At 48.7% G+C, this 60948-nt stretch overlaps 1 protein-coding gene and 1 long non-coding RNA gene across 2 annotated transcripts; both read left to right on the top strand.

The window, feature by feature from the left end:
- Positions 1-1892: 1892 nt before the first annotated feature.
- Positions 1893-7497, top strand: LOC144148260 (uncharacterized). The gene is made up of 3 exons (XR_013318004.1): positions 1893-2018; positions 4815-4984; positions 7486-7497. It is a non-coding gene; the product is annotated as an uncharacterized LOC144148260 (long non-coding RNA).
- Positions 7498-7997: 500 nt separating this feature from the next.
- Positions 7998-32495, top strand: LOC144148259 (sodium-dependent proline transporter-like). The gene is made up of 5 exons (XM_077679821.1): positions 7998-8185; positions 19132-19261; positions 21931-22065; positions 22909-23012; positions 32197-32495. The coding sequence occupies exons 1-5, from the start codon at positions 7998-8000 to the stop codon at positions 32363-32365; spliced, it is 726 nt and encodes a 241-aa protein (XP_077535947.1). The 3' UTR covers positions 32366-32495.
- The last annotated feature ends 28453 nt before the right edge of the window (positions 32496-60948 follow it).

The following is a 60948-nucleotide window of genomic DNA, read 5'->3' as shown; positions in this document are numbered from 1 at the left end:
ATGCGATTTAGTAATAATTCCATGAAGAAGTTTCAAATGTTAGCAAATGCGCGATTGACGAGCACTCTGCGTTTAATCTGATCACCTTATCCTGATCATTACAGATTCCGAGAGCGCGTGTACTTCTCGTACTAGTGTTACCTTATGACAACACATAATGTTTCATTGTTCCCACAAGAGGATTCTGAATATTTCATCTATTCAGGACGTCTGATGCGAAATTAGTTCGCAATGTGTGCAAGAAACTTGGGAATCAGTGTACGCTGGGCATATTGAAGCTCCCAATTCATTAGCTTTGAGTGTGGGGGCGTAACGGGCTGCAACTCGCGTCGTAACAGAGTTCTATCACATCCGCACATGTCAGGGAGTGTGGTACAGCGAGGATGAAGAGACAATATTAGGTTAGGACGTATAGGTTTAAGACACCTCGGGTTCAACGCCAAATAAACGTCAGCCTCAGTAAGTATAAGGTGAATTAACTTAGTATTTTCGACACTCATGAGTTTTGGAGGCGCGGTAGGTCATGATTTTGTTTTTCTTTCTTCGTGTGTTTCTTTTTTTTCGCGTATTGACTAGAGTGGAATGAAATAACCCACTGCATAGCTGCTTTGCTTGTTAATATTTTTCCTCGCCTTTTATCTTTTTGCACATCCGGCTGCGACCTTATAATGGTCTGCAGTAATAAATAAATAAATAAATAAATAAATAAATAAATAAATAAATAAATAAATAAATAAATAAATAAATAAATAAATAAATAAATAAATAAATAAATAAATAAGAAATAAATAAATAAATAAATAAATAAATAAATGATGTAAGTACGTCTGGTGTCTTTTACTGAGCACTCCACCTCCAGGAGATTCCACTCAACTACTGCAACTCCTTTTCCACAACCCACAAATTACCGCTCTCGTTCCTATTTTGCTAAACGTTTACGTGCCTGGACAACGGCAACGGTTATCTCCGTATTGAACTGAATGGCCACGTGCTGAAGTAGCGAATTGGCGAAGAAGACAATTTAAAACGCTGCGGGTGATACATGCTGGCAGGCTTACCGCAACTGTTACTGCACATACGTCACGGCGTCCTGCATTACAAGAACCATCGGGATCAACCAATGGCAGATTACAGAGTTATCGGCCAGTCTCCGGGAACCGTACAACGCTTCTATGTGGCAATAAGTTGTGCACTAATTGTTTTGGCCACAGGCTTTATCATGCGCTTCCGGTAAGGCTAGACTGATTAAACTATTTAAAAACTTCGCAGAAAAGGAATGAAACAGCCCATATACATGGAATTCTAGCAATAGGGAGTTCACCGGAGTACGATGCACCCAGGCGCAACTAAAGCGGATATTATTTCCTAAAACAACGGCGCGAAAGTTTTTATACCACTACGAATTTTTGGCACCGATTTGGCATTTCTAACCTCCATAGAGTGTGAAATCAGGTGCCGTGTGTTTTCCGTATACTCCGTAGACAAGGATTTCATAAGGACAATGATTTGACATTGTTGAGAGTCTATAGAGAACAAAGTAGTGTTATTTTGTTAAAGTTAGGCGCTACGTTATTGTGATGTGTTTTTCAAATATTCCCCTCATTTTATGGCGGCTCTATGACAGGCTAGGCATGGACTACGTATTCCCATAACTGCGTAATACGGAACGTTTCAGGAGGGACCTTTTCATTTAGCAGTGAAATAACACCAGTTGCAGTTTGGTAAAGCAGTTTGCCCTTTGTGTCATTACTACTACTACCTCCTAACGCTGTATTCGCGCGCTCGGGGGTCCATTTTCGGGAGCGTCGGGGCGAATGAACAGACCCACAGGACGGCCATGCAACGTTGCCTCATGTGGGGTGTAAGCCTTCGCTTTGTTGGTGCAGCCCCCTTTCTGGTGGCCTATATCCTGCTGACACTGCTCCTGACGATGCCCATGCTGCACCTGCACAGCACACTGGCCCAGTTCGCCGGAGACGGGAACCAGGGCATCTTCACTGCAGTGCCGCTCTTCCTAGGTGAGGACGCACATTGACGCGCTTCACAGCGGAGCTGGTGTACGTTGAGCCTTTTCGTAACTCTCCTGAAGGTCGTGCGCACAGTGTAGGAATGTTCTCACCGTGGTCGTGCTTCAAGCAGGGATAGAACCAGGTTCCTAGGCCCACCAACAGCGTTTCCCAGTCTCACCGACAGAGGGCGCAGTGGTATCGCATGGCCATAATAACTCTATGGCAGGGGGCTGCATGACCGGGCTACTCAACCTCCCGCCGCCGACGTTTGCCTGCCGGTTCCTTTTCTCGACCCATGCCGGAAAGGAAAGCTCAGGAGAGAGGCCCTGACGTCATTTTTAGTGAAGCCGGAAACGCCGTTTTGGTAGACCGCCCTTTTTGTGCTTGCACAGGGAACTCCCGTTAAGGCGATCTCGAAGGGACCATGACTATTTGTTCGTCTTATCAGAACTTTGTCTTATCAGAAGCCCTCCAAATAAAAAGGATCGGCAACACGCCAAGGTGCATGCAACTACCTTGCTTCAAGACGGTGAATGAAGGGAAACAAACAAAAAAAACTTTTATTTCAGTGCCCAACTTGATAGAAGATTGTCCCAAGTGCTCTTGCCTGGTTTTATGCAGTCCAAGCGGCGACGGAGAGCGTACACCCGCTACCTCAAGCCACAATGCAGCAGACACACAGAGGGAACTCCTCGCTTACTCGGTGGTGACGCGGTGGGACTCGCGACGCTTTTGAACTTTTCTATCCTCCGAGGTTTGCGCCTCCTCCTTCCAGAGAAGGGAGGCCCCAAAACTCGCCCTGTCTTTTTTTTTGTTTGCTTTGCAGGTTGCTCCACGGGTTAAAGGGTTGGAAAAATGGTAGCTTCATCCGCGTGTTTTTTCTCGCTTGCTCCCTTCCACTAGTACGCGAATTCGCCTCCCCTGGTTGTTTACTTTTCTTTTAATCTGGTCGCGTGCACTCCCCCCCGCACCCCTGCAAGACATCCATGTTCGTTACCCAGAATCGCCAACAGTGGTGGTTATCCCGGATGGGGTTCTTCCTAACCGAGGAGCACGTGCAAGGCTGTTCGTCTTAAGCAGATTTTTTCTTGCGTTGGGTCTTTGTAAAACCAAACAACCGTTCCCACGTTGTTCGGCATAAGCGAGAATTTGTCATAACCGAGTTGGTCTCAACAGGAGTTCACTGTATTTTGCGCGCTCGTGCCACCTCCTCTGCCTTCGCTCGGTCCCCTGTCTGCTTCGCCCCTGCCTGCCGTGTAATGGATACGGGCTGGGCCGTGCAGTGACGTAGGGCCTCGGTTTGCCGACCTTCGGCTAGAGTGAACTAGTTCCCTCTACTTCGGCGAAGTTGCTAGGACGCGGTTGCCAGCGGCCTTCCGTTCTCAGGCGAGCGCCCGTTCATGTTCCAACCGACACAACGGAAGCACAGCTCCGCTGTTTCCATAGTCACGTTCGCGACTGGCCGCCATCGCCAGCGGTAATTATAACTGGTTCTTTTGTGGTTTCGTGGCGCCAAAAAAGGGGCCGAATTTACGCGGCCTGAGGGTTTGGCCGGCGTTTTTGGTCGCGAAAATATCGCTCGTACTGTTTTGTGTAATTTTATTCCCATTAAGGAAATTGGAGGGGACAGAACACTTTTCTTAAACTTACGAAGGAAAAGCGTGATGGAAATTTGTTAGCAATCGTGCGACTACCACTTTTGTTTTATTGAGATAACAACAACAAAAAAAGCAATTGTATGCATGAGTGTATGTGTGCCGATTCATCGATTTTGCTGACTTCGATGCATAATGGCTCGAGCGTTTGCTTTCACTCTGAACGGGTGTGCACCATTATTTTAAGGTGCATTTTTATTATCGTCTCCTTCAAGCTAATTTTATCATCGCCGCCCAGTTGAAAAGAATGCTAGTGTTGCGTACGTATAGGGAAGGCACCGATATCCCCCTAAGCCCTGCAGCTATAAAAAGGTCACGTGCCTATGGCTGCGTTGTAATAACTCACTACATTGCGGATACTGCATCACTGCTTACACCCGAAAATATTCTGGGTGCAGTTGCGAACCGCCTTAAGCTCAGTACGTTGCAAATGAGAATTCCTCCGGTTTTGGATTTAGAGGACCTCTTCTTACGTATTGTACGTCCGGTTCCGCGGGACATGCTCACAGGAGCGGCGGGCCAGAAAACGTGTGGCAAAAAAGTAGAGGCACTCGTTCGATGTCCGCTTTAAATAGGGTTGTTCGTTTTCGGGTTTTATATTTATTTGAAAAAGGGGGGTAAAAATGAGGAGCCATTTTTCAAACTGATAATCGTGGAGAAATAGGGTTTTATTTGTAAAACCATTCCGAAATTCGGGTTTTTTGACGTGAAATCCAAATATGTACTAAGTCATACCCTCAGATTGTTTTATCAGAAGGTGTAACGAGCCTCTTAACTCTAACGCGTATTGCTGTATTTTTCAAGGTGGTAATCGAGGGGACATTTTCTTTGGAAATTAAGCAGTAATTACGACAGTACAAAGAATGCATAACTTCTAAAAAATAAAACTTTCTATTTACAAAGAGCTGGTCATTGATTTTTTTTACACATCCTTTACACATCCAGCAAACAGGTGGCAAAAACCACAGCCACTCGTTTCATGTCAGCTATAAACAAGCAGTGCATCGTACTCACAGCAAGCACTTTGAGTCTGTGCGTGATTCGAATTCCCTATCAACTCTCGAAGGCACCTCTTCTCTTTTTTTTCAAGCTTTGTTCCTAGCAGGGGGTTATCTTTATACAATTTGTGACCTCATAAGCGGTACCACAGGCGCAGGATACGCGTTGACGCTCTACGTGGTGCTCCGCACGGTGGGCGCCTCGGTGCCGCTGTCCGAGGTGCTGATGCGGCTGGCGCGACTGGCGGACTCCTTTCCACCCAGCTGCCCCAGTGACTGGACGGCGAACAACCGCGGTTGCTACCAAATAGCACACGGCTCGGTACGGACCTTCAATTGCTCAAGTTATGTGCGTACTGCAGTGTATCTGCGCTCAGTTACGGGTTATCTGGTGCTCGGAGAACTGAAGCCGGACCGAGAAACGGAGGTATACTCGGTTACAACTCAAGAACGGCACCACCTCATGCAGTGTATCACTCCGCCAAAGCGCCGGACCCGTGACGTGAGTGCGCGCGCGTTTTCAAAGGGGTTTGCTATGAATGCGTGATATCGTCTGCCTTGTCTCACGCAGTTTGTTTGTCGTCACTGGAGTCGTTTATAAGCATATTAGGTCCAAAGAATCACGGGAACGGCTCACGCCATGTTCAAAATATTCCCAGTAACGCCGTACTTGCTCCGCGCGGAGAAACATCCGGCTATGGTGATAAGGCACAGCGGCAACTTCTGGTGCCGTTCTTAAGTTGTCACCGAGTATAGTTTGACGCAGCGGTGGTTGAATACCGGCCAGCATTTTTAGCATGGCCAACCCAAACCGGAACTGAACACCCGCAAATAACGGTAACCCAGTCCGGACAAAGCGCTTCAGCCATAACCTGCTAAAAACGCGGTGATAATTTTATTTGATGCATTGTCTTTCCAGATGTGACCCTCTTAATCGCCTAAATAACTTCGGCCCTTATCTTCAATCCCAAGAGCATTGCGGTGAGATGGCATCAGGCGCACACGGCTACAAATGTTTGACATGAAAGCGCTTAATGGGCTCGCACTCCCCAGTATACTATCAACCATGCTGTCGTCCCGAAGATCATGAGCCACTGCACTCTGTACACTGTGCAGCGCTGTACTCTGCAAAGAAGCTGTACTCTGAAGGCCGCTCACCAGGCCAGCTTTTTAGTACACGAGATAGAGGTGCCGCACAGTTTAGGTTTAAATTTGCCGTGGTTTCACACTGTTAAAGCACATCTGCCGAGTGCTAGCTCCGTTTGCGCGCCGAAAATGCAGATTGAACGCGGACACAATTGCACCTCACGACCAAACACCGACGCTGCTGGACGAAGGCGCGCGCAACCAGTGCCGCCTGTATAATTTTCCGATAGTACGCGCCCTTTATCTTTCTGCCTATGCCTTCTGAAGACAGCTCCCTTTGGAAAGGCAACACTGAATAGATGCTTCATCGTACAACCAGACAAGGCACCGGGTGCCTGCTTGTATCACTCTATGATGGCAAGCCAGCGCATTTACTTTCCTCTTACCCCCGCCTCAAGCTCCTCTGTGTGAACATACTAGCAATTAGACCTTTTGACTGCGCAGCAGCGCGGGCAGATTGGCGCTACTAAAAATTCTTTATTTTACCGAGAGTAACAGGTTTCGCTTGAAATGTGACGAACTGGCTGAGGCATGATTAGATGCTAGAACCCGAGGTATTTTTGATAGGCTCATGTTTGCAAAAATAAACACCTGAAAAATTCACTCTGTGTGCGCAGAAGGAGCAGGAAGGAAATAGCAGTGCATTGAGAAACGTCGAGTGTTGCTATTGTATGTGTATTTATTAAACTTAATTGAAATCCATGCCTTTGCCTTGGTCACCGCCGGAGGGAGAGGTGGAGCAGGGGAGTTGGAGAAGGGGAGGTGAGCGTCTGAACTGAACGTGGTCCCGCATGCTCGCTTTCTAATGTAGTAGAGCAGAGAGTCGAGGATCATCTTCCCGTGCTCTCTAGACCTTTCGAAATGGGTCCAATTTCGAAGCGTTGTTGGTATGACTTGAGGTGGCATTAGAGCATGGGTCCGGATTGTTGGTACTACACGGGAGGGCAGTTCTGTAGGAAGGTATTTGAGGTCAGCGGCGTGTTGTTTGTCAGATGATTGATATAGTTTGCAGATAACATCGCCAGCGAGTAGTTGAATACGGATTAGGATGTGAGGCGTTACGGTATACGGTGTTCTTCCAAATACGTAGGAGTATGATAATTGCCGACCGACTATAACCGAATGCGATAGGGTCGTCCTCTTTTGGCAGCCGAAGACGAAGCGCTGCACGACGTTGAACCAGTGCTTTGTGAAGAGCTTCTCTGTAGTGATATTGAAAGTTGTTCCCTTCTCCTCAAAGTATTTCGGACAGAATGTACAAAGATGGAGGGGCTGAAGTTTAAAGGACGCGGACGACGTTCGTCCGTCGAGAGTCTGCGAACGAACGGGGTTGAAAATAGTCTCTAGTGCTGCCTTTGTGCCTCCTGGTTACCCGATATATCCCGTTATGGAAAGAAACCCAAAGAATTGTTATTGCATTTCCGAGCTGTCGAATATCTCTTGCAACTGGACGAAATCTCGCGACCGTGCAGCTGCGCGTGTTATTTCGCTACATTCTCTCAGATCTTCTTTGGAGTCTGAGTTATAAGCGCTGGAAGTGGCCGTGACATGCGTAGGCCTCGTGATGCTAGCGCTTGTTGACGTGACTTTAGTTCTGCTACACGCTCGTGGTAGTTTGCCTGTCAGTATATATCGGTTGCGCGTTGCTGTGTTTCTCCCTCTTCTGGTTCTTTGCAGCGGGGCGTTTAACAAAGGAGAAGTTGTAGGCCGAGAATTTTCGTCTCTTTTCTGTAGGGCATGCGTGACGCAGTTGTAGGAGAAGGTTCTCAGTCCCACCGATAGAGGGCGCTGTCGTCTCGCAAAGGCGAGACGACAGCGCCCTCTATCGTCGTCTCGCAAAGGCGAGACGACATGTCATCATTCCGCTTCAAAGGGGAAACCAATAGGAATCATCATCATCAGGCGGGCTTTTCTCCCTCCCGCTAGAGGAAGGAGCCTCCCGCCGCTGACGTTTAGCTGCTGATTCCGTTGCGCGGACCGTAGAATTTGCGTGGCAAACGCGCTGCCGTTCTCGGACGAGCACGTTGACGTTCGAGCCAAAACAACAGAACCACTGATCCGCTGTTGCAGCAGATTTCAGACTGCGTGGAATCGGGTTTAATTTTTGATTCCCTTGCTTTTTCAAAACTGAAGCATGTTGAAGTCACCCGACATTGACACTTGTTCACCATCCCGCCGTCATCACAATCATGGTGCAGTCCCCATGCCTCAGTGTTCGGGCTCGCTTTCTGGAGGCGTTCGGGCGCGAGGATGCTCTGGAGGAAGGCCTGCCGCTCAGCCATGGAGACCGGGTGGTCCTGGTGCCTCCGAAGGAGTACAGGCAAAACGCCTCCGGCTGCGCGCCCCAGCTGTACGCACCCATGCCCAGCTACGACTTGTGAGTGATGACGCTCCCAGTAAATATCTGCACGATGCTTTGCGCTGAAGACGTACGCCCGTTGCTTGAGGCCAAGTTCATATCAGGCAGCCCATCAACGGGCATCCCACAGACGTAAACGTACAGAGGCGTAATGCTCAGTTTTGTCGGTTTGATGTCCGATTTAAAGCGTTCGTTTTGAGCGAGCCCTTTGGGCGAAAGCAGTCTATCAGTTCTGACGCAGCACAAGCAAAGCGATGCGCCAGTTTCTCCGGACGTTATTGGGCAGAGGCCTAGCAAGTGTAGCTACGTCATGACTGGACGGACGCGAAATAGAAATTTTTGAAACGGACAAACTCAGAATTTCGCCCCAGAAGTGGTGCCGGCGGCAGCGCATGGGAGCTCTGTACCGTTCAGTGAAGGCTTCCAAAATCGTCGCAGAGACAAATTAAGACGCCGGTAGTTAGGTCTATAAGTTATCTGCGTTTATGCCGGCTTTGCTGCAAATGTCGTCGAAACACGATAGTCTTTCGCCTACCCTGCCGCGTATCCTCTTCCTCACTACCCATTCCATCTTTAGTCTCTTACCCTCCCCTCTAGATGTTAACGATGGTGAGTGTAATGAAGGTCCGTTCAATTAAGCTTTTCCGCGTTCGCATACGGGCACGCCATCGGTTGGGGCAGCATGCGTTCCTATCTTTACCTCTCCTTTTAGGGCGCAGTCCTTTGACGCCCGTTCGTGGGCTGAGCCGCGTCACCGTCGTCGTGACCAGGCGAACGGTGGCTGGACCGACGAGTGAAAGAAAAAGCGAACAATGAAACGAAGCAAAGGAAAAGTCTTGCGAAATTGGGACGGAAGGGCGGTTCGCGGGGGCGGCGCGAGCCAGCGCTTCCCGAAAGTGTGCGGTTTCGAAATGTCCGAAATGTGGCCGCCGCTGCCCACCGTGGCCCCTCCGGCATCCTGCCACGATGAATTTCTCCCTTCTTGTGAGACTCGTGGAGCAACACCGCCCCGCATTTGCAGAGTTCGGTCCCTGGTGGGAGGGGAAGGCACGCCCCGTTGGCCCGGCGGTCGGCATGAGCCACGGTCCGGTCCTGGAACGGCCGGTAAACGCGCGCCACGGGAGTTTCAACTCGAGCCAGCTCCTACCGCTTCCAGGGCCTCCACGAAGCATAGCCGACCGGCGCATCGGTCCCCGCCTGGTAGGTCCAGGTAGCCACATCCCGGCGGTCTGGCTCCTCTGTCGGTGGGGCCGATTGTTGACCCGTCGAGGATGCCGGAATGCGGTTGAAAGGCACCGCCGCGGACGATGCTGACGTCGAGCGATGGCGCTTCGGGGCGTTCTTCTGTCCGCTCATCATGCTTGTCACTGCTGGCAGGCTCGAAGAAAGGGTGCGAGCGACACGTGTCCCCGACCGCAGGTTGAAGTTAAGCACATTGGCAATAGCACATGAGTTGGGGCTACCAGCGCGGAGTTTAGGTTTACCAAGACCAAAATGCATACAAACACTAAAAGCCTGAATACCCGTTCGCTTAGTGCACTACCAAACCGTCGGAAGCTATTTCCGTCGGATTCGCAAGCTCTGGAGTGTCCCGGGGCTTGGTGGTTGGCCCCGATTACGCGTAAGCTTTGCCCGGGGCACGGCGAGAGGTTCGTCCGCTCCCCACTCTCCGCCTCGCGCTGTGTAGCGCTTGAGGTCACACACATGTACTGGCCCTCCGGCGGGTTTTGACCTCATGTCCGCCAGCTTGTACACGAGTGAAGACAACTTTTCTTTCACTCGGTACGGACCGGACAACTTTGGCGCCAGCGAAGCTGAGAATTTCTTGCTGGCGTCACTCAGTACATGGTTCCTTCGCAGCACCAGGTCACCCACTTCATAATGAATATCCCGATGCGAGCGGTCATACTGCGCTTTCTTTTGTGCTCTAGCAGTCTTGAGATTTTGGCGAGCTTTGCGTAAAGCCTCCGTCATCTTTGAGCGCAGCTCAGCCGCGTACTCAGCGCGTGCTCATTGTGCGACCGCCGCTCCGCTGCGGCCCGTCAGAATTCGGTCCATCGGACTCGGCAGCTCTCTCCCAAGGTTGAGAAACGTTGATGTATACCCAGTAGAGCGGTTCACTGTAGTTCGTGCAGCAAATCCTAGCTCCGGGAGATAGGCGTCCAATCTTTGTGCCTCGCCGAATACGCCACAAGCATGTGCTTGACATTGCGATTAACCCTTTCTGTAGGGTTTGGCTGGGCATGGTAGGTGGTTGTTTTCCTGTGCTTGATGCCAAGGGCAGCACAAGAATCCACGAAACACTTCGCAGTAAAATAGGGCGCATTGTCCGTTATTAGCTGCTCAGGGAAGCCGAACCTCGTGAATACCTCCATCAGTTTCTCCATGATCACCCGTGCCGTCAGCTTTCTGAGAGGATACAGTTCCACCCATTTGCTGAAGTGATCCGTGACTACCAATAGGAACCTGTTCCTACTTGGTGTTGTGGGATAGGGTCCCATGATGTCACACGCCACGATTTGCCAGGGGTTCTGGCTCTCGATTGGCTGCATGAGGCGGGGCAGTCGTACCGAATCACGTCCCGTTTCATGCCAAGCCAGGTTGCAAAACGACACAACTTCAAATAAGTCTTAGGGCCGCTTGCGTGTCCAGCAATGCGCGTGTCATGAAAATAGCGTAGAATCGCTCCTCTCAACGTGCGTGGTATCACTACCTTGAACGACTCATGTGTATCGTTTTCGGAAGGAATATACCTCAGCAGAACGCCAAGAGTCCAGCAGGTAAGAATCCAGCGCGCTTACAGCAGTACCAGCTGAGCGCTCCGCACCGACAGCAATATCAGCTGTCTCCATGTGCGCGGCGGCCAACCGCCCGGCTCCCGGAGCCCTTCGAACACTTCTCGACAAAACAGATCTTTCTGCTAAGCTTCGAACAGCTCTTTTCTGCTGAACGCGATCCCCACTGCATTGATAGCTTCTGAGCCGGCGCTCGTGACAGTGCATCCGCCACGACATTGTTCTTTCCCTTCCTGTAGTGCACGGTGAAGTAGTAGCGCTGCAGCAGCAAAGCCCAGCGCGCTAAGCGGCCACTTGGCTCACTCAATCGCTTCAGCCAGGTTAGTGTCATGTGATCCGTCTCCATCACAAATGGCACTCCATCGACATGGTAGTTGAACTTTCGTAGAGCAAACACAATCGCGAGACACTATTTTTCGGTCACCGAATAGTTTTTCTCTGCGGGCGTCAAGGAACGGCTCGCGAACGCTACCGGACGAAGTACGCCTCCGTGCTCTTGAAGCAGCACTGCTCCAAGGCCCAGGTCACTTGCATCGGTTTGAATGACAAACTCCTTGTTCAGATCGGGTAGCTGCAGCTCAGCCGTGTCCGCGAGCACGCTAACCAGCCTGCGCAGGGCAGTCTCCTTCTCGGGAGCCCAGCTCCAACGTTGCCCTTTCTTTAGCAACTTAGTTAAGAGGGGCTTGCAGCTCAGCACAATCTGGTATGAATTGGCGATAAAAGTTCACCATTCCCAAAAACCTTCTCAGGCCGCTGACATCTGTTGGCGATGGATATCCTAGCAGTGCTCGAACCTTATCCTCGCATGGCAGGATACGGCCTTCATTGATCGTGAACCCCAACAACGTTATCCGGGTTGCAGCGATCTGCGCCTTCTTTGGGTTCAGGGTAATTCGCGCCAACCTCAATCTCTCAAGCATATCCTTCAGGTGCTGTACATGCTCCTCAAACGTCTTGGAGTACACTACAATGTCATCGAGGTATGAAAGGGCGTGTTGCCATTTTGCATCCCCCAGGACACGGTCCATTAGACGCTGATAGGTCGCAGGTGCTCCGACCAAACCAAAGGACATTCGGGTGAATTCGAACAGTCCTCTGTGACAGGTGAAGGCTGTTTTCTGCCTGTCACATTCATCCATTTCCACCTGAAAGTATCCGCGAATCGCGTCGAGCGTCGTGAAGTACTTCGCTCCCCCAAAGGTTGGAAACTAACGAGAAAATGTTAGGCAGAGGGTACGCATCTTTTTTCGTCACCTCGTTCAGCCGTCTGTAGTCAACACAAAGGCGGTATGTCCCATCTTTTTTTTCCACAAGCACAACAGGGAAATCCCCATGGGCTATCTGACGGTCGCGCAACGCCCGTGTCGAGGAGTTCGTCTAAAGCGTTGTCTAGACCCTTTCTCTTAGCCTGACTAATTGGCCGGGGATTGCAATTCCACGGCAGGGCGTCCCCCGTGTCAATTTTGTGCTTGACGAGCGTTGTTCGGCCCGGACAATCAGTGAACATCGCGTCGTACTTGTGCAACAGTGCCGACAAACGCTCTTTTTCCCTCCCAGAAAGACCGTTCGTATCCGCCAACAAGGGGTGTATGCTCGCCCCCTGCACGGCAGCGCAATGGGCCTCTGCGGCTGGGCGCCCATCCGATTGTCTCTCCCCCGTCCCGGCTGCGCGCCTCCTCGGAACAGCCTCGGGCGGTTGGTGAGGCCCGAGCGGCTTCTCAACCTCCACTCTCGTTTTCTCGGCCCTCGGAAACTGCTCTGTCAGCGCCGAAGCTCCCGGCGGCTTTGCAAAAGGTTTAAGGGCACCAGTTGCTCACTATCCGCCACTGCTGATGTCTATCACAATGCCTGTCTTAAGCAGAAAATCCCACCCCAAGATGACAGGCACTGACAGACCCGGGAGATGGACTAGGCGTTGTCGCCTCACGCGTCTCTCCCAACGCACCACTAGCCTTGACGCGCCACTTGACTGCGCCGTGCCGCTCGCAAGCCTGAAACTCGTGTCGCACATTCTCAGCCTGATATTTTTCCTGCGGAGGTGCTCCAATACCTCATCGCCGAACAACGAAGCGATTGCTCCTGTGTCCAGCAATGCGGTAAATTTCTTTCCAGCTATCGTCAGCTCAATGAAAGGTGCTGGCGAGTCGGCAGGTTGTCCCGCACGGCAAGCCAGCGGCGCAAGTAACTCGGTACAGCTCGTAGCCGCCGTCAGCTGTTCGGTGTTTAACGGAGGCCTTGGCCGTTTCCCGCTCTCGACTGCTGTTGGACAGGTGGGCGCCTGCACTCACGGGCGAAGTGCCCTTGTTGGCCACAACGGTAGCACTGCCTGCCGAAGTTCTGACGAACCTGGCGCTGGCTATCTCCGGCCTCGTGCCCACCATTCCGTCCCACCGAGCTTCCTGCGGCCGGCTGATTTCTCCTATCCGGCCTTTTCCCCCACTGCGTTCTTTCTGCACCTGGCTACTCTCCGCGCCAGATTGTGCAGTCCGCCACACGTATGAATATGGTTAGAGCCTGGTCTGAGAGTTCAAACCCGACTCGGGGTTGCTCGTCCGCATACGAAGCGGTAGCATCTGGTCTGCTCCGATGCGACAAAGGCAGCCCTCCGTTCTACGCGCAGCGGGGCTCTAATGAGTGTGCCGCGGGCGGTGGGGGCCGGCATGCACGCGCGGCGAGGATGTCGCCCTGAATGCGCTTCGCCTCTGCGGCGAGCTCCTCCAGATCCCTGAACCTCCCGCCTCGCAAGTACGCCATAAATGTCGGGTGCGCCTGTCGCGTCACGCGATCGACCTTCTCTGCGTTTGTTGCTCGGGGGTCAGCGAGGCGATAGAGATTTTCCATCGCTCTCATGTACTCCAGCAGGGATTCATCTGGATGCTGGGTACGCAGCTCAAGCTCCCGGCGCAGCCGCCACTCGTAGATTGCGGGGAGAAACTCGTCGCGGAATTTCGCTCGGAAGCCCTCCATTGTGCGCTCTCGCTCTCCCACCAGCTTGAACCATCGAGCCGCCTGGTCCATCAGGGAAACGGGGACTATGCGGCTGAGAATTTCGGCCTCCGTCAGCCCCGTCGCCTGCTGGTAGTGTTGCAATTGGTCCAGATAATCGTTCGCGCTGGCTCTGTCATGGTAGCCACTGTACTTGGGGATGTCCACCTTTACGCGTGGCTTCCCCGCCTGCGCCGGGCTCTGGAGGCTATTCATCACTACCGACGCCATATTCTCAACCACGCGCATTGCGTCCTGAAGGAGTGCCTCTGTCGTTGGCTGACTAGCGCCAACCGGAATGGTAGAGGCAGGGGGCGGCGTTGAAAACCAGCACTGGCTTGCCTCCGGGCTCAACCCATTTTTCGCCAAAACGTTCGCGGCAGCGTCTTCCGTACCGGGCGGGAAAAGCCTGTAATCCTCGTTGCCGGTGTCAACCGCGAAAATGCCTGACCAATTGGCGCCGTCCAGAAAACAACGCTGAGCCGATAGCTCCGACAACACTCGCGTGGCCTGGAGGTCAGGCTCGCCCGCCACTGTCCTTTGTTCTCGCGCCCGGGTTCGTAAGCTCTAACAAACAGAGTCCACGTCTGCCGATTTCACCCCACGTTAATGCGCCAAGATATGGGGTCGCCTTACTCACTCAGCCTGGCAAGCGGGCTTCGCCTAGCGGCTCCCGCGCGATAAACGTAGCAATCCCAACCCGCGGCGCGCTGGACAGCGGCCACGACGGGTTCGGGCGAAAACGGAGACCTGAACTCTATCAAACAGATTTATTAAATAACTAAAAAGTACAAAAACACACTGGCTGATCTTATTACGCTAACCTAAAAAAGAGAGAAAAAAGGTCGGTCAGGCTTACCCGGGCTGGGGGCGCTCCAACAGAGAACAAAGGGACCCTGGTCGACGGAGCGGGGGTGGCCTACGTCTGTTTACTTCCGTGGTCGGGACCCGAGAGGGCGTCCCCTCGGGTTTTTTGGCGGAAAACAGAAGACGACACCCCCCCCCCCCCTTCCTCCGCTCCCTCGACGGACAGCAGCGCGCCCCGCGGGCTACGCGGCGCACGGGAAAACGAAACAGCCGTGTCTCGCCCCGGGCCGCTCATGCGCGCCGCGACACCCGTCGCGAGAGCGGGACCTCCTTGGAGGAATGCGGGAATAATTCAGCATTCCCACAGTACACACCGCCCGCGTTCGAGGGAGAGGACTACGGGGGAGAGACGCGCATGCGCACACTTCCGTACACAAGCGCGCGAACTTTCCACGTACCCACCACGCCGTTATCACGTGTACACGCCCTGCCGCCGTTACTGTTGAGCGCGACGCAGCGCACGGGTAGCTACGACGCATGCGCGCACAGACGCGCTCCCCTCGCACCGCCGCAGCTGTTGTTGAAAGCGACGGAGCGCACGGGGTACACGCGCTCATCTCGCACCGCCGCACCTGTTGTTGAGAGCGAGGAGGGTACGAGGGAGAGACGCGCACCTGCGCCTCGACGCGACGCGTATGCGCAGTGAGCGTGTGGACGGCGCCGACAACATCGACGAGTGACATCGCGAGCCTAAGAAATGCTCCGCATTTAAAAAATTGGCTGGCGATCGGCGATTAATATACTGCCTAATGCGATATTTGGGTGCAGCTCAGTGCGCTAAGGCAGCAATTACTCGTGGCTTCTCTCGACGGCAGCAATGATTAGCCTCTGCGTCTGCTGCGCGAAGTGCGTCTCAGGAAGGGACCGCGAACTGTGTCTAAAGAGACCGCACATCGTAGTCATCCGCACGCCCCCCTCACGTTTTCGCCAAGCGTCGTGCTGGCGAGCGCCCCATGCGGGCACATCATACTGCCCCCTCTACTCCCCTACCACGCACTTTCGGAGAGCGCTGGATCGCGCCGCCACGGCGAACCACCCTCCCCTCACAATTTCGCGACACCGTCTGCTTTGCCTACTTTCATCGTTCGCTTTTCATTTCACCCCTCGGTCTTGCAATCGCTCGCTCGGTTACGCGCAAAACGCGGCTCAGCCCAGAGAAAGCCGCCAAAAGGCTGCGCACTTCTAAATGCCGACGCCTGCAGTCAGCTCGATTGAGCGGCACGAATAGCTAGCTGCGTTCGAGTGGTTTCGGGCGACTGGAATTGAATTCCTCCAGTCGACGCCTTATTGCGGAAACAAGGAGAGGGAGAGAAAAGCTGGCTGGGAAACGGCGTAACGAGGTGGCCCCACCTCGTTTATTTGAATGCCACCAATAACTTCGTCACTAGCTCCTGTCAGCCTTCATTCGACTGCTCAGCTTGCCTGCTTTTCTCCATTCCTTTGGTGCCAGGATGCCGCGACCTAAATTGTGAGTCGCACCGAGAATCACGAACCCTACATAATGACCTCGTTGTGAAATGCTGGTAACGATTACTTCTGGCGACTGCCATTACACGCTTGGGTCAATGCGCGCTTCACATTACCATCGGAGTGAGTTCAACAAACACTAATCTTTGCATGCCTTACGTGGCCGCCCCTGCAAGGTTTGTTGGTGCTTGGAATGGGTGAACACATGGGCAAGAAGGTTCGTGGCTGGTTACGTTTGGGCTTATATCTTAGACGTTGTGCTGCTCGTGCCGAGGATGAGGGTTCGATCTTAGCGGAGGCGGCAAGGTAATATAAATGGTAGCGAAGGTTCGGGCAAAAAGCGGTTCAGAATCTATTGCCAGCGACATCAGCATGGGGGCTTATGGGAGTGGCGATTGAAGCGCGACTAGGTGAGGAGGGAACAAACACTAGTAACAAAAAACCAAGTTTTGTTCAAGAATAAAACAATATTTATATTTCACGAACTATATTTATTTCTGAATCACATTTATTTAGGCACAGTGTATAAATAATTTATGAAAATGCCGTTCATTCTCAAAAACCTTTTTTGTAGCGCCCTCTGAAGAATGGCACATGTTATTGCTTTGTGATGCAGTCCATGTAGTGATCGGAAAGGCGCTCCTAAAGTTCGTGTGCTAGGAAACGCCCCTCGCGTGTTTTGGTGGTGCGCATTTGCATTCGTTTTTCCTTGTTAATTTGGTGAGCACTTAATTTTTGCTGTGCGTGGAGTTGCGAGGTGCGTTGTATCGTCGGTGAACACGTGTAGTACCGTGCCCGGCAGGCACGGTGAACTACGGGACGATGCTGCCAACGGTTGGAGCGGAGCGCTTTCGTCGGTACCTACAGAAACGATGTGCTGTACAAGTTGCAACAGCGACTCCCGTACACCTGGCGTTTTACTGCACCATTACCTCTCATTTCCACAGGTAACGCGAAACTATTGTACTGTTAATATGTGCACGGGGGTTCTGTAAGGGGGCGTGGTGGTGCTTCGAAAAAAAAAATGGGTCTAAAGCTTTGTTATGTCACAGTTATCTCTTGATTTCACCTCCGGCTGGCTCAGAGCAAGTTGTGTCAATGACTCTAGGACTTCTCGGCGTAGTACCACTCGAATTTAAACGAGTCGCTTTGTCTATCTCAGTGTCTTCTCTATTGCATTACAACGCTTGTAGTTCTCGTTAATTGCTTCCCGCAATTGTATGCGCAAGCATTATTTCCATCGCAGTACTGTGTTGTGCTGCTCCGTGTTGCGCTGCTGCCAGATCTTTCCTGCTATGTGCTTTTACATACTGCCGTCGCTTTCGTTTGCATTGATCCATTTTTCCTCTTTTTACTTATCTGTTGCGACACTTGCCGAATAATGCAACCAGGAAATTGCAGGCGTGAATGCTGAGTGAACTTCTGTAGAAACCCTTGTCTACTTGATAAGACGCCGGGACAGCTGCAGTGTGCTCGCTGCACTTTCGTGAATCGGCATTCCTGCGGCCCAATTTTCTACGTCAAGATGCATTGCCTAGTTCTTCTCTCTTGTTTCGAAGTAGTTCTGGGTAAAGTCAATTTTTCGGCGCGTAAGGAAAATCATAATGCATGTAGTGCCCACGAACATTTTGTACTTATTGTATACGTGCTCATTTTGTGCAGTGTGGTAAATTTGTTTTATGTTCATCGTGGAATAAAATTCAAATGTCTTGATTATAGCATGACTATGCGTTATTTCTTCTCTTAGAACAGAAGTACACAAACTGAGCAAGCATTATATAACCTTGATCTATACTTAAGGCACGCACGCCTACCTGCGTATGTGCGACGCAATTAAACCCAGCAGTGGCGTTGGTAAAAATTGGTATCGGGGTAAGGAGTGGGCACGTTTTTTATATAAAAGGGTGGCCGGGGAGAGTGGTCAAGTGTCATTCTGGGCTGTGTATCCCAAGGCAGAAAAAAATTCCGTTCGGGGAGGGGGCGCAGGGGGTACGTGCCCGGTTCCCGGTTCGCCACCAACTGCAATCAAAATAAAAAACTGATTGCTTTTATACAGCAGTGGAAGGCATGAATACAGAATAAAGGTTCAGAGAAGATGCAAGATGCTTTTATAAACACCGAGGCGAATCATACGACAGTATGCTAAAGTGCGTTTCACGAGTATAAGCTGGCGTTGACTTGAAGCACACACGCCAAGGGCTCGCCAACTTGCGTCAGATGGCAATGACATGAGCCCTCAGGGATCAGAGTCCTGCTAAGGCTATTTTGAAATCAAATTTTCCCGCTAATGCCACCAAAATGACGTCACTTTCTGACCGGATCTTGCGTCACATCCTGTTTATTTTTTGTTCCGCCGGAAGTGTTCCCTCCTCACACAGATGGCGCTAAGCCCCATGAGCAGCTTAAGAGCCGCCATTTTCTGAACGTATGGGCTTCTATGGAAGCTTCGCTACCAGTTATATTTACCTTGGAGGGGGCGTTTAATAGATAGTTGGGATGAACGCAAACACTGGTGTGCCGAGATTGAGGGGCACGTTAAAAGTCTCCAGATTGTCTAAATTTATTCGTATAGCCCACCGCTACGGCCAACCTAATAATGCATCCCAGCCTTTCAAAAGAAGAGGTTGTGTGGCCGATCTATGTTGAATACCACTGTACGTATTAGTCTTCTTTATGAAAGAATAATCAAACACGAAATTGCCCCGCGAAAAGTTACATTAGCAAACCTGTTTGAAAATACTCACACAAGAATATCGTAAGCAGTTCAACTGTCTAGAAAAAATATGGGAAACAGGTTAAAATGCAGCTGCAGGTAAAGCTGCTGACGATGATTCGAACTATTCTGTCCAGCCGGCGACAGCGCACCTGGACGGCGGGCCAATCGTTCGAGCACATCGGCATTCAGCCCTTGCTGTCCATAGCCGCCCTGTGGATCGTTGTGTTCGTCGTCGCGCACCGCGGATTCCTCAAGGTCAAGAATGTGAGTTTTTTCACCGATAACTGACTGCGTACTCGACCTTGTGGCATCTTAAAAAGGTGAGGACAGAAAGAGACATACCAAGAGTTTTGTTATTATTAATAGCTGTGAAAACAGTCGTCCTTTTAACCGTTAATACGTTTGTACAGGAAGTCGCCTACCATTTGTCATGAACCGCTTGTCCACAAGCAGGGAATGACTTAGACACGATAGCATTGTGGTTTACTCGCGGGCTGTGTGGTCAAATATCCGGTATGGTTCCTTGAAATCTGTAAGAAAAAAAGTACGAACAAGAAAATGGACAATACTTTAGAAGCTCGTTAATTGAAACTGGAAGGGTACCATACAATTGTTCGAATTAATTGGAGTTCGAATTAGCGGGCGGACGCTAGAATGAAGGGAAATCGCGAGCAGAACACAACGCGAGCAGAACACAAAGAAGCCACCTCTGGACTCGCTATCGCGAACTAGGGGCTACTACACGTTTGTGGCAGGTTATTTCGCAAATAATGTTTCGTAAATACTAATGGAATGCGCCGGACCACTGGCACCTAAGGTCCCTGAAAGAGACCCCTAATGGGCTCTTTATTTAAAATGAAAATGCAACAGCTGATTTCACGCTATTCCTGACTCTGTTGCTAAGAAAGCCCCAATTTTAACAGTAATGCTGGTGTTGTCGCAGTGGATCGCCAGCTGAATAAATCATGCTGTCGACAGATGATGGACCAATACGCGTTTTCCAAAATCGGGGGAAAAGAATGTGTCGCTCTTTAGAGTGAAAGAGATGAAAAGCCCTTGGGGAGATATTCTGAGTTCCGGTGTCTGGCGATATTTCGTTGCAAGATACGATGCAAGACGTTAAGTGAACACGTTGCTATGCCACGTATTACCTCTAAACCAACGTCAAAGAAGTGTCAAAAGAAGGCTCAAAGATGGGTCAAAACATAACTAAAAACTGTGCTTGATTCCTATGTCATTGGAATCGGTAAAACACGAAAGTGAAATGGGCAGCGAAATCTGCAGCGAAAGGAGCATGATTTGTGGGTTGGTGGCTGTCTTATGGGTGCTCTTGGCGAGTAATGTCCTGCTGACAGGTCACTTCAGAAAAGGCGCGACCACTTCGATCCTACTTCGTGGTGTGTACGGCAGATGACTGCGTTGCGACGCGCTCAGCTTGTGGAATGCGAGAGGCAGAGTTCGTAGCTTCGACCGTCAACGTGCGAACGCCTTCCGCTTCCCGCTGGCGTTTATCTTCGCACCAAATCAGTCACGCTCCTACGCTTCCCGATCGATGCGCCAACTGTCGGCGCTCGTTAGCGTCAGGATGCACTACTTCGCTTCGCCTGTCCTATACTGCCGCACCATCAGCGTCAATGACACGTTTTTTGGAGTTTCTCTTGTGTTCGTTGTACTGGCGTCATTTATTTTAGGGATATGACGTCACTGAAATCTTGCTGTATGCCGGCATAAAACACTTTCGTGTTACCATTCTGGAATTAAAAATCACGGGTTTTGGTAAAAAATGGCATAGCTGAGCGTCGAACACAGGGCGTACGGTCCCAAACCACGACTATTGCGCCAAGCTACTGAGGCAGAACAGACGAATCGTTTTAGCAGTTGCAATAAAGAATAGAATGAGTGTTCCAAGCAAAGCAGTAGATGGCGCTAGTGGCAGACTGGAGTTGCCGGGCCTGTACCAACCAGGGATCAGAATATTTCCCGGCGTCTGTAAAAGCGAAACTCCTCACAAGATGGCCGAAGCCGCCGAGAAGGTAAATAATGCAGTTGAAAACAAAAGGTGTGGGCTGGAAGGAAGTCGAACCCACACCCTCCTGAATGAGGGTCGAGCATTCAATCTTTCGACCAGTACTCTGCATTGTTCCCTTCGTAAATGCGTTCTGGCCATTCCCTCACATAATGCCGGCGACTGGTGCATGCCGCTCAATCAGCAAAGAACGTGGCCTTCCTTGCCGCATGTAGGTTTAGCACTGACGAAACCACACCTGAAGAATCAATGTATCGATGGTCAGTGCTGGCCATCTGGTACAAAATTCTCACGGTCATTACAAGAATTCATATTAGAGATGTCAGCTATAGCTCAGCCACATTTTCCACATGTTCTTAAAGTGGTACTAGCTGGTTACGATGATATTTGCTGTCCTACGCTCCTACCGATTCACCATTTCTATTTGCTGCTTCATGAACGTATCCACTCAAAGCAGCAATCTGCAGCCTTTCATCCATTCTGTACTTCCAATGCATGCACAGGTCTGCTCAGTCCCTTTCTATACATAGACACTAACAAAGCTTTGCAGCTGAGTTTATAGTTCGGCGGTTTACACTCAACACTACTTGATTGTCAAGAGTTCTGACTGTGTAAAAAGCAGCCGTTTACATTCACCTATTATTTCGCATTCATGTATGATTTAAGAAAAGCGACGTAGTTAAAGCTTTGGCATATTCTGGAATGCTCTCCGCTTTACGTTTTTCTTGTGGTGTGGAGAGATAGACGCCTCCTCATCCCGAAAGTAAGCACATTGGTTGACGCGATACCATTATTTTGTATCCCACTGGCTACTTTTCTGGTATGTGGCACCGCGAGGGATGGGATTAAGTGTAGCATCCGTCCAGCCGCCCCTCACTTTGTACATGCATCTTTGCGGTTGCTGCAGTTCCTGTACGTCACGCTGGGCCTGCACGTCGCAACCACCGTCATGCTGCTCTTCAAAGCCGTCACTCTGGACGGCTCGTACAAGGGCCTCAGCGTGATCAGGCGCAGTGACTGGAGCCACATCTCCAGCGTCGAGGTGCGTCATAACATGCATAAGTAGACTGTTATTGACAGGCCGCGTTGTTAGGTTTTTGGAACCACGTTGTTGAACCAAAATGTTACTGGTATTATAAACGAAGGCAGGTTTTTGCACTCAGTCCGAGGCTCCCGGCGTTGATGTGGAGCGCTCCGCAAACGCGCTATTTGGCCATTGCTCCGAGCGCCAAATTTAGGAAAGCACTGCTGCCGATTCCCTTGAAGCAGATGCGCATTTACATATCCTCTTCGCCCAACTTCACCTGCTGTATGAAGATGAATTCAATAAGGAGACATGGCTTACGAGGTGAAGCGGGTTGCACTTGACCCACGAAGTAAGAAACACAAGACGCTGGTGCCATATGTCTCTGAATTAGTTTCTCTGATGTCCGCTGGCGCAGCACAGCATGGATTAGCAAGCCTCTGCTTCCAATGGTAATACGCTAAAAGGTGGATTGCGTACCAGGCACGGTCGCTGTTACAAACAGATGCAATCTTACACAGCAGCCAGTGAGAACGTATTGTTCTTCCACCGTGACATTTACATTCTGTGGGGAGGCTTGTAAAAGGGGTCCTGAATGAATTGCTTGAAGTGGTATACTTGTGTCTACTGGGGCGGTTTGTTTCGTGCCATTCATTACTTGACTATTTAGTGCAAGGCTAGAATATTTAAAGGGTGACAGGAAACACCATCCGCTGTGATTGTGCAGCACCAAGCGCCGTAATTACATCTCGCGGGTTCTTGATCTGTTTACAAGCTACCTGTGCCACAAAATACCTTAATTTTTAACAGCAATAGCATCAGCGTATTTCTTTGTAAACAATTCGTCCGCGTCCTGTGCAGATGTGGGCAGAGGCGCTTTACACCTCTCTGGAGAGCGCCGGCGTGACAGGAATGGTCTACCTGGCGGTCGAGAGGTTCAACTTCTTCAAAAACAATTTCGAAGAGTAAGCAACCGCAGCTTTCTGTGTTTTGCATTGGGGCTGTTCTAACAACATTGCTTTTGCGCTAGTTCCTTTGCGGCTTTGGCATCAAGCAAGCATGGTGTTTTCAACGTGGCCTTCACTCGGTATCCAGTGTGCGGCGAATTTCTCTAAATGAGACATAATTGTAAACAAAGATGAAAGTGAGTAGACAAATATCGCTGTGAGAAAATTTACCCTAAATATCCAATTTTATTCAACTATGAGGAAGCAGGTCGAGCAGCTTATTATAGCACGGAAGAATGAGAACTAAACGTAGGAAATACAATTCATGAGTTTAAATTGGGGGGTTGTAATCTATAGCTTGTCATCGAGTTCGCACGGACGCCCATGTTATATCAGCAGTGACGTTGAATTCATGGAAGATTTCTGACGACAACATTGATATTTCGAATCAGATTTCGGCAAAAACACGAAAGGCCGCTGTGTGGATACCTTGAACAGCTGCACTTCCGGTTATTGGTATATATGAAACGTTATACAGCTGCGCTTCGGGTGATTGGTATATATGAAACGTTATAATGCGAATTCGTTAGGTAATTCTCAAATAGGAATTGCAAACAAGAAGAACTAACGAATGTAACAGAAGCGCGAAGCAGACATTTTGCCTTTGCCAGAACTACTGTTTCAATTGCCGTTCGGAAGCTACTCGGAAGGCTGACGTATCTTGACATTGTGACATTTGTGATATTACATAATCCAAATCATATCCCAGACACGTGTTAGCGTCGCATGCGTCCTTTAACTGTACTTTTAATGGGTTGTAGTTTGCAAAAATAAAAAAGTTCTGCTGCCTGTGGCATTCGAACCCCCAGCTGCTCAGGCGTGTTATGCGAACTCGGCGGTCTAAAACAAGAGTGTGCATTAGGAGCGAAGCACCTTAGGACCTCGCTTTGTCCGGGGCTTGGCGTCCGTGTACACAGTGTTGATCATGCGCGAGGAGCATTGTATTCGATTGAATTGAAATGAACTGGATTGAATTAACTTGAATTGTATCGGATTGAATTGGATTGGAATTGTGTATACTGTACACAGGCGTTGTCACTAATTTACATGGGCGAGTGAGCAATGCCACGGGTGATTTACGGTAAGAACGATCCCCAGTGCTTCGCCCGCTCCTCTTGATTCACTTCGTGGAGATGCGTGAATTTTTTAGTGTAGGGCTGCCTATAAGGCGAAACTTGGCAATTTCGAATCCTGCTTCCGAAGTTTTTTTCAATTGCGGGATATTTAGCTCGAACTCCACATCTTCTAATAATTGTTATGCTGTAAGGACTCTTCCAGACGGTGCTGTGAGGTGCTTAGCAGCCACTGCTATATTTGTGCGCGTGAAATCAAGCGCTTCATGAGTCGCACGCTATGCGTGCCTGACACGAGTAGTATATTAGGCGTAGTAATCAGGTGCTTGGCATTCTTTCCATTTAGTGACGAAGGAAGCTGAGGTCGATTTGCTATATTACTACCTAAATTACCATGGATGACAGTGATCACTAGCTGTACTGTTCTAATACGTTCTAAAAATCACCAGCTGCGCATGTAATTTCCAGTCGAATAGACCCAGCTACGCATGTACTTTACTGCAACACATCTGTTTAAGTCCTCCAAAGGCATACACCGCGCACCGGCAATTTGGGGCAGTAAACTAAGAGGGCCACAATTTTTACAACGCGTCGTCAGCGCGGGTCCCCGGGGTGAACGACGACGAAGTAAAATCGGGGGCTGCAAGGCATTTGAAAAGCTCGTGCGTATCGGGCATTTTCTGCCCTCAACGTTTCCGGCTACTACGAAGCCGGAAGAAGACTGGCATCTAGCGCTCTCCGAAGCACAGTTGTGCCGACAGCAACGCTTTCTTTGCGGCGCCATTCCTACGCTGCTGAAATCAGTAACCGAGTACTTGGAAGCCCCCTCACCATCTTTGCCAGGCTTGTGAGAGGATATCAGCGAGCTCGTAAGCTACGACGCTGGTCATAATGAGGCAAATGGAAACATCGGTGAGCTGCTCGAAGGGGAAGAATCTGAGCGAGACTTGGAGTGCCAGCGCAACAATGCCGTTCCTTTAGCCGGCTGCGTTGTGCGGTCAACGCTCCTAGGGCACCAGGCATGAGGGTTACCCATGACTGCACTCTAGGCCATTGCACTCTAGACCGGTCCCTCAATCAACGGACATCCTGTTCGTTTGCCCTGCAACCTATCCAGCCGGGCCTAGCGCCACTAAATAAATGCTTAGCTTATTTAGTGGCTCTAACCGAGCCCTATGACATCGTCTCGAGCGCACCCAACTCGCGAGTTCTCCTGACGAAGCCTCAGGAACCTACACTTTCCCCTGTGCTGGGTGAGTGGCAGGGATTTTGGGACAGTCTTCAGGCGACCATTCACAACCAACCCGGAACATCCTGGGAGTAAAAACGAACATGAGAAGCAAGACTAACGCTGCCGAGGTCTTCCTGCCATCAGCTAGAGGTCCGCTGTGGCAGCAGGCAGCTACGTTAACGCTCACGTACATCACGGCGGGTGAACGAAGCGAAGGCAAATTCTACCGCATTGTGTGCATCACCATCTCCACAAACTTGGCTCTGGATGGCGTGACACCCGATAGATTACTGCGATACTTCATCTGCTTTTAGAAAACTAATTTTAAAGCAAAGCTTTTTGAGCGGGAGCGATGGGGTGTTGACAAAAAGCAAATGCATTTCTCCATAGACTGGTTCGTCGACCGAAGAGCTCCGATAGGACCTCTAGACACATGACGCGTGCGTGAAGCTGGGGTGCCATTGTTTCAGAACGGCGGCTTACAAATCACGCGATTACAGGTAAGACAATACACGCATCGATCATGAGGGAGTACCTTAGCATACCTTTAGCTCAGTGATTTTCAAATGGGGGCCCTCGGACCCCAGGGCATCCGCATGAGCAGTTGAGGGGTCCACGAAGCCTTCCTAAAAACATTTCCCCCGCGATTTTTTTCTGAATTTCCCCAGCACTTTCTTGCAATGCAAAAAGGTGGCTTCGCAGCATTACATGTACGTTTAGTTTATCCGCGTAGCATATTTTTGCATCTGCGTTTTGCACAACCCGCCAGCTATCAGAGAAAAACAGGCCCCGAAGAGGCAGCATATAGATGTTTAGAAGAATTTTTGATTCAAGAGCAAACTAATTAACATTATGACGCGCATAGTCATTAACGTCAAGCAGAAATGGCGGACCTTGCCTAAGCATGTGGGCAACGTAAGGTACAACTGTAAAATTGTTTGAAATTATGACACCGATCAAAATAAGCTCAATCGTGGCGTCCCCCATCACTTTCGCGAGCACAAAAGGGGTCCCCGGTGCAGTCATGGCTGAGAACAACTGCTTGAGCTCATACATAACGTACCGGTATACATGCAGGTCGTTCGTAGATGCGTTTATTCAGGGCGCAAAACAATGGCTCACAATTATGTTACTCCCTAATGCGAAATTTGTGCGCACCGAGAACTGTCTTCTCAATGACGCCGCATTCCTGTTGCGTCTGAGTAAGTGGTCATCGCATCAGCGAACGCACGGAGAAGACCATGTCTCCTGCATACTGCTTTCTCCTCCACACTTTCGGCGCACTTTCCTCGTCACTTTTTCTGGTCTTTGTTCGGTGTCCGCTTCGTTCGGTCGGTTACAACGATTGTCGACGGCGCCGCGGAGCCCCAAGAGCGGGCGCTTAGGTGCCATGCGCTACATTGTTTGCATAGGTTTGTTGATCGTTTGATATTTGGGTCTTTGAGTGTTTGACGATCGACTGAACGCACTTTCAGGGAAGGTTGCACGAACTTTCAGTGAAGGTTTCGACTCACGTGTGACACAGCTGTGATGATACAAAGCTTTCGCGCTTCTCTTAGCATTCTATAAGAAGGGATGGTACTTTCTTTTCTTCAAAGCGACGTACCACATGAACGACCACACTGAGCATTTCTTGTCCCTACGAGTATAGCAATACCCTAGGCAATGGATTCTACAATATCTGAGAAGATGAACTCGAACACAAACACGTCTGCGGAGCCCGAAACTATATAGCATCAAGAGTCTGAACCGAACGAAAGTCTGAAGAACACAGTGTGGCTGCCACAGACAGGGATGATTCAGCAGTATATGTGCAAGCAGACGACTGAAAACGGGGAGAAGCCAAGGGCGCGGAAACAATGAAGCGCTTAAGCACAGAAAACGACAACCAGGTCCACAATGACATCACGAACGCGCTTATTCAACCACAACGAAGCGCAAAAGCCGCGGTGTAAAGAAAACTCGTTCGAAATCGTGGAACCGGAACCTTCCGGGACGTTATTGATGAGTTTTTCATGCAAGCGCATCGACGAGCACATCGGGAGCCTTATATGTACCGAGCTGTACAATGAATATTGCCACAGCTGTAAGGTGGGTTCCGCTCTCAGCGGAATCCTATTAGCAGGGACGTTGATAAGGCACTAAAAGAAGAAGAAGGTTCCAGGCCGAGGGAGGCGACGAAGAAGTCGAAGTTGACTTTGACTGGCTTGCTGTCGGGCACAAGTTCGCTTTTTAGAATAAACGTACCCTTTTCACCTGTTACAACCCTCAACATGTGAGTTCACCATTACAATATGTTGCCCGTAACGAAGTGCCTGGTTCCGCCGCTGCCAAAGCCGCTTACATTCGGTAACATTCAGCTGACCCGATTCGGCAACCTGGGAACCATTTAATCGTATATGCAGAGAACAGCAAGCATGCCAAGGATGACGAGACACAGCGGCAACAACTGGCAAAGATGTGGGTGCGAGGTGCCGCAGACTTCGGATTGCGCAGATTTCAGCAGATTTCGTAACATTTCAGGCGGGCAAGGATGTGACTCGGTTCGCAGTGACTTAGTCACCTTTCATCCTACGAAGAGCAATCATTGGGTCCACACGTAGTCAGACACCGAACCAGAATAAGAAATACGCAATGCCAGGCTTCCACGTGCCGAAGCTGCACCGGGGCTATGAGGCGCGCAATCGGGGAGAGCTGACGAATAATTTGACCTCGTTGGGACTAATAACGTGCGCCATAATCTCGACACACGGGTGGTTTTGCGTTGAGCCCCCATCGAACAGCGGGAGCCGCGGCCAGTTTTTAAACCGAGGTCCTTCGGATGAGCGCGAGGACGTCTTACCGAGAAAAGAACCGCTCATTGCTTGCTCCTGTAGAGCCACCACCCCATGGAGCGTTGTACAACCCATCGAACGCTTACCATAAAAATGCTACCGAATGCGCTGCAGTTCCAGCAAAGAAATAAGCGTGAAGAGAGGCTTCTCGACCTCAAACTGACAGTGTCGGAGAAGCGGCGTCAGCGTGTTGAACGAGTCATTGTCAGCAAGATGTCGCAGGGCTGTACGACGGGAGCGACGAAACGAGAGACCATGTAGACGGCTCTTATGACTCCAACAAAGAAATTACAGCCCATTTCACGCCTGTGCAATTTCATAAAATAGCGGAGTTCAATTTGGCACGTTGGTCGGCACCTCACGCATATGCAGGGACACTCACAATGCCACTCGCCACAGTATGTACGTACTCGAAGCTGACCCAGGGATGTCTGGTACAGGTTCATGGTGAAAAACAGCGCAAGAAACACAGGGACAAACAAAAAGAAGAGGGGACGACGCACATCGCAGCACTTCAGCTCTGTGCTTCCTCTCCCGTTCTTTTTGTTCGTGTGTTTCTTGCATTGTTTTTCACCATGAATCTGAATCTGCAGCAACTAGCCCAACTTGCCATCTTACTGAGGTCTGGTAGTTCATCGGTGCATAAATGTGGGGTGGTAGTGCGCCACATGCCCCTCCGCACGAGCCGAGATCGCGCCCCTGACGACCGTGGCATCGTCTAGGGAGCACCCCTGGACGCTCTAACCCTTTCGGCCCTGGGGATGTCAATGGACGCCATCACATAAACGTTCCTCTTGCACATATAGAACTAAGCCTTTAGACGAAATGACGACATTCAGGCTAAAAAAAAACGAAGGTCGCAGTTTTATGCAAAAGCTTGTAAAACTATAATATGTGCACTATGAAGCTAACATTTTGTTTCTAGGCGCATTTCATCAGAAGGTTTGGAAATGTAGGCGACGAAGATGTCTCTCCTCTACATAAAACTTTTATTTGCTGGATGTCCGACATAACCGCCTATATTGATAAGTATGTTAACACCAGCACTACCAGATTTATTTTGTGTTGGTGTGCCTATGGGACCTTAAAATTTAGGAAAACATAAAAAAATTGGGCCCATCTCCCCGCGAGGGGGACTCGAGTAAATGCGTCGCATAGGGGGTGGGTGTATTGCGTTAACGTTTAGTGTTTGGGGAGTTGGTGGTAGTGAATGCGTTGTATCAGCAGCTTCTTGACGTGGTTTGAATGAGTCAAGGATATAAGGCGCGTTCGTAGCCTCCCATTCTGTGTCGGCTTTGTGGCGCAGTGGGTAGAGCACCATGTACATTGCGTTCCGCCGGCAGGGTCGAGGGATCGAAACCAGGCGCCGGATAGTATTTTTTTTTATATAGTGTAGGGGGAGGGGTGCGGACTACGACTACGGACGTCAACGCGGGTGACATCGTGAGTTACGGAAATGCTCTGCATTTAAAAAACATCATTTTGCCGGAAATGCAGAAGTCGAGGCTGAAAGGAGCGGATCCGAAGGCAGCGGGCCTACACTGGGCTTGTATAGCCGAAGGAGTACGGCCCCTCACGATCGTGTACGGCGTCCTTATGTTTGTCTATGGCAGTGGTATTTGGCGCATTCTTCACACTGGTGGCCACCTCCCACACAGGCGGAGGCTGCTCACAATGCCATTTGCCGTGGTATTTAACTACTGAAGCTGACGCATGGAGGTCTGGTAGTTCATCGGTGCACATATAAGGCGGGAGCTGGACGTGCACCGCGTGCCGAGATTTGCCATGGGCCACCGTGGAAACGGTGGCGCCATGTTTTCGCCCAGCGGGGTACCTTTGCCTGGCGTGGTAGGCATCGCTTTGCCGGAAATCGCCTTTCTGGAGGGCAGGGTTAGGCCAAATCTTACTTTTTAGTTGAGACAGCTGTATTATAAGAAATGCGCCCCTGGTACTACAAATGAATTATCAAGTGGAACGCATATGCATGATGTAGCTACTGAAATATGTCAAGAATGTGTGAAATTTTGATGTTCTACAAGAAAAACATTGTGCTCAGTGTCACTCAACCCATTCATATTTAGAAGAGCATAACAGTTGCATTGCGTCCTCTGTTTCAAATCGGCTTTGTAAAGAAACAATAGGCTTTGTTGGAGCGCCTTTCTATGTTCCTCACGCCCTTCGTCCAAACGTTTTCGCGCTTAGAAGCCTTGTTTATTAAAATGGCTTCATGAATGCATATCAGTTGTATTGCCGACATTCTGTACCGGGTGTTTTATAGGGCACTGGAGTACCCGGATTTCTTTACAGTGCGATGTGGGTGTGAAAAATGTTACGTGGTACTAGTGTTGGACTTCGCAGGGTGCTTGAACACGCGATTTCTACAACTAGCTCCTACGGTACCAAATTTGCAATGCTCCGTGTTTTCGCCATCGCTGTAGACGTAAAATGCTGAAATAATCGCAACCGGACAAGCGGATTGGTGATTATTTATCTCCACGGCACGATGGCGAACACAAAATAACAAAATATTAAGACGAACGGAGCACTAGCCACCATAAATGAAATGCGGATCCGTCATTTGTCCTCGTGTGAGGTCCTATTGACAAGGCATTTGTTCTCGAGTAGAGCACCTCTGTGCCTCGAATCATTTACCTATAGCCACTCTAGACACAAATTAAGATACATAGAAAGGACAATTGTGATTCCTGTGAATGTGGCTTCTAAAACAAACCCAAATTCAGTGATATGAATAAAAATGGGATTTTTGAGCTAAGAACGAAATTGTGATGTGTAAATTTGAACTCATGGCGCCCCTCTCCCCTAAAGCATGTCAATGAGAATTCGCACAATCAAGACCTATTTTGAGGTAATTGACTTGTCAGTAGTTTTCAAGAGTGAATTTTCAATGCCGCCAAGTTTGTTGGAGGCTTTGACGGTGCTACTTTACGACGTAAAATCAGAAAATCAATCCTTTGGGGCACTGGAGCCGAGGTAAACTCCGCATTTGCGGCCGCGAACTCGAGACTTTGAAACACAGCTTGCGTTGCGACACCTTTGAGTGAAGTTAGCACTGAATGAATTAGCCAGTGGTTCATTCTGTTAAACCTTCTGAAATTCATTCTCATCTGCGTGCTGTTATACGATTTGCGGATGCGCATTACAGAGGCCATGCCTGGCCTTCCTCTCTTGGGTCACGCAGTCCTGTTGCTGGCGATGCCATGACATCTTTCACATCTTTTTTGGGGGGGAGTCCTTCAGAATTCGCATCTCGTATGTATTCCAGCGACCTGTTGTTGGCAGTCGTGGCCAAAAGAGCTTACGCCGACGTCGTCGGTGCTTCTGCCGACCTATTGAGACTTTTCTTATACCTGTAACAGACGAAATACTCACATAAATTCAGTAACGCAAGTTAGATAAAAATGGCATGCACAGGCAAGGGGACCCTGCGAGGCATCGTTAAGCGCCATGTGTACAATTGTACACGCGTTTTTTGCCCCGCGGCATAGTGACATCTTTTATAGGAATCACAAAACTTCTCATTTGCGGCAAGCCCGAACCTTGTATTTTATGCTGTTATGAACAACATTTTTATTGAATATATTCACCCGTAAAAGCAGGGTAAATATTCACCCGTAAAAGCATATATTCACCCGTAAAAGCAGCACTTACGTGTCGTTCCATAAAAGTTGGAGTCGTCCATCTTAAGTGTTTGTTTTGGCTTCAGCTTCGTTGCGAAAAGAAAAGATAGCGCTAATTGTCCACTTAAAAGGCATGCGACAGTACGCACGTCAAGTACCATTCCATCTGAATCAAAGGAGCTCGCGTACCCTGATCCCAAAATTGATGTGTACAATTGCACACACCGCCGCTGATGGAGATATTAGCCATATTCTGCACAAACTGGGTGTGCATGTCTGTGTGAATGCAAGGGTATTTTAATACAAACAATGTCACATGGAACCTGCTATCATGTAATCTACTTTGCCGGTTTCCTTGGTTTGCAGAGACGTGCTGTTTGTGGTGGTGGCGGACGCAGCAACGAAGGCCATCGGAACAGCAATGACTTACCTATTCATCGGGTACCTCTCCACCAGAACTGGCGTCAACGTCGATATGCTCATCAACCCCAGTGCGTCCCCACTGTCAAATGCCTTTCTTGCTCTTGGGCATTAACCTGCGCTGCTTCTGCCATGTTTTATAGGGTATTTATAATAATTCAAGCTACCTAATACTGCGAACGAAGTCATCTAAATCGGAATTTGTAGGAAGACAAAGTGAACAGGCGGTGTTCATGTAACTTTTACGCGTGCCTCTCCAACAATGTGTTGTAACTTGAGGCAAACAATACATTTACACGCCTTGAAATAAAACATGAACGTATGCTTCCTGAACTGAAATAAAGTGGTTGGAAATATTATAAACTTGAAATGTTCTTTATCGTACCTACTGCACGATCCCTTTTGGGTAAATGGTCTTCCTGGTGGCCTAGTAGCTAAAGCATTTTTGTGCTAAGCACGGGGTTGAAAGTTCAAGCCTAGCGACGGTGGCCTTAATTATGAAGGAAGCAGAAAACATAAATGCTGGTCAGTTGAGATTTCTCGCATGTTCAAGAGCTTCAAGTTTTGCGAAATGGTCGTAGCTCTCCCATGAGCCACACATTACAGTCAAGATGCAGTTTCGGCGCGGCAAACTCGAATCTAAATTTCTGTTCGAAGTGGACGCGAACACAATATATCTGCTTGTTTTACTTAAAAAAGTATCCTTTGATTGATTTCTCAACTCTACTTCGACTATGATGTACATTTTTAACAAAGGAAACAGTCTAAAACTTTTACCAATTCGTAATCTTTAGCTCTTGGGATGTCAGCAGTACAAATATCCTAGAAGGTCAGCAATTACAGAAAGTTATAGAATGTCAGTAATTTAGAGCACAACAATCAGCGGGGTAAAATTACGCTGACATCCCACAGGTGCGTTCAAAAATAAGCAGAGAAACAACACAAACTACTCGATCATGTTTACTGGTAGGACCTTCGTAGGCAGCTGCAAATGGCAACTACTGGCCTTTGCGGTGCCTCACAAAAATGCGAAGTGGGTGATTAAACGGCAATATATCAGCGGTTTTAAAGCAAAGCTTCCTAGCTTTACCAGCCAAGGGTTCTTTCGTGGCGTGCGGGACAACAAAATCCGAATGCGTCGGAGGCGGCGGAGGGGGAAGGAGGGGGGGGCGCAGGCTTTCACTCACGGAGCACACTAGAGATTGCGCCGCGAATTAACCCAGCATTTTCCGCGCGGAAGTGCCTGCTCGCCGGCGGCGGCGGTGGCGTCCGCGGTACGGCTTTGTCATCTGCTTTAGCGACTGTTGTTTTGGGCCTGTTTTGGTACAGCTTCGCGTCCATTGCGTGGTGCCTTCGCACGGCTTGATTAACTTGTTCGACAGCACCTCGAGGGTAACCCGCACCCGATGGAACTAAGTGGGTGTACGGCAAACATACGTTAAGGAGTGTTTTGCAGGGCGGGAAAATAAAATGTAGCGACCACATACAGACTTCTGGCCGCTAGAGAAACGCTACCTTTTGGTCATTGCTTGCTATGAATGGGACTCCGTTTTTAAATGTTCACCAATTCGGTTGTGTTTTAAGAGGTATTAGAAAAGGCGAAAGTAGCAACTGGTTCTGATAAATACGATTATAAAAGCTCCCTCAGCTTTCTCACAATTCTCGAACTTACAAAACTAACCAGTTCCGAACTGCTTCGGTGTCTGCGCTTGTGTCGCGCGGTGGTGTAGCCCCAAAAGGGCACATCATGATGGCTAGGTTCCGATGTCTCACCCTTCGAAAGTCCGCCCTCCTCGTTTACTTTCTCCCGACTCTGCCGGGCTACAGCGGCGGCGTCCGCCGCTCTAGCCCGGCCGTGGATGACGCTGCTGCTGCGTTCGGGACGCCGCCCCCGAGAATTCTAGGTAACCGCTGGCAGAATCTCTGGTTATACTTTTTGTAGAGCTGTGTGTGTGTGAATTCAAGAGAAGTCACATGGGCAATTGTTGTGGGCGTCGTTTAAAGGTTTGCTTTCTAGCCACGTTCACAGCGTGGATTGGAGCCAATTCGTTTTTCGTATTCGCGTGCGTGTTGTGCAGACATGGCGTCCTAATGTGCGTAATTGTTCATCTGACGGGGCCACTTTCGGATGAAGAAACCTGTATTTTCTGTTCATTCTCTGAATGTCTGAGTGGGAAACACTCACCGCAGTCGTTTCAGAAAGTTCGCTAGTTATTCGTTATGCTGGAGTGCACTGACTGTTGGCTAGTGGCGATCAGATCAACCAGCCGCCGCGAACCCGCCACCAGAGAAGCTAAACACTTAGAAAACGAGGCTGGTTAGATGGTGGTTTTACTTTACGCATGCATGTTTTATTTTGCAGTCATTGTGCTAAATAATAATTGAAAACACTCTAGTGATACCGCAACACATACATATTGCCTTCAATTCCCAGAAAGGCACGCGGGTGATTTGTTAAATTTACATAAAAAATGTTAGCGCGTTGTGTGCGACCTCTATGAACTAATGAGAATGAATGCTAGATAAATGAATAGTGAATATAGAGTATCTTACTTCAGCGCTCTACGATGTTGGAGATCATCCTGCAAATAAATGACTCGAAAAGAAGACAAGTCATGTGAGATCATCATCACAGAGAGATTCCTTTGGTATAAGACTGCTCTGTTGTATTCTTTTGCACTTACCCATGTAAAATGGCAGACCCAGCAACCCCGACAAGTTTTAGATGTCCTGTAAGTAGTACACTCCTCTAATATTACCTCACGCAGAGTACAACTACGTCGTGAGCATCACGCCCCAGACCCTGTCCTTGGCTCCGAACTCCGAGTTCTGGGGCCTAGTGCACTTGATCTGGTTGGCATCCAGCCTACTTCCGAAGTTTGTAAGTCAACCTAACACAGATGAAACCTGGCAGTTTTCATGATAAGGCAAAAACGTTATGCATATTAGCATTAGAATATTTTGATCTATCGGTTAGGAATGCCTTATATTCTTGTAGACATGGATGTAGAGTTTCATATGGTGCCGGATATTTAGTAAGACGTGCCACTCAGCTAGATTCGAAACGAGGCCTCAGAAAAATTCTAGCTTAACACAAAGCAAGGCAGAACAGAAATTTTCAAACCAGGTTTTTTCACTGCCCGTAACACAGGGCGAGTTAGAAAAAATATATTCAATAAAGCAATCTTCGCAACGCTCCCAAATAACCGTCCTAGTTACCAATATCGAGTGCAATCCTAAGACAAGCATCCTTACGCAAAGAACTGTATGACAATACAGCCATACTTGTTTTACGTACGGCGGCACCAAGACAGCATAGGGCAATGGGAGGCCGACAATGTGCTGTTACGTGGACACTCATTGAATCCCACCGGCTTTACCACTTGCGATATCATATTAAAATGCAGCTAGAGAAGTGTCACCATTCTATACAAACGCCTTCATAAGTCCTGGAGCAGACGGTCCTTCAGTACAATTGTACTCGACTACAATCAAGTACTGAGGGCCAGCGATGTCGCACGTGCACTGGCAGACCTAGAGTCGGAAACATCTGTGGCATTGGGAAGTGAATCCGAAACACGAATCAAGGCAGAAAAATCTGTGGGATCACGCCTACTCTGCGGGCACATAAATGGCTGCATTTTACTAGCGAAAAATAGACACGGACGAAGACGAAGTACAGAGGACACTCGCGTCTTCGTCCGTGTCTATTTTTCGCTAGTAAATTGCAGTCAGATAACGAACTAGCCCAAGTCTATGCCTTAACTGTGACACATAAATAGTACCACCCACATCCCTAAGCATGTACAAGCATAAACAAATGAAAAGCTAACAGGAAAAAATGAACCAGAACAAAGAAAGTAGGAGCATTTGGTTCCTGGAGGTCACGTAATTACGCGGCTGTATATCTTCAAACTTCGTAGATGTACATATCGAAACACAGTCGCCTTAACTTCGAGAACCTCCTATTTATCGTAGAGGCGTTTGGACAGAGCTGTGCGAATTTTCACATCTTCGCCAGAATACCTGTCATGTAAGTTCTGATCCTTTCGCAATCCTCTTTCATAAAGTTCAAAAGCTCCTTTGTACCAATTTCAAAAATCGTAGCATGAACAGGCTTACAGCTATAAAAGTTTGCTTTTCTTCGGTGCCGGGGCATCCGCGCGTGCTGAGTAACATGCAAGCAAAACAAAGTTAGCTAACTTCCGCGACAAGGTGAGCATTTGAAGGCCATGCTCGCGTTATCGCGTTGCTGTTCCGATAGTTTGACAAGTTAAAAGAACTCGCTATGCGGGAATTTTAAGATATAACCGAAAGCCTGAATGTAAGCACAGTCATCCTACTTTCGAGAACCTTTCAGTTATGACGGACGCGTTTGGACAGAGCTGCACGAATTTTCACATAAGGAAATCTGCCGTGTAAGTTCTATTGTGTCGCATTTTGCTTTCATAAAGTTCTAGAGCACCTTTGTACCAAATTTTAACCTCACTGCTCGAATAGGTTTACTGTTTTAATTGTTTTCTTTTTCTTCGGTGCTTGGGTGGTCGTGCGCACTGAGTCACCTGCAAGCCAAACTAACCTAATTAATTTCCGCAACAAGGTGGCCATTTGAAGGCCATACTCGCGGTATTGCATTGCTGTTCCGATAGTTTGACGGGAAATCAGCTCTCTAGGCGCATTTTTGGCAAAGTTACGGCCAAAAGCCAAAAGATAAACACAGTCACCACACATTCGAGGAAAACACAGTCAGCACAGATTCGAGAACCTTCCATTCTGGCGGTCACACTTGGACGGAGCTGTGCGATCTCAGAATAGCCATCTGAGCGTTAGCTGAGGAGCTTAGCTCCTCTTGACCAACTTCTGTTTGACCAACTGAGCTTCGACTTAACCATTTTTTTCGCAGCTGCACACTTGAGCATGACAGTAGCTTACCTTTCCAACTGCCAGTTGTCACTGAATCTCATCAGTAAGCCAGCGTGTCAGCTTAATCCTTCAGAACCGCGCGTGTAAAAATCAAAACCGACAAACGCTTGCTCAGTGTCCCTACAGGCGTGCGCGACAACGTCGTCGGGGGGAAACCTTTCTCGCTCGCTCGTTATTTTTGGTCTGGCTCTCTATACCCAACCCATGCAGAAATGGAGTGCTGCCTGCTCCAGAAGTAGCCATCATCCCGGGCACCTAATCGGCTCGACTATGAATGTTCAACCATGCTAGGACGGCTCTTAAGGACGCAAACAGTACTCCCTTTTCAGAGAAGGATCTGACCACCGTGATGTAGTAGCTGGTCGCCACCTCCCATGACTAATCCCCTCAACTCTCCGCCCTCAGTGCCCAGCAGCTGTAGAGCACCTTTCCACGGTGGTGGTCAGAATTGCGATACAGCAGAGGGTGCTAAAAATTTGAGTTCGGGCAGGCCGCCATTGGAACTTGACCCTGGCAACGTTCAACACAGGCACCTTGTCTAGTAAAGGAAGCTTAGCTCTACTACTAGAGGAGCGCTCGGGTATTAGGTGGGATAATATAAGGTTAAGTGAAGTTAAAAAGACAGAAGGCTTCATGGAGCTCACTACTGGGCACATCCTATGTTATGGACTCCAATAAAGGAAAGGACACGACGCACGATTTTAATTTCACAGAGAAATAGCAGGAAACGTGGAGGCGTTTTTAAGCATTAGCCAGACAGTCACGGATTTTGTGATCAAGCTAAACCAGCGCTACAGGTTGAAGATAGTACAGACCTATGCGCCGACAATAAGCTATGATGACGAACCGTAGACAGCTTTGAGTACGTAGAATCGGCTAGAAGAAGGGAAAAAGCAGTTCCATTGCGATGGGGGACTTTCAAGCGAAGGTCGGCGAGAAGCAAATGGTATAAAGGTCATCCTGAAACTTCTTGAATAGGCAATCGCAACCGTCGAGGAAGTACACTGGTAGGATTTACACAGAGAAATAACCTGAGGTTAATGAACACATTCTTCTAGAAACAAAAGAATAGGACATGGACGTGGAAACGTCCTGAACACTTTCTTCTAGAAAAAAATGAAAATGGACATAAAAAGTCCTGATGGTACAACGAAAAACGAAATTGACTTCATCCTAAGTGACAACCTAGTTGTCCTGCAGGACATCGTCTAAGTAAGACTTGGAGCAGCGATCATAGGACGGTTAGAGGCAAGCTAATGAATAATCTCAGCAGAGAAAGAACAAAGCTCATGAAAACTAAAATTCCACATGGAATCAGTCACAGCAGACATCAGAGGAGTTTAAAATAACTCTTCAAAAGGAATTCTTGCTTCTGAACGAGCAGAACGAGGTCAGTGTAGACAGGGTTAATGACAACCCAACCTCGGCACTCAGTGAATCAGTAGCAGCTGTGGGAGAAGTAGCCTGCAGTATGTAGAGAACAAACTGGAAAACTAAGAAAACAAATGAACTAATTGCCAAACGTGAGAACATGAAAATGTCTAGTACGGTGGATTGGATTGAGTATACAGAGCTGGCAAAACTTATTATCAAAAATAAAACCAACGACGCTCGTATGTATACCGTGGCAGTGGTCGAGGAAACACTGGAAATAGGGGGAAGCTTGAAAGGAACTAAGAGAAAGCTAGGCATCGGCAAAGACAGGATGTACGCACTCAGAGATTAGCAGGAAAACAAACTGGACGAGATAATTACGGTAGCAGAACAATTGCTCACTGCGCTGTATGCCAGAGGCCTTAGACCAGGAGAAACTACTGTGAATACAAGCTGTTAGGACCGTGTGGGGGCACCCGATCCGAGCTCCGAGGCCTCTGACATACGAGTGGTAGCGTGTATGATGCGAGCGGCCAGCCGCTGTTGCAGCCGTGAAGAAGTCCAGAAGCAGTAGGCTAACGTAGCTGTTTACTTCATAGCGAGAGGAGAGCCGAAGGCAAAAAAACATACAATGCCCCGACGGGCCAGGTTACAAATACAGGACTCGAGCAGAGCGACCGCATGGATTCGCTGCTCAGACAGGAAGGAATTTGAGCGTTTGGGCTGCTTCCATTTATACTCAAAAGCAGCAACCGTCAAAACGCCTAGTAGCAACATGCTACGAACGTCACAGACACACACAATGCTCTTTGCACAGTTCGTGAGTCATCGATGGCTTCGTTGCACGTGGAGTCCGAGAGAGGGGAGAGAGTGTCCTTGAAACGTGCCGGGGCGCGCTATCGAATGTCGATCGCGCCGATAGCGAAACGTCTGAGCCGGGCATGTCATGACGTGACTCACCGACGCGCTGGCACCTGACGGCGGAGGGGCGCACGTCCGTGAAGAATGCATGGGCGTGCCGCTGGCATCTGGGGATGCCGCTGGCAACCGCCGGAGGCGCGTTGCAACGCGAGGTGTCTGACCTTTCATGTGGAGACACGAAAGTATGGTTCACCGACACGCGGGCGCACGTGGTGGCTTCGCACGTGGAGGCTGATGCGGGAAAATACGGCGGCGTTGGCCGATTCGTAACAAAGCCCAACCTGCGATATCCGACCAGTAACTAAAGAGGGAGTTGGAAAGGCTCTCAAAGGCATGACAATAGAAAAAGCCGCTGGCGACGACGACATAACTGTATATTTCTTGGATGGAGGAGATATTGTACGGGAAAGTCTTGCTCTACTATTTTTGGAATGCTTGTACACTGAAAAGGGCCCATAGCCTGAAAAGTCGCACAGATTATTCGAACTCATAAGAAGGGAGATCCCGAAGACCTCAAGAATTAGAGACCCATCAGCCTAATCTCAGTTGTTTACAAGCGGTGTTCCCAAGTTATAGTTACCGCATAGGTGACAGCCAAGACTCACATCAACCCACACAGCAGACTAGGTTGAAGAAAGTGTACTCAACCGTGGAACAGACCCGTTTCATCAAGCAAGTTATAGAAGAATCAGTATGCCACTTCTAGATAACGAGACAGCTTTTCATTCAGTACTCAGTCCAGCCGTTTTAGAAGGACAAAAAGAGAACCCTACATAAGACTTTTTAGAAGACTTATGCAAGGGATAGACGAGCAGGTGAACCCCCCACACACAAAGCGATAAATTCCCGATATGAAATGGAGTAAGACAAGGAGATACCATCTCTCCAAAACTATTCACAACTTGTTTGGAGAGGGTATTTAGAGATAGGGTTTAGGGTAAAAAGGGAATACTTGAGCCATTTGATGTTGGCGGACGAAATATTCTTGCTGATTGAGAACCCAGAACACCTGCAAACAATGCTTGAGAACTGCAGTCAGAAAGCATGGCCGTTGAGCTTAAAATAGATATGAATAAATCTACAGCAACGTGGAATACGCACGCAAAGACCCTCTTCATTAGCTTAGAAAACGACACGCTAAAACAAGTTACAGAATGTAACTACCTCGGACAGATGGTTAGTGCTGACCCCAACCACAAAAATGAAACAGGCGAAGAAGAGGTATGCGCTAAAGAGCACTCGAAAAACACTCCTAAATATTGAAAATGTACCTATTTCACTCAAAAGAGAAATCTACAGCCAGTGTATACCGCAGGGTATGATACACGAAGCTGAAACTTGGTGCCTTACTAAAGAAGTAGGAATAAAACTTGGGTCGGCTCATGGGGACATGGAACGAATAAAGTTAGGAATAAAACTCAGGCACAAGAAAGGATCTGGATCAGAGAACAAACTAGAGTTGACGGTATCGTAGTTCAAATAAAGGAAAAAAATCAACTTGGGCTGGCCTTGCAGTGAGACGAAGCCACCACCGCTGGACAATTAGGGCAACAGAGTGGATATCAAGAGATGGGTCTGGAAAGCGGGGAAGGCCAATAACACGATGAAGTAATAAAATATGGAAATTCGGGGGTAAACTTTGAACTCGAGCAGCGCTGCACAGGAACAGTTTGAGGTCAGTGGGAGAGACCTTCGTTCTGCAGTGGACCTGAGCAGGCTGATAATGATGATATATCTAAAGCAACGTTTGCAAACATTGCTGCCGTAATGAAGCAATGCGTAAATTGGACTTACACCGAAGGAAATTGTGGTATTTGTGTTTTACCGCTCATATTTGCGAGATCGCACTTCGTTTACCCGTTACTATAGACGCCTTATAGTCGAACAACTATCGATGCACGCCAACCTTCATAATGAACGGTGAGGTCTATGAAACAACATGCTACCCTAAAAACCCCAGCCCCCGAGCTCCACGCAGCGGCTATTCTGGGTGGACAAACGTGCTGAGGATAACGAGAGTGGCATCATGGTGGTTTCAGGACCTGTAAAGAGTTGGACCCGTTAGACCTTGATGCGGCTCCCATAGACAACGTCGAAACATATTTGATTATAATAGCCACGAATGCTGTGCAGCCCAAATGGAAACATCGCATCTATCTATCACCACCCCCATTTAAAACCCATTCCGAGCCAATTAATCCGCAATCACCTAGACCATAGCATACTTCACTGCTTATAGTATTTGTTCAACTGCCGCAGCCATAAATATAACATCCACAGAACGTTTCCAATGACTCCAGAACTCGTTATTACTAAAATACCCAAACATCTACCGCATCCGTATGGGCTTGCGCAGAGTGCTGACCCGCATGTCTACCTTACTCTATTTTACCTGGCACTGAGGCGGGTTGACCTTAGAATACGACGCAGCTTCTGGCACACTTGGCCAGATTCTCGACGTGTACCGGGACGTCGCTTAACCATACGTACTTTGTACCACATAGCCACACAGGAATTTGCGATGACAAAACCCATAATGAATTTCATTTACAAAGGCAGTAAATGAATTTAAAGAAATTTGTAGCAGACTGTGTGGTCATCTTCTCATTTTGGTGGGACGTTTGCTTGGAACAAATGTTTCGGGGATTGTTTAGAGCAAGCGCACGCAGCCTGCAAACGGTTTTCTGTTCTGGGTCTGACCCCACCTTTGGCGCACGCTGCAGCTGATCATTCCGGAGATCGTAATGGAAGCCCTGTCGACGTCACATCCCTTTCTTCTGGAGCACCGTGTTAACATCCACTTGCTCGTCTGCTGCTCCATGTTCATCTTCAACATCGCTGTATGCAGCCCAGTAAGCACTGTGCTTTGTTTTGAGGCCCTGTGACGTGTCGTCCCAAGTTACACAAACAATCCATTTTCAATGCATGAGGGGCTCCACTTTTCTTACTTGGTTTATTGGGATTGCGGTATTTTGTTTTTTTACAGTTGTATGTTATATATTTTTACAAAAGCAAACATTACATCTTGGGCAACATCCAGCCAGGCATACTGCAAAGGCCACGCCGTTACTTGGCATGTTCGTACTGGCGCCCGTGCACAAGAACAACTGACCTTGCGTATGTTGTTGATGTGTGTATCCGTAATATTTGTTTATAAACTTTAAGCACCTGTAAGTTCGAAAATTCTAGAGCGTAGTAACCGTAATTTCATCCTTGTAGCTCTAAGGCCTTAAAGGTTACCTATACTGTATGCGTTCCTGTCGGTTGGCTTCAACGCAAATTTGCAAGGAACAGTTCATGTTGCCGAGTGCGCAACTTCAGTCTGTGATGAGGGCCAGTATTGTGTTTGTATCAGAAGTGGTAACTGCGAAAGCACGACAGCATGCCGTGTTGCATGCCGTGTTGCCTTACGCTCTGTTTGGGACTCATACCATTTGTAACTAAACTCGAGGATGAGGAGTGAAACTTTATTTTATGATAAGAATAATAAACAGTTAGGGCCTGTGGCTCTCCGCACAGGTGCAGTCCCTATTCCGGTACCCCACAGGTAAAGGCCGCCGCTCTCGCCCACTGAGCTAGAGCCCTTTGAGACTCCAGCCCCGAGCAATTGAGCAGGGCGGCCTCCCATTGCTCTATGGTCGGGGAAGGGTTGGGGGATAAAGCAGGGTTGCTCTGGCATGCCCACACCATGCGGAAGGTGTCGGACACCTCCCGACAGTACAGACACTGCCAATCTGTTTTTGGGTCTAAATGTTTGCTACTGCAGGGCACATAAATGTGTACGTCTGCAGGCGCCACAGTATTCGCTCATCGACCTTGCTCAGACCCTTTACAGGGGCCGGGTAAAGCCGGCGGTTATCGCAGTAATGTTTGACGATTTATCTAAACAACAGAACTGGTTTTCTAATCTCCCAGCCGGAAGAGCATGGGTGAGGCACCCGGTGGGTAAGCGCTGGGCCAACCACGTGCGCGGCCTCGTTACCTCTTAGACCCTGATGCCCCGGAGACCAAAAAATGTCTTTAGGTGCAGGGTCTACGAACCGCACCACTTGTTTTCAAATACTGCAGGCCAAGGGTGGTACCTTTTCCGCTCAATAGCTTTCACAGACTCGGTGAGAGTCCGTGATTATAGTTCTTGAGTTCGGGTCCGAATGCGCGAGCGCTATGGCAGTCCCCTCAACTTGCGTGGAGCTAGCAGCCCGGTCGAAGAGCGCATCGACTTCCTGGTATCTGTGAATTACAGCGGCAGTGAGGAACTCTGGAGGCGATGGTCCTGCCACATCAACGTAGAACACACCTCGCCTATTTTCGTATTTTCTTTCCAGGGTCCTAGCGCGCGATTCCCTCCTGCCTTTGTGAGTGTGCTTTTCCATGTTTCGGGGAAATGGATGCACGCAGCACCTGTGCTTCCACAACTCTGGGAGTTTGCATGTCTCCTCTGGAGTGCACTCGTGTAGGAGATCAAGCAAATGGCGCCCCGACGCCGTCTGTGTGAGTCTCGTGTACTGATTTGTGAGATGGGCCTCCTTCAGCTCTTGATATGATTTGAGCAATCCCAGCGCCGATAACCTGGTGTTGGAGGTAGCCACCGGGAGGTGAAGGGCTTGTTTTGTGGCTTTCCTGATGATATCAACGTGATTCTCGTGTTGTTTGCTCGCACGTAGGTAGGGTACGGAGAAGAGGATTGTACTGGTTACAAAGGCACGGGCGAGCCGGAGCGCTTCCTGCCCCGCAACGCGCCGCGCTTGTGGGCCAAGTTTTGTATCATCCGCCTGACCTGTTTTGGCAATGGTGGTCTGTGGGCTAAGTTCGTTGTGAATAAGCAGGACCAGGATCCTGATTTCTTCCACTTCTCTGATAGGACCGGCTGGTGAAGAGATGTAAAGCCTTGTGTTGTCTTTAAGATTGGCTTTAATATGTAAAAGCTCCGATTTTGTGGGGGCATATTGGAGGGCGCAGTAGTTAGAATAGCTTTCATCAATGCTGGCAGCCCTTTGAAGGCGGTCCTCCATTTCCACAAGGCTGCCCTCTGTGCTCCATATTATGTCATCGGCATAAAGGACATGTAAGCCTCCTACCGGAGCTAATTTGCGCGGCAGCTGCATCATAGCGATTTTAAAGAGTAGCGGTGACAGGACCACTCCTCGTGGAGTACCCCTTGTACCCACGTTGTATGGACTGTACTCCTCATCCTCGACCCTAAGGAATGCTTGACGTTTGGAGAGGAAATCTCTGACGTACGCGAAGACTTTCTGACCACAATTCGTTGTCGTAAGTTTAGCAGTATGGTGCTGTGCCTGAAGTTGTCAAATGCCCCCTTGAGATCTATGGCTAGGATGACTTGATCATTTTGTCACATTGTAGTTGAACGAATTACGTCGCGGTGTAGCTGGAGAAGGACGTCCTGTGCCGACATAGGTGGCGGAACCCGAATATAGTGTCTGCAAACAGACGCATAGACTTAATGTGTGGAGAGAGACGATCCCGGACCATCGCCTCCTTGAGCTTACCCGCGCATGATGACAGGGAAATTGGCCCCAGATTATCAACATTAACCCTTTCGGCCCTGGTGGTGTCAATTGACGCCATCACATAAAAGTTCCTCTAGAACACGGAGAACGAAACCAAAACTGCTAGTTTTATGGGCAATTTTCCCTCAACGATGACCATTTTGATAGATATCCCAGTTATTTCATTTTATTGGAGCTACTCGCTACAAATAATAAAAAGCTCCGCTGCAGTCGAAATTACGACACCGAGGCTGAAAAAAATGGCGGTCTCAGTTTTATTCCCAAGCTTTATATCTATAAATACGTGCACTACGAAGCTGATTTTTTTGTTTTTAGGTTTGCGTAGTCATAACGCTTAGGAAAATCTGCAAAAATGATGTCATGGCTCTACACAAAATTTTTAATAGCGAGTTGTCTTAATTAATTGTCTCAATAATAAAATCGGTTATTACTTTTACCTCCAGCTCTATTTTTCATTTGTGGGCTTACGGGACCCTAAAGTTTAGGAAAACACACAGAAAACATTCTAATGCTTGAAATAAAAAAATCAGGGCTGAAAGGGTTAAAACTTTTCCTGGTTTGTGTATAAAAGTGACCAAGGAGGTCTTCCATTCGGGGGAGTTTGTATAGGCAGCGACAGGTCAACTCATTTACCGGTTCCATGTGGCGTACTACAAGGCAGCGCCTTAGGGCCCTTGCTTTTTAACACACATCAATGACATCGTTACAATCGACCAAACTGCGAAGTTTATTACGTATGCTGACGATAGGTGTCTATTGCTTTCAGGACCTGACCTAGACGTTCTAATTAAAATTGTAATGACATTCTTCATAAGCTTCATATATGGTCAAACTCTAATCACATCAGGATCAACCCCTCAAAAACAATAGTAATACTTTCGTGGAAAAAATAGGGCTTTTCAAACCGAAAATCTCATTACGTATGGAGGGTAGGACGTTGCAGTTGTTTAATAAAAAATTTTGGGTGTGACTTTTTCGTCTGATCTCAGCTGGGACTCTCACATTTCAACCCACTGTAAAAAGCTTCTCTCTGCACCGAAGCGCTGTGAAGACTTCGGTAATTGCTTCCTCTTCAAGTGACCCTTAACGTATATCATGCTCTGTTTGCTTCACACCTTCAGTATTGCAGCTCAGTTTGGTTAACAGCTTCTCAGGCAAATCTGACAAAAATTATCATGTTGCAGAAAAATTTATCCGCCAGATTGCCAACGTTCCATATTTGTTCCCAACACTAAATTTATTTCGCACTTTTAATGCTATCCCTGCTAATAAAATGTGCTATTGCCGCTTACTACATTTATAGTATTTCTCATCTGGCATATCGCGGGATTTGGTAACACACACTTATCCTGTACACACGAACAGATTTCTGGATGATTCCTCGCTTTCGAAGAAATTATAAAGCTTCAGTATAATCTTCCATTCAGTTTAAATACATTCAGGTGCGCTGATAATTTCACAATTACGATTCTGCACGAATGCTTTGTGAACTTGGAGGACTCCATTCGTTGAGACCTCTGCTATCCTGTTTGTAGAAATAGATCGTGTGTATGTTTACTGGTGTAAAATTGGCATTGCTGTCAACATGTTTTGTATTGTTCCAATGTAAGTGCTTGCTTCAACTGCAGTGTAAATATTAATTGCTGTGTTCCATAAGATATCATTGTCCAGTGTCGCTTACATGTCTTGTAATGGCCTCTGGGGCCCCGTCAAGCTGCGTAACACAGCTTTTAGCCCTGGTAGACTTTACAGTTTGTTTCTGGAATAAAGATTTTTTGATTGATTGATTCAGTAGACGGCCGTCCCAGATTTGATTTATGTAATATAACAGCTGAAAGTAGGCCGAGTCCAACAGGTTTGCCAATAGTTGGACTGTTATACGCTCTCTTCCTGGGGATGTACCTCTGCGCATATTAGCTAAAGCTGCCCAAGGGGGATGTAGTGTAAAGGTGTAATCCATGTGTGCTTTGTGTTTGCCTGCGTACCGATACTGAGGTCCACTGCGGGCTTCCGTGCGGCAGAGATATGTCACATATAGTATCTGCAAGTTGGGTTGTCGTACCTTGGTACTCGTGAAGGGGTTTTCGGGGTTGACTTTGCGTTCCCCTGTCTTCTGAGTTGGGCAATGAGACTACAAAAAGGCGCCATGCCCCCTTTGATCCAATTTTACGCGCAGCTGAATCGCATCTCTCTATCCAATTTGCATTACTGAGTAAGACAGCGTATTCCGCCGCTTTTGCACTTAGTTCACTGATGCGGGCTCGAAGCTTGCGATTAAGTTTCTGTTTATTCCATCCTTTTGTAAGGCCCCGCCGTGCCTACCATATATGCGTGAGATGGTTGTCCACAGTTGGGTTCTTTTCGGTGGTCTGAAGTGTTGTAACGTGTTGCTGCTGTGAGGTGGTATACCAGTGTGTGAGGAGAACAGGGGGAACTTGCAGCCTAATTTCATGCCAGTTGGTCAGTTTGGCCTGGCCCACTTTCTTCTCGCAGCCTTCGCCATGAGGGTGATCCTTAGAAGGCAGACATTGCTACCCAGTGTCTCCTCCAGGTGTTCCAAAGTAGCGTTTCTAATATTTCTAACTAGGGATAGGTCGGGAGACGTGTCGCAAGTTACCGAGTTTCTCATACGCGTGGGGCATGCCGGATCCAGGATCAGCGTAAGTCGAAGCGTGGAGATTAACTCCGCTAACTTGCGTCCCCTAGCCTGCTCGAAGTGGTATCCCGAATGAAGGCTCGGGGCGTCAAAATCCCCACCTATTACGAGGGGTGCTTTGTCGGCCGATTTAAGTGCTCGATAAAAAACTTCATAAAAGTTATGCCAGGCCTTTGCAGGGCGCTGTAAATGTTGAGCACGTGTATTAGAAGATCACGACGTCTAAGTTGAAGGACCTTTACCATACTGTATTCCTGTTCGGTTTCTAGACCTAGATCGACTTGGATCGCAGTTTATGCCTTGTTCACCAGGATGCAGGTCGTTAGGCCCCCTGGAATGAGCTATACCCTGGAAGTTTTTCATCTGCTCCAGTCTCTTGGAGAGCCAGAATAGCTGGTGCGGGGATGAGGGACTGGGGATATTATTGGAGACGCGACCCTTCTTTCCCATTATAAAATCCTCTACATTTCCACTGTATGGTAACAAATTTCTCATTTGGAGTTTTGCTTCGGGCTTTGCTCTGCTGTCGGTTAGCCATGATTGAAGAATATTGAGATTTAAGAAACATGGCATCCTCCCAGGGTGAACGGTGTCTCTAACGGAGGCGCAAGTGGTTCCGTGGGGATAGTGGCGAAACTGAATTTATGCGAGCCTGTGGCGGAACGAGGCACCACCTTACGCCTACACGAATCTGATCGTGGGGATTCTGAGTGGGAGCGATTGTCCCTGAGTTGTGCGCTGACTCAATCCTGAACTGTGTCCATGACTGAGTCAGTTACCAGTAAAATTATCTGCTAAAGTTTGCTCTGGCAGAGCTCTGCAAATGATGCCCTGACTCCTTCTAGAATTTCTTCGGCAGTTCCTCTTTTGTGCATTCCAGTTTTTTCAGCCGCCATTCCACCTGTAGGACGCGCTGTACAAGTGTGCAGTCTGCGCATCGGGAAGTGCTAGACGCCCCATGCGCGACCGAGGAGCTGTCACCCCGCTCTGATGGCTCGGTTTGCTGCATTGGCTGCGATGTCCCAGCTGTTGTTTGGGACTCTGTGAGCCCAGCTAGCATCGTTTCTAACTCTTGAATTTTGTTCGCAAGAATTTCCCTTTGGCGCCTTAGCTCCGCATTTTTTCGTTGCAAGGGAGATTTTGATTGCGGTTGTGGGGAGGGAATGGGAAGAAAGAGGCCCGTAGGCAGCCCTAACCCAACCACTCACGTCGTTGTGGGTGTTTTGCAGGGTTGGAAAGTCTTCGTCGGCGCTGAAAATCGGCGTCCTCGGCAGTGTCCCAGATCCGGTTTCGTTCTTGACCTGAGCAGGTCACCTGATGCTGAGGTAGAAGTCTTCTGGCTTCCCTTGCTTGCTTGAATTTTCTTGCAGTCTTCTTTCAGTTTGTCTGGGGTTGGTGAGGTTCCCGGATTGATCGGTTTCCGCTATTTGCCGTTACATCCAGACTTGCGAGTGAGGTGGTCGGCCCCGCAGATTAGGCAACGTGGAGGGAATTTGCGCTCGACAGGGCCCTCGAGAGTTGTAGCCACATCAGAGCCGCATTGGCCGCAGCTTCCCGGCTTGGGTCTCGGGATATCCGTCCTGTGTCCCACCGTGTGGCAACGGTGACAGGCGGGGATCGGTTTCTCGTGCAATGTCACCGGGGTGCCCTGGTCGTTGTAGTAGATTTGGCGGGGAACGAATTTCCCCCAAAGATGACCACAGTGACGTTGCTGCTGCCAACTCTTCGCACGGAAAGAATTGCGCCGTTTTTCCATCGCAGCTTCGGTTTGAGAGAGGCCGACGTATCATTGGGATCGATGGGGATGACCCCTTTGCAGTCGTCGTCTGTCCTTTGGGATGTCCCCGGAAGGGGAGCTTGCAGCCGTTGAGGGTCAGCGTGACATCACCGAGCAGTCGTCGGTCGGCTGGCTCTGAGTTGAGTCCACACACTATCACGTTTTCTTCCCACACCGGCCAAACAGACAGGTTCCCGCGTTCACGTAGTAGATTGTGCACTGCGGATCCGACTTGGCCTGTAGCCAAAGTTGTCTTCAAATCCAGCGTTGTGCTCGGCTTGACGACCACTATGAGTTTATCGCGCCCAATGTGGGGCGTGTGCTTCGGTCGCCACAGGGGCTTGCTGGATCTGAGTCGAGGACTTGCTAGCCACACCGCCTAGAGGAGCACGCCGAGAGCGAGCCGCCGTCTGTTGTTTGCCAGGAGCGTGGTTGCCCTTGGAAGCCTTCGTACTGTGTTTGCGTCGCCATATGCGAATCATGTCTTGTAAATATTTTTGCTCTAATGGCGGACAGTCCTCGCGTTGGGCGATACCCATGCATACGACTTGCATTGAGACAGGATCATAGCCAGTGATTGTCTTCGACGCCGCCACCACCGGGGAAGACCCGGCCTGCGCTAGCGGGAGCATGTTAGCCGTTAGGCGCATAGTTCCATAGTTCCTTTGTCATAGTTCCTTTGTCACAAAGATTGATCAATTCTTCGTGTTTTGGGGATCTGATTCAATGAAAACCTCTGTGTTTGTTAAAAGTACGTCGTTGAAGTATAGGGCATTTTTTGGGCAGTTTTGCAAAAGGAAGAAGGAGAAAGTTCATTACGAGATTTCGTCTCACCGGTTCGATAAAAGTGCCAGTGTTTATTTTTGTGCATGGAGTAGGATCGTTGAAATTGAGTCAGTCGTACTTTTCATAGCTGGAAGTAGCCTGTTGATACAGTTTGCATATGTAGATTTTGCGATCGTAATACTTCCCTCGGAGCTTAGGGCATGAATTCAATTCGTATTTTTTGCCTATAGTCCAGATGAAAGGTAGTGACTCTCATATGGTGGTTGCGTGCTGCACATACGATAACCTAACTAAAGCTTCTGCCCAGATACTGACTTGCAGTATTAGTCTTAGGCCTCCCAGGTCAATAAAATAGATTTAATCAGTGGTGGTGGACCATCTCTTGTACAACAGATAGTTACATAATGCGTGCCAGGAATACCTTTTTAAAACGCGGGGAGCCTTGTCAACGGGAGTCCGCCTGCGTCAAAAAAGCGTCGAATATTGAATCTTTTGCATAATGGCGTTTTGGGAACTTTCGAAATGCGACACTGAAATTAGGTATTTAAAGTTCGGCCGATAAACGTTCAAAAAGTTCGAATCTAGCACCAACAACCGCCGCCTTTTAGCGCCGTATCGCAATGTCAGTTCCTGTTTTTCTGTTTTTTTCTTGAGGTTGTTCATTTCTAAATATACTCGCAACTTCAACCAAATTGGCGGTGCACAAAACCTCAGTTTGATACTTTAAGTAACTGCGAAATAAATCCATGGTCTCCCCATAAGGCAGCCACGTTTATATCCACATAAAATGTCCCTCAATGCTGCTTGTTCCGTGGATACATTGCAACTTACTTCAAACAATTTAAATAAATCGCAACTACTCAATCTGCTTCGAATGTATCATATTTGTGGCTTCCGTGCACGAGCAAGAGCAAACTAATCTCGGCGAAACACGCAGGAGCGCTAATACCGTGCATGGGTTTCCAAATTCAATACTTTATACATTCTCGTACTTGTTCTATCTCGTGCTGCTAGGTCTTCTTCTTATCATCACGAATGTCAATATAATTAGGCAGGGGGTTATAAAAAGATGATACTTACATTTTATTCTCTATTCTCTCTTTTCCACAGGGTGGCGCCAGTTTGGTATCCGTACTGGCGCACACTCAGGAACAGATCTTCCGGTTCCTCATGATCGCTCTGGAGTGCCTGGTTTTCCTCCAGTTATACGGTAAGAACCTGAGTGGCGACGGTACAGCAAATGTCAGCGTTGCGTCGCTTTGGGTCTTTTATCTCCTAATATGATGTACTTCCGGACATCCGCAAAGTAAAACACCGTGTTTGCCCGGCACAGTAGGAGAGACTGGAGTTCAGAGCAGACCAATCTGTGGGCCACTTAGGCAAGAGCACAGGGTATCCTAAAATACCTGGCTATTTTGCTCCCGGAAACGTAGTTGCAGAGGCAGACTCCCCGAATGTGGAGTTTCTTTGGCTTTAGGGAAAACATGACCGGGAGAAAGTACGTCAAAAAGTGCCGCCCCTGTCCTTAATTTGATATAGTCCCGTGGTGGTGAAGTAACTGTACGTAACGCCAGAGCAAACTGCTGGCCAGTTAGACGGCAGAACGAGCATCTGGTGAGCCACATCAATGAATATTATGGTGCGTTCTTGAGGAGGAAAACATGGCATAATCATCGCATTTTGTGCCCTAATCCCTCACTCCGAAAGACTATCCCTTACTCCAGGTTCATTCTGTAGGTAAATTGATTGCAAGCATTCGGACTAGATTAATTTACATCAATTTTTTTAGTGTCTACCTCGTGCTACCCATACTTCAGGAAACAATGTGCATCTTAGCACCAGATCAAGGATTCGATTCCAGCCGCAGGTTCTATGTCTCTGATGCTGTAAAAAATAAAAGAAAATGCCTTTATACGCACGTTTGCGCTTACGTTATAAAACGTTCAATGCGGATCCACCTGGGCGCAGCCGTGTTGTATGACGTGACGTCATTAGCCATGGGTGGCCTTCTGGGGCACGTTTCTCGCCGAGGCCTTTTTTGACGTCCAAGTGCATTAGCGAGTGCCGGCGGGGCTTTTTGGCCGACCTTGACTGTTGGTTCGGGTGTTGCTTTTATTAGGGCGATGACGGTCAACTAGGTAGGGTGTGCCAACGCTCAGAGATGACGTGGTCACAAGAAATCCCTCATAGGCGTTGCTTGAGCGATGTTTCGATTTGCGTCCGTCGCCTAACTTCCTTTTCACTCGTCTTCTCCAACATAAATGTTTACGACAGCTTTAGTTATTTGTTTATCTACTTACTAAGAGCAGCAAAAAAATTCGGGTTGTATTGTTAACGCCCAAGAGCTTTTTTTAAAAGCTTTAACAGAGTCCACTTTCCAGCCTACGCTAGAATGGTTGGCTGTGGTCACAATATGAAGGACTGGAAAACAAAATAACCCTGTGTGGGTGTAGAAGCTGCATGTTTCTCCTCGACCACTTGTCCGTGTTTCGACGTCCGAGGAAAAACCTGCAGCGCTTAGCATTAACTATCAACTGCTGACGTTGTCAGCTTTGTACACCTGTTCCGCGTTACCAGATGTTGCCTGGATACTGTGTGCTAGCTTGTGGCAATGTAAGCACACATGTTTAAGCGGCCATATGGCGTATACAGTAACGGAGAAATCGCATAGATCACAGCTCGACTTTGAGACGGGAGCTGTCGATATGCGGCCTGAAGCCCATCTGCGCGCTCATTGTGAGCAGACGTCGTTTCAGGTTCGGATCCGTGGAGTCACGGATAGGAATGGTTACAGATTGCGAACAGGCAAAAGTGGCTCCGCAGTGGGTGCAGTGGGTGCAGCGTGCCTAGGCACTGCAATGTCCCGAGTGGAAAACGGAAGTCGAGCATTCTGATGTCACACGGCTACCTGCAGCGTTTTCAGTTGCTTATAAAAAGCTGCAGAGGGAGAGCAGGAACCGACCGGAAAAGAAGGAGGGGCATTTTTAACTGTTCCTCGCGTATCTAATACTGAACGTAGATCAACCGTTCAAATGTGATTACGTCGCTGATCGATGCGACGTGAGAACACAGGCCTTTTAGAATTTCCTGGAAGTCTTCCTGTGCCCCTTTAAGGGCGTTGTAGCACAAATTGCGAAGTAACACATAGCATGTGCACTCAAGTACTAAACGCTCAAATACAGTGATTAAACTTGTTTACCGCATGAATATTTCGCTAAGTTGGCTCATCAGGCTGTTGATGTGAGGAATTGTGACATTTTTTATATTATGCATTACAAAATTGATTTGGCAGCATATGCGACATGAAAATTTCTGTTCGGCCATAGATTTTTTTAGATACAGAGCATCTGATTCACTCGCCTTGTCCCTCCGGCGTCGTCGTCGTCGTCGTCGGCGTTGTCCGCTCCTCCCCCATTCTCCTCGCCGCGCCAGCTGCGCTTTCCGCCACTCACCCCCTCTCCTCTCCGATAGCGAACACTCTCTCGCGAGGGGCATTGGATTGGATTGGATTGGATTGGGGTGGCTTGGATTGGATTGGACTTGGATTGGATTGGATTAAAGTGGATTGTGTTGTATTGTGTTGCGTCATAGCCGCGGCACGTTGCGTCATAGCCGCGGCAGGGGGTTCATGGCACATTTCACGCGATGGGAAAATCAACCTAACGGAAACAACAACGGAACCCCCTATGCGTCGCATCTACACAGGGGTTCCCGCGAGGGGAGGTGGGAGTTTTTATCATATATTTGTGTATTAATTTTTGCGAGAGTTGGGGCGGGAAATTTTATTTAATACAGGATTTTTGACCTAACTGCGATAACAACACATGCCGCCGATCGGAACCTTATCTAGCGTTTATTACTTGGAGTGTAAGTGACGATAGTCGCTTCTGTGGAAGCCTTTTTATTGTGGCGGTGGGTTGGAGTACGCTGAAAATGCAGCGTTCGAATAATCTGCATCAACGTTAAGAAAACTTGAAGTCTTTGAGGTGGGCTTTCGCAAGGTACGTGATGCGTGCTGAGGGCGTACTGAGCATACGTTCAGAGCCACAGTTGCAATAGGCAAATGCAAAATATTTTTAGGGGATTTGTCACACTTAGTCTGGTTTAGTGGTTGTCATAATAAGCGCGACACGCCGAGCCTATGTAGGAAACCTGAACTCATGGAAGTGAGGGATCGAATCACGCAAGGAGTGCGGCAGGCCGGGGCCTTCACACGTTTCCGTACGTTGGAGCGCTTCCTCGAACGTTTTGATGGGGCTTGACCCGACATGAAATGAGTTCCGACTGCGTGTACAAGAAATTACGACTTTTTCTTGTGCCTAATTCATTTTCCCAACGACACACGTCAAGAAGGCACAGGCAGCCTAAGGCGAAACCGAAACGAGCAAAGGCAAGTAGTGGCGGGTAGGGCTTAGCGCAACCTGGTGTAGGCTAACCTTACTGCTTGTGGTAAACGCTCTATAGTTACTCTCGACGTTTAAACTAATTCGTTGCCATTCATGCACTACTACACCCCTCATGGCATACCCAGGTGCATTATCTTTGTGTCCTGTTTCCTGTCCTGTCTGTGTTTCGGAGTCATACTTCAGTTTGTATAGTCTATTGGTTTGGTACGCAAATCCCAATTGTGAAGATTGTCAAGAAGGTGCCTGTGTTTAGGTAGCCGAAGAGAAGTACAAAAAATCATTTAAAGCCAGCCGCAGTGATTGTTAGGTTCGTTGAAACCTAGAGGCGGCAAGGACAACAAGCAGCTTTGTTGGATTGCTCTTGCAGGTGTGCGGAGGCTGAGCATGGAAGCAAAGATGATGACCAAGCGTGAACCGAACTTAGTCCTCAAGTTCTGCTGGGCATCACTAATACCGGTAACAATCATTGTGAGTCACCATGCCACGCCCTCCACCTATGCTTCGCTTCACATTTCGATTTCAGCCGGGCCTACAGACCCTTTCGCCCTGCAGATGCTCCAGTGCTTCGAGGTTGTGTATGGTGTGCACCAAGGCAGAGACTACCCTTTGTGGCTGTGGGCCATCATCACGTGGTTCGAGCTGGTCGAGGTCAGCTTCATACCCGTCTACGCCATGGTATTCTTGAGCTGCACCAATAACTTGGTGAGGCTGATTTGCGTCGCATTGAGCCGTGGAATCTAAAGCGTTGTAGAGAGAGTACGTAGTACACGTTAGTGACCGAGTAGAATGTTTTCCTATCCCTGTACAGCTTCCTTATGTTCATAAATAGCATGCATTGCAGAAAGTGTATTGCTGGACTGACCTCCGGTGTTTGAACGGAAGGCATCCACCAAAGGTATTTTACAGCAATAATACCATCAGAAAATTTAAGATAATAAAAATTCAAATTATCCCCTTCCCGGTTTAAGGTAGAACGTTAGGATTTGACGGTAATAATTTTTAGCGATTATTGTGCTGAACGTTTTCGGGGCTTCAACTTGTTACAAATGGGACAGCCTCGTGTCTTACTTAAGGAACACCTTTGACAAAAAACTGTTGTGATAGCTTTTGAGAAGAGCTTTAAAATAGGGTTAGTAGAACTTTTACAGTTACATGCTAGGTATGCCATGTAACTGTACATGCTTTAAAAAGTTCTAAAAAATGGCATCTCGCGAGACCTGTGCCTTCGGTTATTTCCTCGCGTTCTCAGGTACACTGACTTGGATGCAGGAGATTGGAATTCAGAGCTTTTATGTTCCCTGGGTGCTGGTGTGGCAGCTGAGGCCCTGCGATCATGTCTGCAATTTCTGTCTGCATAAAACACTAAATTTTGAATATGGCAAATCAATGAGATAGGTTTTCGCCAATCTTAAATCTCGAAGCAATTTACTGGGTAAGCATTCCCAACTTACTTGCCGCGGTGCTCAGTGGCTAAGACGTCGGGCTGTTGAGCTCAAGTACGCGGATTTGATATCGGTCACGGTGTGGGCTTTCCAGACGAAGGCGAAAGGCAAAAACGCCTGTGTATCACTGAGTGGCCATTACCCTTACACATGATGCAATTCTTCTCTGGTTTGTCACATTCTTTTTCTGGATGACCAGTGCCACACCGACTGCCTATTTTATCATTATGGCAGAACGTTTTTTATGACCATAAACCAATGGTGGCAGACCCGCATGCGTGCAACGTATCGTTGTACCTTGCATAATTTGCTGTAATGTTTGATGCGCCTCGGCAATTTAGGTAGATAAAACCTGAGTAACGCCCTTCCATTTTTTCCCATCTTCCATATCTCGAGTACGTTAGCAGTTTCACATCGTACCGTATACTACGTAGTTGCGTGTTGGTATCGTCAGGGTCCGTAGTTATGAGACCTCTTGAGACATTGCGGCCGTAAAGGCGAAACATTTCTAATTCGAAACTTCAAGGGTCCTCACCATGCAAAGGTTATTGGCGTGATGTCAATCGCGTATGCTCGCTGTTACAGCACTGGGCTCGGCGTTGGCTTTTAATGTTCAGGAAGCTTCCGCATTTGGAGTCCGGTGCCCTGGATTGAATTAACCTACATGCGTCACCTTTGACACTGCAATTACGGAGCGGTAATCCTTCGGTCAGATGAACGCTGTTGTCCGTTGTAGCTTTGTTCGTTCTGCGTCCACATCGCGGTAGCTCTGCCGTGATCGCAGACGATGGGAGTGCGGGTCTTGCCCAGATTGCTCATCTGAACAGTCTTTTCCGCTTTGCTCATTCATTTTTTCGGTGGACTTCTCCTTTTCGTAGATCGTGTCACTAATCTGTCCTTCCCTGCGTTGTTCAGATTCCCAACGCCTGAGGTAATGTGTCACGGCTGGTGAAATGAAATTATTCGGCACCACCCCCGAGGCATCTGCTAGCTTGGCACCGTACCCGTAAATTGGCCTATTCCACTCGGGCTAGGCAAGGGGTGGTCGCTATCTGTTACCATTCGTAGATGTATTTTTGAAGCACCCGCATACCATTTTGCAGAAACGGCTCTTAGGTGCTTGGGAGAGGCTGAACTGTTCTATGCTTGTGGCGCCACCAACTTTTATTAAAAATTGCTGCGTGCTTGTTTTTTTCTTTGCGATAGCAAAACGAAACCCGTCAAAAACACTTTTGACTAAGAAAGGCAAAAGGCCTCATGCATGGCTGTATACGTCAAGGTGGGATGTTATGTCTAACAGTAACGATTTGTTTGTATAGGTCGTGCATGAGCCGTGCAAAATCGGGTAGATTGAATTGGTTTGGGTGATCCTTTACCACGCTTAGCGATTTCGGAGCGAGGCGGGAGGGACAGAGCGTGATGAGTGGACGGGACAATGCACCAAATGACGTGAGCCAGGAAAAAATATACAGAGTAAAAGCAAATGTGTTCGTCATATTGCATACGCAGAACCTGAGTAATAGCCTCGCCCCCTTGCCGACCCGAATGCCACAAAGCTGGGAGCACGCCATGCTCTATCGACAGCTCCTGGTCGCCGAGAGCCGTGAGGTGCAGGAGCAGGCATCGGACCTAGCCAAGGTTGATGACGGGTCATCGCCGTCAGGTATAGCCGCAGAAATGCTGGGCAAGGGGCCGAAGCACAACAACCGACGGCGCAGAACCACTTCTAGAAGTTCGATGAGTCGCATGGGAGCACACCTGGTTCTGGCCTTCGATTGCCGCAAGCTAAGTGACTCGTCGGCTGAGGGGCGCCACGGCACCTCTACTGACACCGGCAGGAGGATCGCCTCGAAGCAAAGCCTTTCTGAGAAAGACATGCCCCAGTCTGGAACGTTGCACGTATCGCGCAAGCTCAGTTCTATACGGAGACTGTTAGCAAATGCCGCGGTCCGACTGCGGCAGCATCAGCGCTCAATCCCACAATTTGCGGTAGAGAAGCCGCCGGAATCGACCCCAAAAGGAGGAGAGGCGTATAACGCATCGCAGCGTGCGGCGGCATTTTCACAGGACGGTTTGAACACATTCAGTCTTCCCATCTTTCATAAGGAAGTGGTAATCGATCTTGCTGCTGCAGCTTTAGAAAAAGAACGTAGCTGTAACGGTGACAGTTTCGACAAACAAGACTTCGTTGCGGACTCTCAGGAGATGCATCTGAAAGTAACGGCGCCTAAAAATATCCAGGGTATCTCGTCACTCGGAACTGCTGAACTCGACAAACTCACTTTCAGGGCTCCCAAACGGCTATTGCCGAAGCGGAGGGCGCCGCTACAAGCGGCAGATCAAAGCGCTATGCTGCCGCCTACGGTCAGAAACGTGGCAGCGGCAACGCAAGAGGTGTCAGCGAATATGCCGCCGACTACGCTGCATTCTGAATCGCCCAAAGACATTGCACTTCCTGAAGAGAATGCGCAAGCCAAGGTTTCGGCAACGGTACCTGAACCATGCATGAAGCTCCTTGTAGAACCAACACAGCTCTTCCAGGATGCAGCAGCGGCAGGCGGCGTGTTCGTGTTAGAAGAACGCCTACATATTCCCAACAGTGATATTGAGCAAGCGCTAGATACTGCGCAATCTACGGCGGTATCATACCAACTACAACCAACTAACTTGGAGAGACCATTGGCTGTGCTATCCCATTCCTCAAAGGCACCGCCATCAGCATTTCCAGAAAAACCACAGGCCTCCACCGTCAGACCAAGTGAACGTACATTTGCGTTTGCAGCAACGCCTTCCAACTCTGCACCTCCGCCCTTTGTGGTAAGCGGAAAACAGACTGACGTCCAGATAAACCTCATAAAAGAGTCGTCCACGTCAATTCAAACGCCTGGAACAGCGGTTCTGTGTGGCAACAAGTCTGCAGATGTCGGCTTGCCGCGTGTAGAAGTGGCAAGGGACGATCATTTGCTTCACAGTGGACCCGCTTCCAAATTTACTAAAATTACTCGGAAGACTGAAAAGCACGTTGATGGCATCAGCACGTGCTCATCTGCCACGGTGTCCGGAGGCGAGTCACCAGCTTTGCGCATGTCTCGCACTAAAACGTTCGACGAGGAAGCGTCAGCAGGCCTGATCTCAGCCTTGGGCCAAGAGCTGATGGCTAGGAAACCACCTCATCCGAAGCGCCACCAATCGAGGTCCCCGAGGAAACGGAGAGAACAGAAAACGCCGACGACAACACCGACTTCGAAGGTAAGGCTGACTTGTGCTCATTGCTTCTATTGCCCACTTTGCGGGTGTACCTTCCCCGCTACCCACCAGTTCGCCTTAGAAACCAATTAGGTAGTCCCAATTCACGGGCCTCTATTGGGCCAGTTCCAGTCGCAGGGTAGTCCTTGTGCTGCCAGCGGGCTATCCATGTCTTGTAAATTAACTGTGCACCTTGTACCACTGCCAATTTCGCGCACTTCCAAGTAACGCATTTGGTGTCACTTAATGCGCTCGGTGAGCCTTTTAAGCTTTGTTGCAAAATGACGCCTTAAATGCAAGCACAAAAGATGCGTTTTCACGGAGCGCTTCGCTTTAACATAAATGTCTAACACAAGCGTGACATCTACTAGTCACACGTAAGAGTTGCACGCTGAGGTTACTAGCAAAACTGGTAATCGTTCGGCTGTTGTCTCTGCAGGAACACCAAGCCAGTGTAGGTCCACACGGAAACGCCCCTGTAATTGAAGAAGCCATCTCGGTTCCCTCGGACAACGACGGACCACCTGGCGGTTCGCTGCAGATGAAGGCTTGCAAATGGCCTGAACGACAGGGTTTAGACCTCCTGCGCGAGCGTCCGAACCAGCCATTGGAAGCTGTCACCGTAGCCATCATTCACGACTCCTCGCGTGAATTCGAGCCCGCTGGCTCAGCATCAATGTCGGATGATTCCTGGCCTCGGGCGCCAAATGCTTCTGTTTTACTCTCGAAGACGGAGGAAACAATGACGGCTACCTTGACAACGACAATACAGCAGTCACCAGGCCCCGAAACGGTGACAAGTCAGCGCTTCGGAATGCCGTCTGCAGGCGAGGCGCCGTTTTCTGGGGTCCCCAGGGACATGGAAAACCTTACTGAAGGAAAGAAGAGCGCTACGGCGGCCGATCTTCCGACGTCTGCAGGTGTCGCAAGGTCGAAAGAGGAGGTAATCGGCAAGACCGGAAGCCATCGCAAGGGACAGAAGCTAGCAAAGAAGTTGTAGGGAGGTGCCAGCAGCAGCAAAACCACAGCACCTGACCGGAAGACGCCCGCGCTGTAACCGACATGTGGATGCCGCTTCCGGGAGTCTGTCTGAAAAGGACACTGCGACGACTAAGGAGACGTACCTCAAAACCGTTGTATTTGTTTTAATTTAGGCTTTATAGGTTTTTGACAGGACTGTGTTAAAAGACGTGACACGTAGCCATAAAATAGTGGGCTCATCTCTAGCTGCTAAATATTGTTCTAATCCTTAGTTACATCATGTCTGTAAAAGACTCAACCAGAGTCGCCATTACCAGTTTCTATAGGTTTTTTTGCCGGTTACAAGAATTTTCTGCAGTGCTGTGCTGTTCCATCTCTACTATCCTTGTTAAGCATGATGGTATTCGCATGTACAATACTTTTACTCGACTACTGCTAACTAATGGCGTCTGGTTAGTTCATCTTGCAAAAAACAGCCTTCTGTAAGGTGGATTTCTTGCTTTAGCTTTGGCAACATTCACCCAAGTTTGCAAGAACTTGCCGACTCTGAAACTGTTGAATTTGGACAATGCGTTTTTGTGAGGTTGCGTTTTTGTTCTCTTTTTTGTATGTTTATTCGCTTTTAGATTTCTTTTTTTCGGCGTACAAAAATTGG

Source organism: Haemaphysalis longicornis, unplaced genomic scaffold (assembly GCF_048455015.1).
Source record: "Haemaphysalis longicornis isolate Haplotype H1 unplaced genomic scaffold, Haemaphysalis longicornis Haplotype H1 scaffold_8, whole genome shotgun sequence".
NCBI lineage: Eukaryota > Metazoa > Arthropoda > Arachnida > Ixodida > Ixodidae > Haemaphysalis > Haemaphysalis longicornis.
This window is presented reverse-complemented; position numbering and strand designations above follow the sequence as displayed.

Excerpts from the sequence above, each read along its gene's own strand:
- LOC144148259 (XM_077679821.1), top strand. The coding sequence starts at position 7,998 with ATGGTGCAGTCCCCATGCCTCAGTGTTCGGGCTCGCTTTCTGGAGGCG. Across the intron at positions 8,186-19,131 it reads CCCATGCCCAGCTACGACTT|CCGGCGACAGCGCACCTGGA; the intron begins GTGAGTGATGAC and ends TATTCTGTCCAG. Across the intron at positions 23,013-32,196 it reads TTCAAAAACAATTTCGAAGA|AGACGTGCTGTTTGTGGTGG; the intron begins GTAAGCAACCGC and ends CTTGGTTTGCAG.